Genomic DNA, 59,177 nt, shown 5'->3' with positions numbered 1-59,177 from the left:
AAGCCTAATTCACTACGATGCTCTAATTACTCCATTCATTAGCGGTTAACACATGCCATGTTGGAGGCAAACAGGCTTACAGCTGGGCAAATACTCAGGTTTAAGCCTGAGGTTCAGCTGCAGAGGGGCTGTGTGCTGTGAGGTCAGAGCAACTTATCATGCATCCAGTGTCCCATTTCATCCTGTGGGCTGTTCAGGGTGAGAACAAAGTGAGGAGAGCAGAGCGTCCAGTAATATTATACTTCTGCAGACCCAACCTTGCACAAATCACAAATTTTGCAAACCTGACATCATCTACCATGGCAGCCAACTACCCTCCCCATGGCTGCCTGTGAGAATATTTTCTTCCAAAGCTATGTGCAATCAACAGTCTTTCACAAGATAATGCCCCAAATTAGGCGTATTTAGAAAAGTGGTGAGTGGTTTGGAGATATGAGGTAAAAATCGACTGCTGCCACACCTGTTCCTTCCTTCCTGCAGCAACGAAAGTCTAACCCTCTTCTTGCAACACCAAGAGCGCGAAGCAGAACCCTCCCATGTACCACAAAACCTCAGAAAGTGAATCAAGCAATCAGGGGCGTGAGCAATCATGAACATGATTTGGATTTTCTCAGCGCTGAATATATACGATCTAGAGAATAAATAATCTTGTATATGTGACATCTAATCATTCTGACGGTTGAAAATCCTTTATTTCCTCGAATTGAGACAGAGAACAGCTCAGAGTAAGAGGATGAAAAGAACATGATGTGTGACAGATTCATAAAAACATTCTCTTTGCTAGATTTCCACAGTGGAAGAAGTAACATACGGCTTATATCAGCCATCTTTTCCAAATCCCTACTCAGGCCGGTGGTCTGTCATACTCCGAAAATTAAATTTGCTGAATACCTTGTACCAGTTATTAAAAAGGAAGGGATGATGAAGGGAAATATTTCACCTGGGAGGAAATCGAGCTGCCACTTATAACTTAATAGATTCAATATGATCTTCTCATGGCTGTAGTTCCCCCTTTCTCAAAGCTATAAGTAGCTTTAAGATGTATTCACAAACACTAAACCTCCAGGGTACAATTAATCTAGAATACCCAAAGGGAACATCTAAAAGGACATATTCTCTCGAGTCCCACAATCAGATGTGACACCTTGTGGTAAAAATGATCCAACGCACTTGGAGGAACACAGATGTTCATTATATCATGACAGACAACTACTTCAACTGCAAACAGGTGTTTGTGCGGCAACTTGGCACAACGTCACTGCACAGGTTGTGAATCTGGATCCAAACAATCAGAGTTTAAAGTCAATCATTTCAAATGTTCTGGGTTTTAGGGGGTAAACTTGCCCAAAGCAACTCTAAACCCTTTCTAGTGTATCAATTACCAACGAACGTGCCTACTATGTATAAATGGTGAATAATAAATCAAGAGCTATGCCACGATTTCTCAACATTTCAAGTGGAGCCTGGGAGGTGTGAAGTTTCCGACCCTCCCTCTTAAAGCGAGAATAAGCAGCTCAATCATGTATGATCCGGGGCGTCCATTCACCGAGGAGTTTCATGCCCTCACTGTTGATTAATTGAGACGTTCACGGTTTGATCTGCGCCCTCAGTTGTCACGACCCGGTTTCTGTCTCTAACCCCCCCCCCACCCCAACCCCCGGGATGGAGCTGAAGGTAAAGTGATATAAGGAGAGGAGAACGATCCCAGCTGGACGGGATAAATCAAACAAAAGGCCGGACTACAATACATCAAAGGGCATCACATGCTTTGTCTGACTGCACCATAAGACTTTTTATACTTGACATGGCAAGAGCGAACATGTCATGGTACATGGTCATGAATATTGATCTAAGACTACAGGAGAAACTAGTCAATTTGCACTGATAACATCCAATTTAGAGCCATATTTGAATGACGACAAAAGCATATATACTTTTTCTACCTATGAGCCAGTGACCTATTATAGTTTATAGTTAGATTCATCATAACAACAAGTGGATTCAAGCCATAGGAACAAGCGCTAGATATCCTCCAGAAATGGGAGGGTAACCTTTAACCTTTAAACCAACAACTGCTGCTGCAGAACAAGAGCTTTAAGATGTATCACTTAAACCTAGAATAAGTGCTAATATGAATTGTTTTTTGTTGTTTTTGTTTTTGTTTTTAAACTGTAAAGTTAAGCCTGCATGTTCATGTTGGACATTAGGAAACTTTATTAACAAAATAACCTAAGTATACAGATGCTCTTAGTAGGTGTCCATCCCTTTCAACCACTTTTGACGGTTTCCTTTAGTGATGGGACTAATTGTTGACTAATTTGATACATAAGAGTACATAAATATGATTGGTTCACTAAATTATACATTTGTTATTAATGCTTTCCTTGTGTGGAGGTGTTGGTTGCATCGATTCACAACACATCACATGCATACAATGCATAACAGTTTTTACAGAGAAGTAAAGTATTATTTGAAACATTCCTGATTATGTGCTTGTTTATGTGTTAACCTGCTGATGAGAACCAACTTGATGTCATAGGGTTTGCTTTTCATCACCAAGTCTGAGAGCAAATCAATGAGTGGATGCAGTCTGAGCACAATGCAATGCAGGCATGCAGAGTTGGGGGGGTTGCCAAGCACATGTAAGCTCAGTCAGCCACCAAAACACTTAAAAAAAACCTCACATTTTAACACGTCGATCTGCAGCGGCTTTGCACAACGCGACGTTAATAAAGCCACATAGAACCCGGGGGGTTGCTTTGCATCCGATGCGTCGTGGATGTGAACTTTTAATCGGCCGTAAATCGTGCAGCGACGACCGCAAACTTTGCAGCTACTCACCATTTCAGCACACGGTGGATGAAAAGGCGTCCGGAGCCGGACAGAGGCGTCTTCCTGGGCTCAGGTTGTCCGCTGTGGGCGATGAATCCGCACTGCTCCGCTTTCTCTTTGTGCCGGCGGAGGAAACATCCATTGATTTCTTTCCTCTTTTTCTGTCTTTTCTCCGGAGATTTACGAGGAAAAGCGTTTTCCCTGTGTGGATGAAGACGCACGGCGCATGCGCACACTGCGGGTCATCCTCGGGTTGCTCCCTGCAAGATGAAAAAAATATATACGAAGATCAAAATCCTTTTAAAGTTTAAAAAATAAAGTAAAAGCTGTTCTATACCTGCAGAAATCAGGTTGAAAACTCAGCGATCCTCAATATGTGCACTCAAACATCAATGGCCCCACTGATTAAAGTTTATGTTGAAAATATTGTAGGAATGTTATGAGTATAATTGCATGCAAATTCAAAACACTATAAAAAGTATGGCTATGGCAAGGTCCCACAAATTCAGTGCTGACAGTAAAAGCTTTAAAAGAATGAAAAAAAGATTTTATGAATATTATAAGAAAATCCAGGAAGTTACATTTGATCAAGCGAGAAGGCAGTTTCCTGTTTACTTCCTCTCCTGCTGGGCGTAATAGGAAATCTGATGTCAATATTAAGTTTTCGTTTACCTTATCTTACATTTGTGGAATATATACTTTTATTCACTTTCATTTATTTGTATTTGTAGTACACAATTCATAAGGTCAACAGAGAGGTACAAAAGCTTTATTTTGTCATGTTAACGTTAACTTTTAACTTGTATTTTACCTTTTTTACATCAGGGAAAGTATAAACCCATGGAATTAGGTGTTATGGAGACAATTCATCAAATGCAATATATTAATTCTAGCAGCAGACTGGACTGTTCATGTGACACAACACTTTCAAATTCATCATTTATTTAAAAGCCAAACTTGTGTGAAGCTTTAACTGCACATAAATCTGAAGTTATACAACACATTTCCTATATGTCTTTATAATGTAGGCCTGTGTGAACAAGAGAGAAAGTGGTGCAGACAATACAACACGTGTTGAAGAGAAATTGCAGCTGGACGTGTGTCATTTGTGAACCTGACATGTGTTTTATGTTAATGTCTTGTTTCATTAGTCGTTAATAAGCCCAGCTCTCTGCAGTCCATTCCAGTGTGTAGTGGACTACATTGGGAAAGGCTAACAATTAGTGTAAGCCAAATAGCTGGAACAATTGGTCCGCGGATGGGGAGTCAGGCTGCGGAGGCGAACCAAAGATCCTGGCAGCAAACAAAAAGTTGCTCGTCTTGTAAACACGCACCCGGGCGCCTCATTACCAAGTGAATGGATGATGAGCTGTCAGGTAACACGTCTTCAAGACGCATGTCAATTTCCTTTAATGTTCTCAGCTACTTGTTAAACATGGAAGGGGGTGGCTGAGGGTATATAAGACTCCCCTAATCCACCAGCCAGAGGAATTTGTCATTAACCGGACTAAAACATGCGCTCATTGGGAGCTCTGGGCGTCGCGCTGCACGCATCTCTGCTGGTGCTGCTGGCCCAGGGGTTCCATAGATCCAGGGACGGGGTTATCCTGAGGCCGCAGCATCGTCTCCCGGTGCCGGACCGATCCACCGGGCATCACCTGCCCACCTACATGGTGCATCTCTACAGGAACTTCAAGGCGAACTTCTCCGGACCCTTGGACACCGCGGAGCAGGACGCAGCGAGGCAAGCGGACACCGTGAAGAGCGTTATGGCCAAAAGTAAGACCGCTTCTCCAAGGACTTTACGCATGGGTGATAGATGATGGAGACAAAATAATGGAGGGTTTTCTTCATTTAGTTGTGCATGGAGGTTGTTTTTGCTTTGCACACTCGAGAGGCTTTTAAATGTTAGTTTTTTTATTTATTATTCCTTTATGGCTCAAGTGTTGTCCTGTCAAAGCTGCGCGCCAGACGACCTCAGAGGGTTCGAATCCACATCCCACTCGGGGGGTGAATAAGCACGCAGGGATCAGCGTGTGAAAAGGCCGCTTTTCTGTCTAATTCTCAAAGCAAACCTCTTTTTACTTAAATAGGTGATGTTGATTAGGCAGCTCGGCCAGACATCCCCCTATACAAATCCCTCTCCGGGTCAAATCAACAACTTCCCTCAGTTCTTTCTTCACACTTGTCTTGATTAGATTAGAGCTCGGGGGGGATTTAACGGTGGCACAAGCAGCCAACAACTGGAGGTGTGGGACTTATTACCTGTGTGTCTGACCGACTGAGGATATGCAGAAGCCGGGGGACAGGACATACATGCAGGGATGTGTTAAGTGATTGGTTTCGACCCCGTGTTTGGTTTGAGTGGATTAATAAACGAGGGGTTGTTGGCACTTTTGATCAAGATAAATTGGCCAATGCGCCTGAACGAGGCGCAAGTTAAATGTTTAAGATGCTTTAATCCTTTAGATGAATTGGAACCACACCTGTTCACTGAATCACAATGACCACCACCCCCCCATTACACAGATGTGGGCGCAGCACATGTTGGTCCCCTACTGGAACAATGGCTGGATTATTTCTCGGTGGATTTACTTACATCGTGCACCTTTGGCAATCCCCATCAATCAAGCATTGATCTTGGAAGTAGATTAAAAGTTATCAAAAGCAATTATATTGTGCATTGATTATAGAACCTAATTTAAATATCTCACTTTGCAAAAACAAAAGAAGCAATTTGACTTAGAAATACCACAAAGCATAATAGCAACCATCATTATTATAAACAAATTAAATTGATATTATTATATCGCTATTAGCTGATATTTCCAGGGTTCGATTTCAGGCAATATAGCACATAATCCACCAGCTAGCAGATATGTTTCATTACTAACTACTGTTTCCAAAAATAGGTCTTACATCGTTGAAGGAGATGAGAACAACTTAAATATATATAATCAAATTAAATGGTTTACAACTTAAAAAATTACTTGTGTACCAATTTCAGCCTTTTTTCAAGTTGGTCCAACAACTGTCTTATCTCAGTGGGGTATTCAACAAAGAGCACAGGTGGCTTTCACTGTAAAGCTCAGTGGCACATTGTCCTATCAGTATATAATATGAGTCATGATTTGGATATTTATGTTGATTGGAAGATAAGACCCTGAATGATATTAATCTCTCTCTTCTCTTTATTAGGTTTGACGTACAGAGACAGGCGCTGGGTTGCGACCTTCGACCTCAACAACCTGCCGGCCGACAAACGGATCCAAGCAGCAGAGCTGAGAATCCGGCTTCCTCGGACGACGAGCGATTACAACATCTCTGTAGAGGTCTACCACCAGAACGGCCAGGCATGCCACATGCACCAGGGCTGCCATGAACAGCAGCTGGTGGGGATGATCGGAGAGTCATCACTGGTCACTTCATCCCAGAGCTGGAAAGTGTTCAACATGACAAGTCTCCTCTTGGACTGGCTCAGGCAGAGGTCGACGGTGAGGGTTCAACACAAAAGGGTGTCAAGAAGGAAGAAGGCGCTGAAGTCAAAGAGAAGCCTGTCGCTTCCCAAGCAGCCCGTCTTTGTGGCGAGCCCGAGGAGAGATCAGGAAGTTAGTGAACGAGCCTTGCTGGTCATCTTTTCGCGCACTGGCTCAGGCGAAAACTCAAAGGCCAAAGCAAGTTTGCTTCACACTGCTGAGCAATCCAAGTTCTTATCCCCCGGTGACATCAAAAAGGCACGCCGGCCAAAGAGGCGCAGGAGCAAAAGGGGCCAGAGAGAACCGACAGCGAGAGGCCCACAGGTGTCCAAGGAGGGGAGTGAGAAAACTCTATGTCGCAGGGTTGACCTGCAAGTGGACTTTAATCAAATAGGTTGGGGATCCTGGATCATCTTTCCTAAGAGGTACAACGCCTACCGCTGTGAGGGATCTTGCCCTGGTCCTCTGGGAGAAGACCTCAATCCAACAAATCATGCTTACATGCAGGTGAGTTTTACAATGTTCATGGAGAGATGACTGTTATAATTTATAATAGAGATAGTAGAGTATTTGAAAAGACTATGGTGAAGTGGTTTCACTATTCAAAAGGTCAAGAGGTGACGTGTACAATGACAGGAATGCAGCGTAATGCTTGAAAATGGGACATGAAAAAAAACTTTCTACGATAGACATGGACGTGTTTAACTATCTGTGTGAGGATTTTAGGATTTTCTTTTTTCAAATTTGAAAGTAAACTGAGTTTTAAAGAATTGACCGATTATCATTTGACTGTCAATAGACCAAACAATGAAACGATTTAACAGACACAAAACATTCACTGACCTATAACTCGTAAATCAATTAAGTATTTGATTGTCTCAGTAGCTTTGTTTCAAGAACCTGAGCGTTACTCATCTAAAATCCTTGTTTTTTTCTCTTCCTTTTCCAGAGTTTGCTGAAACATTACCACCCCGACAGAGTGGCATCGCCCTGCTGCGCCCCGACCAAAATGAGCCCGCTGAGCATGCTGTACTACGAGAACCGAGAGATGCTCCTTCGACACCACGAGGACATGATCGTGGACGAGTGCGGCTGCCAGTGACGGCTGCGTCCACCAACTCCAGGCATAACCTGGGTTGCTGAGCAGCCTAACAGCAAAAATGTCTGAAAAACAATAGAAAACACTTAACTAAACGGGGGTAAAGCTCTTTGACATTTGTCACTGTACACGGTGAGATTGTAGCTGATCTATAGTTTGTAAGAAGTGTGACTATAGTTTGTGATGTGGGCTCTGGTTTGTGGGGAGAATATGTGCTGAAACACAAACTCAACAACACAAGCTCAAAGATTATTCTCCTTAACTTATCAATTTGGTCAATGTAAACATGAAATGGCAACATTAATGAATATTCCAGCACTGTTTTATTGTAAAATACCATGTGTGTATATTAATGTATATCTATTGTAAATATCTTTTTTTTAAATGTGTATTTATGTACATTTTGCACATGGAGTATGTATTTTACTTTTTTCTTTTCGGGCATGTGAGTATAGTAAAGTTATATATTAGTAGACCTGTTCTTCATTCATCTTAACCGTTTCCTGATTTCAATCATCTTATTCAGTTATTTCTGGTTCGTGTTTCGACCACATTTAAAATAGGAAATTTGTTAAAGCAACACTGCGTAACTTTTACTGGGCAACAGCGCCCTCTACAGGTAATAGAGGAAAAGAGTAAATATCTTGACTGAAGCTCTGCCTGAATATTCCCACTCACTGAACCGAAACACAACTGAACAGTGGATATTCCTCATGAGCTCCGGCTAAATGAAACAGAAGAGCTGCCAGTGTTACAAATACACTGAACTCTGTTTAGAATTCAACATTTTTAAAAGTTTCCTCGCTGAATATTGGATATAAACAGTTTGGCATTGCTCTTGAACTAGCTTGGCCTGATTATTACAATGTACGCTGCGACTATCCGTCAGCTACACACTTCTCACTGGAGATAGAGCCCTTCCACTAAAGTCACATAAAGCAAGAACAAATGTTGAAGGTGAGGAGTCGGAAGGAAACTTTGCACCAGTGTCTAAAGCAAGGTTAAAAAGTTGCATAGTGTCTAAAGCAAGGTTTGGGAAAATAGATCGTTCTGCTGTGACAGCCTGTCTGAGCTGTGAAACAACATACTGTTCTGGGAGCCTTGCTGGCACATTTACCTTCACTACGGTGTGCAATGCAAAGGACACATAAAAAAGGGTGGACTTTTCTAGTTTCACACTTTTTAAAGCATTTGAGTCATTGCCAAATATCCAGCAAATACTGTGAAGAGGCTGCTTGTTGTGACAATGCTAAACTATTCCTCTGAGGCCACAGGGCTCATTGTGTTTAAAAAATCCTTTGAAAATACACTGACTCACCAGGAATTTGCCAGAGTCACGTCCATGGCAGTGGTCAAACTGGGAGTAGTGGACCAGGACTCGAAGGTAAGACAACAACGTCAGCCTCATAATAATAATAATAATATTTATAATTCTTACAAAATATATTGGAGCTGCAATGAATAGTGAGTCAACAGGAAAATTAAACCAGAAATTATTTTGTTAATTGACTCAACGTTTGTATTGTAAGTAAATTGATCATAGGACTGAAAGTCAGTTAATTGAGTTGATGGTTGATAAAAATTCTTTTTAGATAACTGATTCATTGCAAAATGTCAATTATACACTTGTTTTATACTTTCAGATTTGATGATTTATACTCTTGTTAATCATGTATCATCATAAGCTGAATATAACTGAGTTTTAGACTGAGTGTCATTTCAACACATTACTGTGGTCAATCAATAACGAAAAGGTGGGGTAATATTGCAAGTTGATAGTTGCATCCTTCATATTTCATTAAAGAAAATAGTTTGAAGCCCTAAAATGTATTTGAGAAGTTGCTCATAAAGATATTTACTACATGTGTTTAAATATTCTCATTTTAATAAGCAGAAGTCAGATATGAAAATAATAACATGTCAAAAGTCATAACTATAATGTTAAATATGTTAAGTTGCAGCTTTATTAAATGTTTCTTGGCTCAGTTCAGTCCACCTCGACGTAAAGCTCTTCTCTCCATCACTGACACTCACCCTGTTTCCTGCTAGCAGCCTCAAGCTAACTCATGCTAACCCACGTAGCCAAGCAGCAGCGACTCTCACACAGTCCCTCCACCGTGACAGGGGTTTACGGGGGGGGTTTCACGTTCCTCGTGGATGACTCGGCTCTATCAGCTGAACTGTCACATCCGAGGGCTAAAAATACACAGGCACCGAGTTCGAGCTGCTGTGTGGCTAACGTTAGCTGACGTTAGCTAGCCGCAGCTAACGTTAGCAGGCAGCTGTTGTAGCAGCAGCTGCTGGTGCGGGTGAGTTACTTCGTGTCGAGGTTTTTTTTTTAATGAAACACGAATGAGATAATGGCTCATCGGGCTGGGTTAGTGTCAGTCTGACACGGGTGCAGTAAATCTAAAGCTCAGATTGTGTTATCTCTACTTTACGATTCATATAATATGGGTCTTCAGTAGCTAACGTGTGTGTCAGTGGCTCAGTTAGCTTACTTGTGAGGTTATGTCCATGTTTAGGCTGTATTACATTTTAATAACGACTGTAGTGAAACACCAGGCTCACGATAGCGTTTCCGGGTTTGAACTTTTGAGACTTTTTGGTGTTAGACTTTATTTTGTTAAGTTTGTCTTAGAGCTCCTCCAAGTGAGTGGTCTATTGGTGGATCTCCAGGGAAATAACATTGGCAACTGATTTGATTATTGATTAATCGTCGATGTCATTTTCCAAAGAAATAAACCAAATAGTCACAAACTCTATCTGAGTAAACATTGGCACATCTGACATGTTAAAGTCTAAATTATCAATCGATCAGTCTATTGGTAGTGGACATTATGATCTATGGCTGCAGCCTATAAACCATAAAAACATGACAATTTGTGCCTTTCCTCAAAATGAGTATATCTTATTATGTATACTTTTAAAACTTGACGGCATCGGTGTGCATTATTTGCTGGCTTTTACTCTGAAATTCTTGCTATTTAATGAATTGGTATTTTCAGAATGTAATTTATTAAAGTGTATGTAAACTATTGATATTCACTGCCAATAAGGAAATTAGGTCCTCGTTGTCGGATGCCAATACTTTTTCATTCTGTCATTAATAATGTGCATAAAACCAAAGTCTAAGAGCTTAAACATCCCTAACTTATTTTTTACTAAGTATAGCAGTGTGAGGTGGAATGCATCTGTAATAACATAGTAATAATATAGTGTTAATGAGTTATTTTTCATTGACCATCTCATACATCTCACTTGTTAGGTACCGCTGTGAAAATGGCTGAGGCAGTTGCAAACGTGGCCCGGAGGGTTAATGAAACGGTAGAGGAGGGGAAAGATAACTTGGGTAAGATTCTCCTCACACATCTCTCTCTCTCTCTCTCTCTCTCTCTCTCTCTCTCTCTCTCTCTCTCTCTCTCTCTCTCTCTCTCTCTACAGTTTCCCATCTTGGGAATGAATGAACAGCTCTGATTCACTTTTCTACTCGATGCTGTTTCAGATTTCACCAGCAGGTGGTGACAGAGACTTAGATTTATTTTTGTTATCAAGTTTAATTGTAAAAATGTCACATCACTATGTTACTACTTCAAAACCATATATTAACATTTCAATCCTTCTCTGCAGATCTGTCCAAGTGCAAGCTCATCTCTTTCCCAGACGGTGTGTTCAAGGTCCTGAGGAATGTGGCCGATAACATCCGCGTTGTCACGTTGGCTGACAATGAGATGAAGTCCATTTCCAGCAAGTTGTTCTCAACCTTCACTCAGCTCAGAGGTAAATAAATACACCTCAGCTATTTGACTCGCAGAAGAAAAGCATTTGTTCAGCGTTCTTATCACTTGCTCTGTACCTCACATATGTTGTCAGGATGTTTTCATACTGTGACAGAAAAAGACCCGCGACCTCTCGATTAACTCGTTTTTTGAACTGACCCACAGAGCTGGACCTGAATGGTAACGTCCTCACCAAACTGCCTGATGCCGTGGGAGAAATGGTGCATTTGACCAGCATCAATCTGGCCAATAACCGCTTCTCCACCTTCCCTGATAAGCTCACTGAGATAGTCTCACTGGAGAGGATTAACCTGGAGGGAAACAGCATCACTGGTAATAATAACATTCTGGAACATGTCGTATGTATAAGAGAAGGATATGTTTATTTTAAGCATTTATTTATGCAGTGTTTATATATGTTTTTCTACAGAAATTCCTTTGGAGAAGTTGTACAACATGCCGTCACTGAAGTGGCTAAACATGAAGTCAAACCCTCTGGACTCAGGCACTCGGTCTGCTCTGCAGTCTCCACATAAATTTGACATTTTGTCCACAGCAGAGTCGCTAAATGATTCTATAAACCACGATTAGACTGCATGCTGTGTGCCTCTAACTGCTTCAGTGGGATAACTCCTTGTGCCTGAGACATAGGAAAACAATAAAACTTGAAGACATGACAATGCTGTACAAGAAAGAAGAAAACAGACCTGTGTAAGGATGGAATTCTCTTCATTCGAGTGTGGCATTTACTTTGGCCTCTCTGTATGAACCAAAAAGGGTTGAGTGGATATTTGGAGATGATTATTTTACACTATTTGATCTTTTTTCATATTTGAGATACTTGCAATTATTTATTACTTTTGATAGTATGAAAAAAGTTTTAAATTAAAGCCTTTAAACAAGAAACTAAATTGTTGTGTTTGTTTTAACCTGATGTCATTATTGTTACTGTTTAAGGATTTTTTTTATTCATGTGGAAGATGGAATTATTTTTATTCATTAATCTGACAATTAAAAAAATATTGTACAGTCTACAAAATGTCAGAATGGCTTCCTTTAGCCAAAGATGACGTCCTTGGTCCTTCCAATTAGTTTTCTTACAACCAAGGGTACAAACTCCAAAAGTAAATCTTGAAACACAATGCTGCTGTAGGTCTACAATACAAGTTATTTTGATGATGAAGTCTAAAGAAATAGATTTGAAGCTTAGCCAATGATGCATGGACTCATGAGTCTCCAATCATTTCAAAAGCATGAAGTAATGCCCTGTTATTTCTACATTTACGTGGATTTACCGTGGTGACCTGCACCAAAATGTTCATTTCTGATGTGACCTGGTCACCTTAGAGACATGTTTAAGTCGCTCTTAAATCCTCCATCTGTGGTGCAGGCTGCAGATGACACAGACCGGTCCGTAGGTGAGTGATTAGAAGTATTTTTAGTTTGCAGGAGTTCTTTAAATAGCAGCACTGTAGAGTCGGGGTTACTGACGCTGATGTTTGGGCTGATACACAAGGAGAGCAAGAAGAGGCTGGTGGCCATGTATGATCATGAGAAATCAGAAATTCACTAATGACTGGGAGGCACCTCTCTAATCACACTAGATATGTATACATTTCCTCAAATAAGAAGCTAATATATGATCATTTATTCTTGTTGTAATAAACTGCATATTTACAGACCGTAACTGTTAATGTGTTAATGAATAGAATATAATAGTCAGTCCTATTACAAGCGCTACTACTGGTAGATGCAAACAATTTTAAATGAATAGATTTGGTACAGAATAGCCCATTGCAGACACTATATCACAGAACAATAGAGATATAAAACAATATAATCCGAATTATTTAATCAAATCTGAAAAAGTGTAAGTAATAAAGATAAATTGTTAGAATTATTTGTATTTGTTTTACTAGATTCTAAATTGTATGAATATATTGCAAATGGTACAGTCCTATGTCTTCTTATGATACAACAAATAATCAGGCCGAAACAACAGCTCAGAGTGAAAGATAACTAAACTGATTTATTTGGTTTCGGTGTTATTCTACAGGTCTCATAAAATGCCAATATTTAGCATCAAAATAATAAATGTTTTTTTATTCAGATTGTGTCTAAATGTAATTTATAAGTGTGTTATCAAATAGTTACAGTGACACTGTGGAGGCAAGAAGTCACGACACGGCTACAGCAGCTAATCCTGCTTTGTTAATCGGTTTACAGCTAACGCCAGTCAGCTCCATCTGTTTTGGTCTTAAAAGGAACTCTCCAGCTCCTCAGCTGCACTTCAGGGGAAATGGAGGAAAACAATCACTTTGCAGGCGCAGATTGTAGAAACCTTGATAAGTGGTACTCTGAGAAACTCTTAGCTACAGACGCCAATATCTGATGTGAGGAGAACCCAGGGAGTGTAAAGAGAGCAGCCTTCACACTCCTCATCCGGCAGCTCTCTAACGTTTGGGTTTAATCACTGCGCATGTCTGCCCCTCTGGCTCAGTGACTGCCTGTCACTCAGCTGCTTAGTCCTCCTGAAACAGTCCTCGACACAACAGAGTGAGAGTTTGAAACCAACAACAGGGATGAGCTTCAGCATCGAGGAGCGGGGCCGGCCCAACACCCAGGACCACAGGGTGTTCTTCAGTAAGCAAGCCACTAACTATTCATCAGGAGAAAAATCCCTACCCACATAGTGTTATAGTTGCTTGAATCAATTGGATTCTTTCAATTGTGTTGAACTAAAGCGTGTTCACTTTAAATTGAACAAACATTAGGTTTAACATTTCTGTGACGAGAAATGATCGAGCTGTATAAAGGGATCACATAGTTTGTTTATCTCTATTTTTAACCTATGTAAATATGATTATTATTAGTAGTAGTAGTAGGAAGAGGAGGAGGAGGAGAAGGAGGCAGAGTAATGGTAGTAGTAGTGGTAGTGGAAGATGTAGGAGGACTAGTAGTACTAATGGTAGTAGTAGTTGTAGTAGTAGGATGAGGAGGAGTAGCAGTAGTAGTAATAATGACGTTTAAATGAATATGAGCTGACATGTCCATTCCCCTTGACATAGAAAACTCTGAGGGTGAATACATCTCTCCGTTCCATGACATTCCCATCTACGCAAATGAAGCTGAGGTGAGCGTCATGTGTCTATTGAATGAAAAAGAGACACATTGGTTCCATCTAGGGCTTTAAATACAAAGGTTACATATACAAGTAAATCATGATAGATTTTGGTGCTATTTTTGTTTGGCTTTATGAGGTTGTAGAGCGAAATAATGGAGTAAACACTGGAGTCGGTTTCTCTTCAATGGTGAATGAATGTTTTTCCCTTAACACAACCTATAGGGGCCTCATAGATGAAAGTCAATTGTCCTGTTAAACTTTGTCACTGCTAATAACTGCAGGTTTTTATTGACTCCTTTCGGTATTGTTCAAGTTTGGGGTCGATACAAATTTAGTACGTTTCCAATGAATCCATCTGTAGTTTTAAATATTTGCTCATCATATCTCGGGAAGTGATGAAGTCGTAGCCAAGACGTAAAACACTAACTCTTTCCTGCAATAATCATTTCAAACATGAGTTTGCCTGAAGTGTATTTATGATCCTCTTGCAGGACATTTTTCACGCTGTTGTGGAGGTTCCAAGGTGGACTAATGCAAAGATGGAGGTATACACTGTTTATGTATTAATATATTTTGGCAAACTAGTCGTTTTTAGTGCATGTTTTTCTCTGTGTTCATAAATCTGTACTGGCATTTCTCAGGTTTTTATAAAACCTAAATGAATTACTCATCTTATAGATCGTGTTATTTATAGGGACCAGCTATACATTTTTCCTATAAAGTGACCACAATTCACTTCAGTGTTTCCATCTGTTTTTTATTCCTTCTTGCGTTTTCTCAGATTGCCACCAAAGATCCACTGAACCCACTGAAACAAGACCTGAAGAAGGGGAACCTCCGTTACGTAGCCAACGTGTTTCCTCACAAAGGTTACATCTGGAATTATGGAGCTATTCCTCAGGCAGGTCCAACTCAAACTCGGATCTGTTTTTAGGTGACAGCAAACTAAACTCGGCCTCTGCTCCATCAAACATCTCTCTTTGCTTTCCCTGTCGACAGACATGGGAAGACCCCAACCACAAGGACGGCGACACAGGATGCTGTGGAGACAATGATCCTATTGATATATGTGACATAGGGAATAAGGTACTGAAGTCATGGATATAGAGCTCACAGACAATAATTAAAGTGTTTGCAGGAAATCACAAAGAAAATGCATATTTTATTCCTAGGTGTGCACACAAGGAGAAATAATCAAAGTAAAGGTTTTGGGAACTCTGGCTTTGATCGACGAGGGTGAAACCGACTGGAAGGTCATTGTCATCAACACTGAGGACCCTGAAGCCGCCAACTTTAACAGTAGGAATCATATATTGTATACAGTTTTTTCCCGTGATGCCATTGGACACATTCCACTTAAGTCTTTATTTAATCTGGTCCTTTCCTGATTGATCGCAGATATCGAGGATGTGAGAAAACTTAAGCCTGGATATCTGGAGGCAACGGTTGATTGGTTCAAGAGATATAAAGTCCCAGATGGGAAACCTGAAAACCAGTTTGCTTTCAATGGAGAGTTCAAGGACAGGGTAAAATATTTTCACATTTAAATACACAGCATTGAAGTTTGCAAATATCACATTTACAAACATTTATATGAACGTATTAAGACCTTTTTTGAAGCTAGATGGTGTATAATTAGTTTTTATTTTTACATTCCTTAATTTTGTCTGTTATATCTAAGCTCATACTTGAATTTTTACTGGCGTATTGATGGGATCCTTGTAAGGAAATGTGTTGTGTCCTCCAGGACTTTGCCATCAACACAGTGAAGAGCACCCATGAGTTCTGGAAGGCTCTAATCTCTAAGAAGACCAGTGCTAGCGACTTAAACTGGTGAGTTCCCAGTCAGAATATCCTCCATCGTGTAAAAAGAGGACAACAAATGTGACAAATGCTACAAGACATTGTGAAAATAAGCCTTTCTAGGTCTGTTACACTTTTAAAGCTGTGGTTATTCCCTTTTCTTTCATTTCTTTCTTGTGTCAGCATGAACACCAGTGTATCTGACAGTCCGTTCTGCTGCTCCGCTGGTGAGGCCGAGGCTGCGGTTAAATCTGTGAGTCTGTTTTATTTTCAAGGTCTTGTTAGTAGCCTCAAATTCTACAACCTTGATGTAAACAGACTTGATAACCGGATAGCCCCCGGGAAACACCAGATGATCATTATGGCGACAGAAAAATGCTGAAGGCCTTTTCCTCCAGGTGCTGGTTTATAGAACCGTCACAAAATGGAAAACTGCCCCTAAGATATATACAGCACTTATTTTTCAGTAATTTATTTTCTTTTATTTAAATAAACATGAAAATAACAACAAATTTGTCATTCAGAATGAGTGTGATGGGCGAGCAGGGCAGCTTTTTCAAACAGCTTTTATACATACAAGACTTAAAAGCATTTACTCAATTGAAAATAACCCTTTAATGATTTACTAACTATTGCAGACGTGTGCTCCTGGAGCTGAAGATCCTGTTCCAAGTTCAGGTGGGTGTTCTGTGGATTAATTTGTTTTTTTGCTGCCACTTTGTGTTGTGACTCTATGAAAATCACACATTTCTGATCCTTTTTCAGTCGACAAATGGTTCTACTATGAGAAGTAAGAAGGAAACATGAAGATGTGGCTTTTCTGGCCTCCTGTCGTCCTTGGCCTGATTTCGACTCGGCTGAGCAGCAGATGAACTGGAAAGACTGGACGTCACGTTTCACCTGCTTATCTGTTCACACTTGTCGTTGTTGTTGTTCTAAGACCATGATTTCAAGCTTGTCAGATCACTATAATAAACCACAATGAAACCCAGTCTATAGTGTATTGTATTGATTGAATTGCCACTATTAGACATCATCATTATCATTCAGACCTGACTGATCAGAAGTGAATAACGGTTCATTTATGGGAAAATACAAACAGAGAGAAATCAATAAAACACACAGTTGTTCTAATAACCCTCCATATAGTCCCAAAATTGTTTTTTGATCTATGCATGAAGTAATTAATGACTTGGTTGTGACATCACTGATCACATGACATCATATGATTTGGAATAATCATCTGATCGACAAAAGCTTTAGGTTGTCACTGTATTGTCTGCAGAGATAAACATGTATTTCTAGATACCCTCACAAGTAATAAGTCAACGCTTGCACACACACACACACACACACACACACACACACACACAGACACTGTTAGTGAGGACATTCATAACCCAAATTACCGGTGTAAAAATACAAGTAAACAGAACATACAAGTACGTATATGCAGAACATATAAGGATGCAACCCAATAAGTTCTCAAAAAATCAGTACACAGTACAACATAATAGTGCAAACATATTTAATGGGAAGTATTTGTCCACAGGATGTAGTAAATGGCAGTTAAAGACAGCAGCAGTTGTAGTATGAAAGCAGCATTTACTGTAAAAAATTTGAAATTAATACAAAAGAGTGACAGGTGCATGTTTGCATTGAAACGATTAAGTAACAGATCTTGAAAATGTCCTCACTCTGTAGGGCCTACGGTGTAAATGGTCCTCACAAAGAGATAAGTACAGGAACACACACGAGTGATTCTCTCTCATTTACCGCTTCTCGTCACCGGAGGGCGCTGTTGCGACGAACAGGACCGCCGATTGAGCCACGAAGAAGAGGGCCTCCCACAGCCTGTGTATCCAAGGAGACCACGGACCTGTCACCACAGCTCAGGGTCGCGAGGTGAGTTAAACATTATTTATAATAAACCACGAAGTGACAACACGCTGTGATACGAACGTCCTTCAACGCGGAGCCGGCTCGCTGTCAAGCGTTGACCTGACGCATCGTTCGGAGCCTGGAAAGCACCGGAGCTCTTAACGGCAGCTAACATGCTAATGCTAACAGGAGCTGAATAACACGAACCCTGGTGAAATAAGATTAGATACTGGAGACAATATGGCTGCAGACTCTGATAGTGACAGATGGAAACGTGTCAATGCTGGGGTCTGTACGTGTCTCTCCTGCGAAGCTGTCGAACGAGGGTTAAACCTGAGACATTACTTTGAGCTACAGGCAGACGAGGACAAGAGTTTGGAGACAGTGACATTCATGGATGTGGTCTTTTGGCCTAAAGGTATCAAAAGTCACATGCGACACCAGAATATATTCCCACGTTACTTCAGGATATTAAATCACCTCCATGATGTAAAGTAATGCAAATATGACTGTAGATAAACTACAGGATGTTGTATTCACACGTGAGAGCAAATGTATTGAAAAGACAAAAGAGTTCCCTCAATAATTACACGAATGACACCTCACAAAAAATGTCAACAACTAATCGTCAACATAATAAGTTTCACAAAGATAGTTGTTGTCACAAACAAAGGCTGGAATTTAGGATTATTCCCACCATTGATTAATCTGCTAAATTAAAATAGGTGAAAAATAAATGTCTTGTCAGATTTTTTGTTTCGTCAGACTAACAATAATCAGATTGGGGAAGTGAAAACCCATTTTCAAAATGTATTTTTCCTTGATAACGATGTTATCGAAAACATTTTTCCAGAAGGATTCTGTGATAATAACCCGAACCCTTTCTGTTTGTCTTTTTCAGGTAAAGAACAGCGAGATGTCGTTTTTATTTGACTGGCTCTACAGGGGGCTTAGTAACGTTTTACAGTTCTTAGGTAAGTGTCAAAATGAGCAGCAATACAACCAATTATCATCACTGACTCTATAACCTTTAAATCTGCTGGTTTACTGCACTGAATAAGTCTTTCCACATAAGCAGTGTTTAAATGTTGCATGTGATCCAGGCAGTGTTGGGTAAAAATTGTTGTGTGACCACAAAGTAATTCAAAGTCATGAATTGTTGGAATAAGAAAATTCTTTCCCCCTAGGTCTTTACAAGAAGAGTGGGAAGCTGGTGTTTCTGGGCCTGGACAACGCTGGTAAAACAACACTGCTGCACATGTTGAAAGATGATCGCCTAGGTCAACACGTACCGACACTGCATCCGAGTAAGTGACATTTGTAGTGTTGATTGTGGTGTTCCATATTTGTGCAGTGTGTTTGCTCAGTTGTTCCTGTGTTGGACAGGTTTCTACTTAATATTACACCACCTCATAGTATAGTAACGTTCAGGTTGTATCCTTATTGTTCTCTATTGCAAATATAGTACTTTTAAAGTCACTGTATTTGAAGTGAAGTTCTTTCGGTGCAAAACAAAACAAACTACAGGTCTGTATTACTAATGGAACCAGTAACATAAAGCAATCTGCTCAGATCCTGAGGAGCAGGTGTTTTTCCTTCTTTGTACCTCAAGATCTTGAGCTGTTATCTTTCCAGCAGTTCAGCCTTTTGCTAGTTTTCACATGTAATCGATTGTGCTCACTCTTGTGCCAATATCGTGTGAGTGTTGTGTTGCTCAACCTATCACAGGCATAAAATGCAATTCTCTTGCCCCCCCCCAAGCTTCTGAGGAGCTGACAATCGGTGGGATGACGTTTACCACGTTTGATCTGGGAGGACACGTGCAAGGTGAGAGCTTCATTAATGACAGAGATAAATGAAAAGCACATCACAGATTGTGCTACTAAATGTGGAGTCTGTGAAAGCTTTTTAAATGAGTCATGTTGGATATTCTCTACCACTGGATGTCACACTAGCAACATCCTCTCACCACAGCTATCACTTCATCATGCACAACCCACCATACATATTTTTCATGTACGTTTACAGTTCTTGTTGCTGCCACTTGGTGTCTCTGTTTTCAATGTGGCACCAAGTTGTGATGACATTGCAGGAGGATGCTAATAAACTAAGATGCAGCGACTAAACCTAAATGTAAGGGACAAGAGAAGTCAAAGGCAGGATGTGCTGCTGAAGACATGCATGAAAAAAGAGAGCAGTAATCCACTAGAGTGTAAAATGAATGGATACGTGTTGTAAGGAATAATTATAACAGTATATTAAATCGCATGGTAAAACACTGAATTCACATTAATAGTAAATTCACTTTTATGTAGAGTGAATTTATGTAAATAGAGTCTCATAGCGGTGCTTTCACTTGGGCTGTGATGAGGCTATTACATGTTTGAGTGGATTCAATTATGGGGACGGATCCAGGAACAGTTTTGTCTCTTTCATTTACTGTGTGAGATTTTCACAGGAAATAATTTATGGATCTTTATGGAGAGAATGAGTCGTTTAGGGATTAATATCTATGTCACTGTGCAATGGTATGGTCTCACTGACTGCCATTCATACAGTTCGGTGACTTGACATAATTCCCAACACAGCTCCACCTTCTTCAACCTGATTGAATAAACCCGTGTGGATATGTAGTTAGTTTGTTATTTGTTCATTATGCCACGATATTCACAGACACAATATAGACACAATTGATTTTCCTCCAGTTTCCATTTAAACAAGCTGTGAGTTTCATTCACCGCCGATTCACCGTTTCTCCCACAGCACGGAGAGTGTGGAAGAACTACCTGCCCGCTATAAACGGAGTGGTCTTCCTCGTGGACTGCGCGGACCACGACAGACTCCAAGAATCCAAGACCGAACTCGACGTAAGATTAACAGTTACAAGCTGTTCCCGTCGCGCGGCTCTCACGGTTGTGTGTTAACGCCGGATTAACGGTGTGATGATTGCGCTGCTCTCGTACTTCCAGGCTCTGCTAGCGGATGAAACCATCACCAATGTACCGGTGTTGGTGCTGGGTAATAAAATCGACCGTCCGGAGGCCGTCAGCGAAGGAGGACTACGAGGAGCGTTTGCTCTCGATGGTCAAGTCACAGGAAAGGTCGGCCACTTATCTTTAAATTCTCAGAGATGAGGTGATTCCTTCATGTGTGTGTGATGATGTCCTGGTGTCCGACTCATTCATCTTTGTCACCAACAGGGAAATGTGTCTTTGAAGGAGCTGAACATTCGACCGATGGAGATTTTCATGTGCAGCGTGTTGAAGAAGCAAGGCTACGGCGAAGGCTTCCGATGGTTATCACAGTACATCGACTGACATGCACGACCGAGGAGGATTCCCTCGACACGATTATTCGACTTTGTCTCTTCGTCAACGTCGATCAAATCACATTATAAGGAGCAAATTATTTTATTTAGCATTAATTCAGGGTTTGAAGGTTTCTATGCAAACTTTTAAAAGTGGTTCATGGTGAACTGTTAATGTGAGAGTCGTCCAGCTGCATGACAAGTTAATTAGATCACATCGTACTCAATAACATCACATGGACATCCGCACACTGGGCAAGAATGTAGATTAATAGACATCAGTGTTGGATTAATTATTATTTAACTGCTTGAGTTTGAATTTATTAAGAAGCGGAATGAAGATTAAGGGGGTAATTAGTTTATAGTTTATCATAGTTTATAGTTTAGATTTGAAAACTTTTCCAGTTCCAATGATTTGAAGCCACCGCCCTCAAAGAAAATGGCCACAGTTGTTTGCTAATGTCTTCAGCGTTAGAACGGAGACATCCAACTTCTCACTGAGGCAAAGTGACGCAAACCCCCTTCAGAGTCCAAAGAGCTGAGAGGACGACGTGACGTCCCACAGGGGCCGACACGGTGAAGTAAACAGAGTCGTGTTGAGCAGCCTGCTGATGAGTGTGTTGTTATTAATAAGTGGCTCACTCTCAGTGTCCCGGGGGAATTGGCTTGTTAATCTTGGCTCCTGCAGTTTTGATTTCTCCCACACGAAGGCAGCTAAGTTGAGGTGCGCTGGTCGGACTGAGAGACGTCTTTTCGGAGGCTCATACAGACATTCTCTGACTTTCAGCGGCTTTACGGAGGCAGTAAATAAGAAGGACCAACCTGTACTGTTAGAACATACATAGGTCTGAGTCTGTTTATTAAAGTCTTCTCATCCTTTCAATTAGTGTTTGCTACTTCTGCAATAAAACAGCGTCTCATTCTGTATCTCTGCGGAGGGTTGGTTAAAGTGGATTAAAATCCAATATGAAGCAGCAATATTTTAACTAAGAGACGGGGGTTATTTATTTTTTATGATTAAGTCCTTTATTCCAGAGCAATATATGTAATGTAAAGTCAATGTAATCAGCATGTAAACTGTACAAGGTTGAAATCCTGCAGGTACAGACGCACTTTTTGATTATCTCAGAAGATATGAGAGTGCACTTTGCAAACCTGTGAATTAATATTCTTTAATAATATGTTTGAGTGTTTATCTTTGAGTAAACATGTGTTTACAATGATTTGTATGACTTTGTATCTTCGTTATTATAAAGTTGGAAGTAGATAAGGAGGAAGAGAAGTGTGTGTGATCATTGTTTAATGTTCTGTTCTCTTCCTGTAAATTATGTATAATACAGATGTTAATGTTTGTACTGTAAATACTCTGGCTGACCTCAGAAAGTACTGTTAGTTATTTATACCTATCAAGTTATATCTATTATTTGTTCCATTTGTTTTTAAGCAATTACAGTATCTGTGCAAATGGTTTCAGCTTAAATGAGAACATCTAGAAGTAGTTTGCTCCATGAGATGAGATGTTGTAATAAAATCCACCTTTTATAGACTCATCTGGGTCTTTTGTTTACTGCAGTTTTTTAATGTGCTTATATCCTTAGTTCAGGCTGAACTACTTTTTAAAATGATACGAGTGATACTAATGATAGAAGTACCAGTCAGCAGTAGTAGACCTAATAATAATACGAATAATTAACTGACTTTACTTGTACGATGGTCAATTGTATGTATAAAGATCCATCATTGTGGAGTTTATCCTCCGTCTGCCATGTGACAGTGCTGCCTTCACATAGCAGTTGCTCAGTGGCTCAGTATTTGGCAGCCAACCCTGCTGTAATTTGTTCCTCCAGCATGAGGCGGCAGCTCGGCACCAAAATACCCTGAACAAACACCCGTGTCTCATCTGAGAGGAAAGTCTGGAGCCTCCAACCTCCTCGTTTTCATTCCACCGCCGTGATCGTAGCCGACGGTGAAAACATTTTTTGTTAACACCTTATTAAACATAATCACATGTAATTGCAGTCGTGGCCGTGAAACCCCTTCAGCAATCAGAGCTCCACACGCCAGGAGCAGGAGCCAAAGGTCACGAGGAAGTGGTTCTGTGCTGTGAAATATTTGAATTAGCTCACCCAGCTTATGCTTCATAAACACATTACTCCACAGAGCGTGAGATCTGTGAAAACAAGGCTGGTTCCTTTATGCTGAAAATCTGTTTTTAGCTCACAAGCTAAATTTAAAATATTGATCCTAGGAGGTGAAAGAGCTGCAGATGGTGATAAATTTCCTCTCCGGAGCAAAGTGAGGAGCCTTTATCTCTCAGATTCATTCAGTTTCCCCGCCTCAGCCCAGTGTTTCTTTCTTTAAGGAGGGAAATGGTGTGTGACGAAAACCTAATTCCTCCCCGGATGATAAATCTCAACCCTGAAACAGCGAGAAAAGATTCCAATCAACACACAAAGCTTGGCTCCCAGTGCCTTTATTAGTAAAGTGCTCAGCCTAGAAGTACATTCTTTATGTTACTAACATGCAATACTAAAAACAACCAAACGTCTGGCCCATCGATAGCATGAATGAAGACATGGCAACGAGATTCTCATGGAAAGAAAACAAATATTACAATGTGAATTCAAGTATACACACGGAACTTCAAGTAATGCACACGTTGTTCTTCTTCTTTTTTTTTAAGAAACACAAAATACAGATTTTCAAGCTGCAAATGAAATGCGTTGTGCCACATCTTTAACATGAGGAAGCAGAGGACAGTGATCTGTGGTTTTCAATAAAATTAACCCGACTGGAAATATAGGTCCTGTGTGTCTGTGTGTGTGTGTATGTGTGTGGTTGTGTGTGTGTGTGTGTGTCAATTAAATGCCCGAGCGCATCAACGATTTGAAAACTGCTATGGGCTGTGGTGCACCTTTACCATAAAGGTAGCTTGAAACCATGGTAACCTGAAGTCCTCACGCAGCGCACCTCACAGATAATTGGATCTATGTACACAATCCGTTCAGAAATGCACAACACGTCGCACTGAGCTGATTTAAAGGAACGTTTCATTCGAAGAGACGGGGCTCATCCGCCTGTTTGCTGAGAGTTAGAGGAGAAGATCGGTCGAGTAAATATGGAGCTGGATGATCAGCTGACCTGAACCTACAATAAGCAGTTTTTTTTGGAAACCCCAAAGTGGAATAAAACACCAAATGAGTAAAACGCAAACTCAAATCACACAAAAAGCTGAATTTCCTACCAATTGAAAAGTTGGACAGTGCTTCTGTCCAATCAGCAACAAGCTTCGCTGACAGCAATCACCTTCCTTTTCCATTAGAAGTTAATATTGTGGTGTTTTAGGATTTGTTGTTGTGTTTTCGTGAAGTGCACTTCGGGGCCACCGTATTTTGGCAACTTGCAGAACAACAACTCTAGAAGACAAAACACAAACAACGTTATTTCAGTTACTTATTTTACACACTGAGCAACTATGGAGAAATGTTAGCTCTTATTTAAAGGCGTGTATCCGTTCGCCTGATGAATTTAAATCACTCACTTTTTTAGCTCTGGTTTTGGTCTCTACCGACTATGAACCTGTAGATGCTTGTTTCTGATCGTGTCTGAGGAGGTAGTGTCCAGCGCTGCGGAGGAAAGAGATGCTAGTGCGACGTCAGCGTGCGTGAAGCCGTGAATCAAAGCAGGAGATTTACTTTGAAAAAGGATTTCAAAAGATTACATTTGAACCTGTAGGTTTGTCTAGATGAGCAGTTCTGTCCCAGTGTTCCCATAGTGCCATTTAATGCACTGTAATTATGAAGATATAAGACTGGGAGCATTGGGGAAACCTTTATATAACAACAACTGTGAGCACTTTTACAAGGGGGTTATGTTCTGGAGTATTTCTTCCCCTGGACAGTCCATAACGTTTCATAAAAACTTTTCACTGTGGTTTTCATATAGTCAACAAATAATATATAAGATGTTTTAGTCAGTAGCCCGGAGAGTATTATTATTTTGGAGTATACACATATTTGTGGACTGATAAACACACACAAAATAAATCGTCCTGGCTGTCAACCAACCCTGGAGGGGAACAGCTGGAATGAGTCCAGATGTGAAAGTGTATTGGCCAGACTCGAGCAAAAAGATGTTTAATTTAACTTTTAGCTAAGCTAGGCTAACCTACCCAACACAAGTGCGGTATGGATCTCCTCCTCTAAGTCTCGGCAAGAAAGCAAACAAAGCTCCCGAAATGTCAAACTGTTCCTTTAAATCCCGATCTCTTGTCATTCCAGTGGGATGACGGCTCTAACACTCAAGCAATTGTTGACACAATACAAAATTACTGGTAATCTCTATATATGCATAGATGGCGGTCGGAACAAGATCTCTTGATGGACTTTAGCTACCTACGCCGCAGGAGTCAGTGGGTCCTGCTTTTCAGGACGGCAAAACAAAAAGCTCTGTTGCTGAAAAAACCAGAGGAGAGAATGAAGCAATTACACTTATCTAAGACAAAAAAAAACGGGTCATTATCTCATCACTGGACCTGCCCAGCAACACATTACACCCCGGCAGGATGATACACAACTCCATGCCTCCTCCGCAGTCCAATCCCAAAATCTTTTGCCCGGTAAAGGAGAGAGCCATCCCTGTAGATTCTCCAGGCCCTGCAGCCGAGACTCTGCTCTCCGCTGACGGTCCTACCAGATGTATCCTCCGTCGTCGGCCTCGCCTTCCTCCTCTTCCTCCTCCTCCGCCTCCTCGCCGGTGTCCTCCGCCTCCTTCTCCTCTTCATCCTCCCATCCCACCCCGCTGCCAAAATCTCCAGAGTATCCAGCCACCTCATCTGGAAAAAGGTAAATGTATTAGAGCTGGAAAAAATGTGTTCAATCTCAGAAAAATGTGTTTTCTTGTAAAAATGTTATATATTTTATATTTATCATTGTAATATGATACATTTGTTTATTTAATGTATTTGGGTTTTGTTGACAAGACAAGGAATTTGAAGACTTTGACAACTTTTAATTGGCATTTTTCCAAATTGTTGACGATTGCTAGATTAATTTAAGATTTTAAGGAATAACTGATATTTCACAATAATGATTAAGGGAAAAAAACAAAATGTTTGTGAACAGATGCAGCGATTGCTTCCCATCTGTACCTGCTGAAATAATATTTTAAAGAATATTGAGTATTTTAAAGAATCTGTCATTTGAATGATAGGAGAATATCGCAGGTCAGTCGCTGAACAAAAAGACTTCACAGGAAAAAAAGATGAGTTCACAAGAAGAAGATTTTCTGTGTGTGAGAAATGTCGGTTCCCTCTTACCACAGTCGGGGTTGCCATGGATTCTGGTGCCCATCATCTCTCCACCATGCTGGTCCACGCACCAGCACTCCCCTCGGCTCTGGTCACACTGCACCTTCTTGTAGTAGCCGTCCTCGTCACAGTTGGGAATGTACATCCCTGCAAGGACACACACACACACACACAAACACAGATATAAACACACACACAGGACGAGTTCAACTTCACTGCTTTACTGCGTTGCTGTTATTTATGCGTATGGTTCCTTTTGCCCGAGGTCCCCACAGTCCCTGGAAACTCCCCTGGTCTCCAGAGGTTATCTAACACGACTCCGGCTACAGAGCCTGTCCAGCGTCGTCGAGCTTGCTCAGTTGATACTAGAGCGTGGGGGGGTTCTCAGGGAGCTAAGCATGGGTGTTAGCCTTGCTCTTTCCCAAAGCCAGCGCTGCCCCTTCAGCCCCCCCACACTCGACCCCCCCACCTGATTAGGGCCTAATCCCAGCCATGAGCTTGTGATCTCTTTTAATGAGCAGCTCCTCCAGCTCCAGGCCTGCCGCTCCGAGGCGCCTTGTTACATAAGCACCCCCGGAGACCCCAAGCGAATCGAGGGGGACGCGGGCCAGCTGGATGGTGCCGCTCATGGCTCGCCACTCGGCCTGAAAGGATCTGGAAGGGAGTCGGTGGTGATTTCCCATTCCAACAGGTCGGTCTGTGCGAGTCGAGCAACCCTCAGTCAAGCACTTGTTGAACTTTGGGCACGGTGAGGAAGAATGTGTTTACCCGGCTTCTTCTTGGCCGCCTCCTGCACATGGACCCTCTCCAGCTCGGCGAGGCATGGCGGCTCTGTGAGAATCAGATAGAAAAAGAAAAGTGATGACAGGCAATACTTAAGACGGGTCCCCCCCCTCAAACTTCATCTCCATCAATGCTCCTCATAATTACACTTTTTGCCTGTATTGATTTGTTTAAGAAGTCCTATATTTCATTCCCTCAGAGCCTGATCGATCGCGGAGAGCTTAGGTGAAAGAACATATGGATGTAGTCTGAGAGTGACGAGGATGTGAGCTAGCCCTGAAGAACAAAGAAGAGACTTATCGAGCTGCTGTGGAGAATTTCTGTTGTGTTTGCACAAAACAAGATGATTCATGGGGTGTCGTCAAGTCTCTGAGGCTTTGCTGTCGAGCCCCAGAGGGAAAGGTCTTGGTTTGATTATTTCTTTACATTCCAAATCTGTCCAAATAATTATCGTGTAACCATTGTTACTTAATGCTTAATGGTGAAGTGTGTGTGGGGGGGTCAGGGTCACCAATTGCTCGCAGGTTAAACACCCGATCAATGGGATAATCAACGTGCAAATGAGGTTACTGCCAGAGTATCCTGTGTTTTAGAGAAGGTCAAATGGAGCAAATCGAGGTCACGTGCACAGATGAAATGGCACCGGTTCTATCAACAATTCAACATGTTTGAAAGGCTGCAGACGAGGAGGACTTGGTTCAAGTAGTTTGACATTTTGGGAAATACACGTTCTTGATATTAAGCTGTTCATTTGAGGGAAGTGCTGCTTCCCTGGTGTCTAGGTACAAACGCAATCATACGTGAAAAAAGAGTCAGAACAAAACCGGTTTTCCATGCCACTCAGCGATGGTGAGGGATTAAACATTAAAGTCACGTCACTGCAAACCCTCCGTCTCCCTCTGATGTAACCTCGCTGTTATTTCACCCGGAGAACTTCACTCGAAATAGACTCCGCTCTCACGGCCGCTTCTTCTACTCACTTTCTCTCCAGAAGCAGAGGCACCACTCCGCCGTGGAGACCTTCCCGTCCTTGTAGCTGTCGCAGGAGTTGAAGAAGGGTCGGATGCAGACCTCGTACTTGTCCAGGTTGATGGCGGCCAGCTCGGCCTGGTCCAGATACAGGTCGCTGTTGGTGTCCAGGCGGGAGAACATCCAGCCGATGGAGTCCTTGCAGCTGGCCACCAGGCTCTTGTCCAGCACTGCCAGAAATAATTGCGCTTACTGTTTACACTACAGCTCTTTGCACGGACAATTGATTTGTATGTTGGGAGACAGCAGAGAATAAAGGCGCTTTGAGAGTTCCTAACCTGAAGCGGTGCCAGCTCCGAGCTTGCCAGAGTTATTCCGCTTGGCGTTTCCATGAAGGAGCTGGAACCAGTCTCTCAGGCGGTCGCCCAGGTCTGCCAGGTCCTGGCCGGTGCAGCTCTCTAAACCAACCAAAGAGGGAATCCCAACATTCAGAACCCTGACACACACTTAACAGCAATCTGTCTCACCTTCCCAAAAGAGGAGGCAGCCGCTCGGCACCGCTTCATATTGCTCTTACTACCGTAGCGTGAACAGAACAAAAGAGTGTGAAGCTGTTGAGGTTGTGTTTTCACGCTGCGATTTTATAATTGTCTGATCTGACAATTAACGAAAACATTATTTTGCAATCAACTCCGCTGAAGCAAATTGCTGTTCTCCAGTAAAAATCCCCTTTTAGTCTCAGGCTAAGCACTTACTCTGAGCTACAGATGAAAAACAGGGGTAACATTTCATCCTTTTGATCAATTGGCATTTTCACTTGCCGGAGAGCACAGACAATCAATAGTGTTTGGCTGCAATGATAGATAGTGTCCACTCTAAATAATTAATGACTACATGATTGAAAAGGGCAGTTTAGCCACATGGGGGATATTTGGCTAACAGTAATCTCTAAAATTGGCGGGTAATCGATCCCAAACATCAAGCATTGGGTTGAATAGTCGTCTCAGTAAATCGTGCACCCATCCTGCAGGGCGGCGTGCTGCGTGTGGCCCCCCGGTGAATCATCACTGTTCTTTTTCTTTTTTGAAACCTTGACTCATGACAGGGATGCGGAGAGGGAGGCGTGACTGCCCCAAAATTGAGATGCGTGAATCTCAGAAGGTGACGAGAGGGAACTTGCCACGTTTGGTGTCGGCGTTCGTGACGGTGACAGAGGCTGTGGCGCAGGGGCAGAAACCGGCACACATGACGTTCAGCTCTTTGCCTGTGAGGCAGGCCTGCTGCTCCAGCTTACACTGTCAGCAGAGAGAGAGAGGGAGAGAGAGAGAGGGAGGGAGAGAGAGAGAGAGAGAGGGAGAGAGAGAGAGAGAGAGAGAGAGAGAGAGAGAGAGAGAGAGAGAGAGAGAGAGAGAGATGATGGGGGGGGGCACAGATGCAGTTAAAATATTTATGGGGGTGACCGCAGGAAAGAGAAATTCCTCATTCGGAGGAGACACTGCTGCACTTAGAGGGAGGCGGCAAGAATGAGCTGTCATTTTCCGCCGTCTCCTCATGCAAGGTCAAAATTAAAAACTATACATAAATCAATAAAGGGTCCTGGCGGTGGTGATGCTGCTCAAGACAACGTCCGCCATCAATCACGCGGCCATGTTGAAATGGCGCCCTCGTCCTCCTGCGAGCGGTGATGAACTGCGCTGCCCACGCTGCGCCCCCCGCGTATGTGTCAGCGTGGCAGGAAACAGCACTTGACTGGACTCCTCTCGTTATTTAAAACGATGACACGGCCACTTTCCATTTCTTTTCAAGGCTTTTATGGTGCCAGAACGCCGGCCATAAACCAAAAGAAGAATTATCTGGGCTTTCAGGCCTAAGTGCTTTCAAAGAGTGATTTTCATTTTTACCTCGGAGGCGTAGTTGTGTCCGTCAGAGCCGCACACAGGTGAGGAGGCCGCCACGGGACAGGGCTTGCAGCTGCTTTCACCGGCCTCCGCATTCCCCGACTGTTTGACTCTGAACGTGACAGGGAGGAGAAGAAGGGAAGTTAACATGTCAGGTCTCCAAAATTACAAAAAGAAAACACTCTTATTTGACCTCTACCCCAGGGATTTCTAGCATTACATTGTACAGTACATGGATCTCTGGTTGTGTTTCCCACCTGGAAACACAATGTGTTTGTGCTGCTGCACAGTTCAAACAAAATACTTACAAAAATGTATCAGCACCACGTCTTCCCCAAACACGGAGACGTTATAATTCTTCTGAAGACACGTTTGTCCAAAACAGTGGATTTAAACTTTGGGTTTAATATCAGCTCATCGTTTATCCGACAAACACAGTAAGACAGTAGTAAGTGACCATTGTGGAGCAATTAATAGCTAATGAGGCGGTGGTGGGGACCAAATCCAGAGCCGAAAGAGAGAGGATAGAGGAAATGTTTGCTAGTATATATAGCTATAGGTGACAAAAAACATGATGAATGATAATGTAGCAGCTATGCTAAGACGGCTGTTTCTTTTGGATTCTGTAAGCACAAAGGATTCATGTTGCAAAACGAAGAAGTCAGAAAGGTATTGATTAAAAAAAGAACTAGATTGAAATGAGAAAAAATATGTTTTGTCCTTTGTGAGAATGGCTCAATTAATATCCACCAGCTGGCTGAGGTCAAACACAGTAACAGTAACAAATCTCCTCTAACAGGATGTTTTTCATTGCAACTCATTTGTATCGCTCTCCTGCAAACTGCAGCATCGCTACAACCACGACAGACACTCGTAATCTCCCCGTTAATATTTGGACACGCGGCTTCATAAAACCGTCCCTCTGCCTGCTCTCCTCTCGCACAGTGATCGACTCCACGTGCACTGTGCGAGAGCATTAGGGCTCTCCGCAGCACGAAATCTGCGGCAGGCTACCTAACGATGCCGGGATGGTTTAGTGTGGTTGCGTTCGTGCTTATCACCCATTATTCCACACAGTCCCCTCTCATCTCTGGAGTGACTCTGTAAATGAAGCACTTTATTGAAAAAGATAAACGCCTGCCGCTGCCGGTAGACTTTGCAGGTAGTAATAATTCACTCCATTAGTTCTTTTCAGGCGGCAACCCTGCTCATTTGTTTTGCAGTCAAAGTGGAATTGATGGCAGTGAAGGGACAGATAAATGATTTTTCACTGGAGGTTTACAACAGAAAGGCAAAGTGTTTTTTTGTCTCTGAAATTCGTATATAACCGCAGGTATTAAACTGTGTTAAAGAGTTTTCTGTGTGATTTAAACGTCGCCTCTCTGCTTCTAGTGCCCCTGATTAGTCTGTAGAATGGTTTCTGAACATTGACCGTTCAGGGACATTTTATTCGCCACACAAGGGAAGTCGAGGACGTAGAATCCAGTGTTCATGTGGCCTGAGTCGTACAATCACTGTTGCTAAGTGACGGATAATAAAATAAAAACAAAACATTTCTATTTTACAAGGCTTTTATGTTTTCTCTATCTTGCTGTCTTGTCAGGGTCAAAAAATGATAATTAAAAGTTTTTATAATAACACTTTAAAAGTTACTTTAATGGGCAAGAATTTCTTTCACCACTGTTTCTGGTAATTAATATATTTTAACTCCGATGCCGACCTACACATCTAAAATAAAGCTTAACTATACAACTAACTTAAGAAGATGAAATGAAAACGACAGTTAGATAACTAGCGTCTCTGTAAGGCTGCACCACAGGCTCAGTATAAAGATGGACGACATCACAGCTTCCCAAAATGAAGCCAAATCATCTTGATCGCCCTCCGGAGGCTGCAGTATAGATCGTAAACCCCGCCTCCTTCAAGTTAGCAGACACGGCTCTCACGTTTTATTTGAAAATTCTATTCGTACGTGGAGGAAAACGTTTTTTATCCGAACTGAAGACAGGTCCATCTTTATATACAGTCTACGACAGCATACATAAAACAACGTTATAGCTCAGGGAAGTTTCGGACTGTGTGCCTTTATGCTTTTGCAGATGTACATTTTTATTCTGGCTCGACTGTGAGTTCACAATCCATGTAGCTTTAAATGATTAAACTAATCGTGCCTTCTTTCATTATTAATGCTGAGCCAAAGGAGTTCATGATACATCATGCATTAGTTCATGATGAGTCATGTATTAGTTGTACATTAATTAAACATAAGGTATTTGCTGTATCGAGTGTTACCCCATAAAAACTGAAACATATCTTTACTGTTTCTAATAGAACAGCAGTAATCAACACATACAAAATACTTATGAGGAAATAATTACCAGATTTTTATTTCTTAATCACTGGTGAATAATTAATGTAAATATTAATGGAATGAAATACCACTAAACTGAAATATTTAACTCTAGAAAGCGTTTGTATGCATTCAAGTGGTTTTAGTTCAAATCATATTGAAATTGATTTGTCCGCTTTTCAAGTAGAAATTTACGCAAAATTTTAAATGTATAATATCATTTTTTTTTTAATTGCTCAAATTCAATGGGCTCATTGTGGATCAGTTAGAGACAAATCACGTTTCTTTATTTTCCATGGTCTAATTCATACAATTTAAGGAAATTAAAATATATGACTCAGATCTGACCGGGCCAATTATTTCAGCGTTATAAAACAAGTATTCAGACGTGATAAAAGTTCAAATTTAGATATTCAGTTGACATATCTGATGTCCGAGTTGCCTCCGTAACTGTCCATGTTCAGCTTCACCCCCTTCCATCCACTCATTAGTCACTGCTGTGGGTGTGGGGGCTGCAGTGACTTCACTTCGGACTCGTGACTCTCTCTCTCTGTCTCTGAGTCAAATCAATACATCTCCACCCAGATGCTGACACGCAGCGATCGGCTGTCGACACCATAACAAGTCGAGGAAGCACATCGGCACGTCTCGGGGGGGAAACCGGCCTCCACCCACCTGTGCTCCAGCTTCTTGCGATTGACACACATGGCCCTCTGGTAGCCCTGAGCGACGCACATCTTGTGGCGGCTGCACTTCACGTTCTGGCACGGGTCCTTGGTGATGTCCATGGCTGCGAACACAAAAAACAACAACACTGAAATTCCAGAGGTGTCAAACACAGCTGAGGTGTTTTGATTTCAACACCAGGAGGAAAAAAAGCTCATCCTATGTTTCCTTTTTTCATTCATCTTTTGCCCGCCCCCACCCCAAAAAAAGAAAGCAATTTTATGTTCTGTATAATCAAGTTTAAATGAGCTTTCGTCTTTTTTACCGGAGACGTATTTAATATAGATGAAACGTGCGAAGACAAATATTCTGGCAGCGTGCCCAAATGAGGCCATTGATTTTCTAGTCAGCACTGCTGAAAACATGGACGCCTGGCTGTCATTAGCGAGGCAGCCCATCGTCAATAGCACCGCCCGCAGTCTCCGGCGGCTGTCTCTGATTGCGAGAGAAACCTGACAGCACTGACTGAGCGTCTCTTTCTCTCGGCCTGTCACATCTCACTTCCCCCACGTCAACTTCTCACTAGCTCTCCCCAGTTTGCCTTTTCTCTCGCTCCATCTTTATCTCCCAGTTTCCCTTTCTTTCTCTCCTCTTCCCTCCTCTGCTTCCCTCCCTCCCTTCTTCCCTCGGCTGCATCCCTTTGGAGAGTTGAATGGTTCAATGCTAGCCTCTTTCTCTTTTTTTTTTTTCCACTGATAGACTGAGACGGAAATAGCACTGTGTCCTTCACCCCCCCCTGCTCGGTGGTCAATGTCGCCCGAAACTGCCACGCTCGCCCGGCCCCATTTACCACCATCGCCGGAGACCGAGGCCATGCCGACTCTCAGACAGATTTAAGAGTGAGTGGCAGGCGGCGCTCGGCGAGAGAGATCTAAGCGGTGAAACCCTGAGTCAGCTCCGAGCAGCTGCTTTGTAGTCGACACAGTCAACAGACGAGGTGGCTGCCAGCCAGATCCCCGGGAATCCAGCGACGAGGTGACACTTTGATGCTGCAGGAGGGAGGTAGGAGGGAACGGTGGACTTTCATGGAATCAGTGGATGACAAGGTAACTCTGAGGGATTCCAAAAATACTGGTAGGAGGCTCTGTGCCCGTGGTGCTTTTGTAGCATGAGAGAAGAAGACTAGGTATGAAAACTAAGCTGTCGACTTGAGTTTACAAAGAGCCAAAGTACTGCAGCACTTCCCAGCTGGATTGAGTTCCGGGAGCCAGAGTTACAGAATGTGCAATTTATTATAGAGGTAAGGAATATGTCCTTCAGGACAGCAGGTATCTCTTCACTTTAAACAAGGTTCTGAAACATCTATAGACCAGTGTTCAGTTATGTAGTGTTGTTTGCAAAACTTCAGGGAAGTAAACTTGAGGAAGCATGGAATTTAGTTATTATATCGATTTTTGCCGGGAAATGCTCACATTGGCCACCACCTTTGCACACTATTACTAACAACTAAAAATCTGCCTGATGGTAATGGTGTACTATGACTACTGTGTGTATCATAATATATTTTGAGCCACACTCGATGTCTGATGTTTTTCAGCTTCAACCTTTTCCATCAGTTCAGCCCATCATTTATATCAGAAGTACTGAAAATGAACGAATGACGCACAACTTTGACGTCACAGAGTAGATAAGTGTTTCCTCTCTCACCTCACGTTGCAACTGGACTTCAAGCTTTTGTTGAAATTGATACCAAAACTGTGAAATCACCATTTTCCCAGACTCCCACTGCATTCAGAGCGAACTTACAAACAATCCACAGCAAAAAGAAGAGCAGCTTGTAACGTGGGTTACACAGATAACATCCGTGGGATCAAACAATGTATTTGAAGAGGCAACCCGCTGCTGCTGCACAACTGCAAACGCTCATGAAAGAACATTCAGATGTTTTGAATGCAACGTGACCGAATCACAGACTGAGGTGCTTCACAAATGGCGCAGACACACTACCTCAAAACCTTCTTGACTTTGTTTGTTTTCATTTGGTTAAAACCGCTGCCAAGGAACGATGGAACGGCTTTTGGAGTCATTCTACACTACACATGTTTTAGAAGGAGGGAAATATAATGAGGGCAAGGCACGGGGGTCTGGTTTCACAGGGAGATGGTTCTTGGTTTGAATCCTGGTTCAAAAAAAAAGAAAAGAAATTGGCTTGGTGAATTACAAATCTGTGAATTTGAAATGTACTCCTCAGAGGGGAAGAGACTTGTAGCACTAGGCCTCAGCAGAGAAGCTCAGAGAACCGGATCCTGGCAGTGGTGGTCGCCCATAAAGTCCAAACAGTCATTCCGTATAAAACATTTTGTGACCCACTTGACTTTTATTCACTTCATCTGCTACAACACCTATTCCGCCCGGCCCACAGGCCGAACGAGATATATCCAGACTACGATGGAGGACGGCACATTTGTCTCCTACTTCCCCTTATTTAAAAATAAAGATAAAACCTTCCACGACTTTTGGCGAACAAATCATTTTGACTGTTTCTTTTACAGCAAAGAAAGTCGTCTCATGTTTCCCCAGCGCCTCAGCGGATCACACCACTTCTCATCACTCCGGTTTTCCTCAGGTGGTGGAGGAGGGTGGTGCTTTTGTTGAAACAGGTTCCAGTCACGGACCATAAACTTTTACGGAGGCAGAGAACCAACCTCCATGTTTTTTTCTTTTTTCTTTTCTTTTTTAGTAGTGTAATATACCGCGAACCATTCCCACTTCAATGTAAGGGATTTGATTATTTCTTGACCAGTGAGCAGCTGCTGTAAACCTGCCCTCCACTCACAGAGAGAGGCAGCTACAGGCTGTGCTGTGAGCCGTGCACTGAGCCAGCCAGAAGAATCAAATAAAACCAGAAAACAACTCAGAGAGCAAAATCCTCCACCGAGGCTCTACAACAAGCTCCGTCCTGTTTGCACAACAAAACCTGTTTTGAACCTGCATCCGAATCAAGATTAAAATACAAAGCGATCAAGAATCTTAGAGCCAAGGATTATTTTTTCAAGTGTTTCCTGTTGAGAATAATACAATGGATGACCCTCACGACTACTTCATCTTAAATCTAATCCCAATGCCATTGTGCCACCTACAGTTGAAATGCCCTTTTGCAGGATAACTGAACATATGTCTAATTCTGCCAAATAATGGCAGAATTTTTTTTTTACGATGGAAAGTTTTCTTACATCCACGATAATCGGCTAATAGTGGCTTAAAAGAACGAGGCCAAATGCGTCCCGGACCACATCTGAGTGAGCAAATCAAAAATTGCTCAACGTGTCTTGGTGCGTTCATGCCATTGACTGTAAATAAAGATGAATATCAATACAAATATTATCATCTAGCGTAGAAGACCTCATTTGGAGTCTTCACAGTAGTGATTGGGAAATTCAGGTGCTGTTTCTACGTCCAACCAATACATGTGCTCGACCAATCATGAGTCTGTCCAATCAGCTATGAACGCTGGAATGAACAAGAACTACCAAAAATGACCAATACCATCTTTGAGAAAAAAAAAATTAGACTTTTGAGTTAATGTCCCAATCACTCACATGGAGGAGGCAGAGTCTATGACCTACACTAGGTCATCGGGGGGAGGGGGGGAGGGGGGGGTGCCAGATTAGCTTGAGTAACAAACAACGTTTTATGCAATACTGTATGTTCCCATAGAAACACGGCTTGGTGTTTCTATCATGGCGTCACACGGTGAAGTGCAGCTCTCCTCCTGCTGCGATGCCTCGGCATATATGAGAACTTCAACCGCCTCCGAGCAGCGGTATGAAAACCCAGCACGTCCCTTACATCCAGAAGAACTCCTGCAAAACACCTACATCTTGAAAATAAAATCCAAACGCAGCATTTAATTTGCATGAAAGATCAAGGGTGCTTTGTTCTGCCTCCACTCACACTGCTCCCCCGGTTGTTGCTTGCACCGCGCTGCATTTAGATTTCAGTGCCGGACCAGGACCTGATAAGGGGTGTTAAGGGTTTTAATTTCTCCTGTAATCATATCATTATTTTTTATTAGTAGTATTATTAACTATATTTACTGCCCTACTACTGATTATGAGGCCTCGCAGTTGGACAGCGTCACCCATCCAAACCTCTCATCAACAATTTGTCTTACATTCAAACTGTCAGAACGGGCTTTTTAATAAGATGTTTTTAGCGGGTCTGCACAAGGAAGTCTGCAAAAGACCTGTTAATGAGCTGCCAAGAAGTAGTAGCACGGATCTGAAACTCAAAATGCTCTGACAGATAATAAAAGCTTGAGAGAGATGAGCCCATCTGACAGCTTTGAGTAAATTAGCTTCAACTGGATTTGCCGTTACTGTCATGTTAAAAGAGCCTTTAACAGCCTTTGACTTAATTGGCTGCTGCTTCTTTAAAGCAGTTTCTTTCATTCAACTTGAATGGAGATAACAAAAAATCACTTACTGATAATAGGAGAGGATACAACCCACATGTCCACCTCTAATTATCATGTCCGTGTCTTTTTCCTGAAGTTGTACAAATGGACGCATGTCGTACTCGCTTGTTTTAATAAAAAATATATTGTGTTTTTTTCTCTAAGCATAAGATAAGTCTAATTAATCTGCAGAAATAAAGCTGGTCAAGGTCAAATACAACCGCTCCTCTGCTAAGCCTTAGCAGCCGGCACCCTGCTGTTCTGAGACGTCCCTCAAACGCTCATTTAAAGAAGGACCTTGAGTTGTTTGAAGCATCCGATCAGGTCTGTTTGTTCTTTCCGGGGCGTGCAGGTACACTCAGCCGGAGTCTCTGCTGTCATGTCGGATTTGCAACGAAGACGACCTTGATCAATTAGGTTTTGCGGAATTAGTCCCGGGGGGGGCAGCGATGGGGATTGAAATCGATGGTATTTAAATGAGCGTCGCCCACGCAGCAGAGAGCGAGGTGTTTTCTTGAGATTACATTCGTTATTCCCCCTGCTGTAAGAAAAGATGACCGGGATAATGTGCGGAGCCGCTTCCTCTCACATCTTTTCTCCTCAATGATTTTTATGTGAGGCCCCGCCTTCTCACACTCACCTCACACGGGGGATACGCCGGCAGCCCTGCGGGTTTGTTAGATTGGCTGCCACAGGTATGAGCAGTATCTTTATAACATGTGGAATGATTCACACTTCACTTCTTCACCTCCGCAACTGAAGAGTTAGCCGTGTATCCACAGATGAGTTCAATCACAGCATAGAGCCACTGCTGCACGTAAAACTGCACAAACTGATTTCTAACTTGTCTTGAGAATTGGTTTTAGTTATTCAATTTATGAATTTTCCTATTTATCCAGTTTGACTAATTTCTAGGGCAAATTATAAAGAAATAATAAAGGGATATAATTCATGTTTTTTTCATAGGCAAGGCATTTATGATTAATAAAAATAGGCCACCTAGAGCAGACTGGGCTTTAAAGGGACAGGCGCTAAATACTGTTAGTGTTTCAGACACAGGCTGAATAGAGGAGCTGCAGCATGAACAGTATGAAAGTGATGCAGAGGTCACTAAAAGCTTTACAAGAAATAAACGCAATTGTGAACTTGACTATGTGAATGTCAAGTCTGAATAATATGTTTCCTTATAATTTAGACATTTTTTACATTTAGACATCTCTTCTGGTTCAGGGATCAGGGATCATGTGGAAGATCCAGTGTTCAGCTGTGTCTCAGTTCAGTGAGAGGGACTCCACAGTGGGAGCTCTGGTCAGGTGATTGATTGGCCTTGTTCTCTGTGTATGAAGACCAGTGAATGTACACAAACAGGTTAATCCGACTGACAGGGTTCAGTATGTTCACAGCTACTTCTGTGAAAGTCAGTCATCTTCTTTCTGTGGACTATAGGAGCAGACCCCCATCGAGGTGAATGGAGCCTGGTGGGAGTTCTGAGCTGAGCCCTCAGCAACAAAGGCAATTATAGCAGGCTTTTCAAACTAATGGATGTGACTGAAGTCTCCGCCTCTCCTTCCCTGAATCATAACCGTTTCTCACCCTCAGAAAGATGTGACACCTCGGCCCTGTGCTCCCCACGAGCAGCACGAGCTCAGACGACAACTTCTGACAACTGCAATTAGAAAAGAGCCATTCACTCCCTTAATATATGCACCGTGTTATTCCAGTGTCTGGAGCTACATGCAGACTGCTCTCAGCACTGTTAGCGTCTGATATATCTGTTGTTTCTACAGTGGAAAGCACCATTAAAGGAAAGATATTTAAATATTGAAAGTCTTTGCAAACCAACTTTGCATAAAGTGCAGTCGCACAAATAATAAGAAAAGAACACACCAAACTTCAAATGAAACCACAAACGCATCATCAAGTGCGTGGGAAAATCTTAATCTCAATCCATAAATTATTTTTTTCTCACTTACTTTCATCAGAGCCTGTGGTCTCCTCCGTGGTTTTGATGTAGTCATCCTGGAAAGGAAATACATTTGCATTAATTAATTTAATAATTCATGTTAGGCATCACTGTGGAGATAGTGCACTCCCTCTCACGCTTAATGAGTTGTCAGTCATTAAGGGAATATTTCAGTTAAGCATAAATAATAAAGGCAAATAACAGATATTAAGAAATGTACAGAAACTTTGCTGCAAATGACAGATTTCAAACCTGAGAGTCTGAACCACTGTTTGTGTCTTTGTTATATGTTTATTTGATCTGGTTTTGGAGTCACATCTCAACTTTGCAGCTGCATCTACCTGTATTGGTTTGTAGAAGAGCGTGTGTCTGACGTCAGCATGATTTCGATTTGGCAGGTCGTCGTCTTTCCATTTTAGCTTCATTGTTGTTGTAATATTATATTTATGTATGGTATTACTACCACAACCACCAACTTCAGACACAGTACTCTATGGCGGTAGAAATGCACCCAATCAACATCTGTTGCCTGTTTTACAGTCTTCATGCTAAGCCAAGCTAACCAGCTGCTGGCTCCAGTTATATATTTAGCCTACAGACATTAGGAGTGTAATCAAACTTTTTACAATGATTACGTTGTTCACAAAACAAACTCATGTTCCACTTATTAGCTTCTAGAGCTTTCTACCTTATCACAAGGTCTTCGTCAGCCAGTTAATTCAGAATGATGAAGAGCGTGGATATCTACAGCTCTTCTAAAACTCAAACTGCAGGTAAATAAAAATGTAAAACTGTCAAAAGCACGAGAACGAGTGAGCGAGAGAACATTGAGTTTAGATTGTTTTGTTCACAGATTCTTTCCAAGGTCAAAATGAAACAGTCAAAACTTAACAATGTTAACTTGTTTTTGCATGCCTCTCGAAGTTCTTCTTTGTTCAAACATAATTATAATATTTAATTTTGTATTATTACAGTGGTTGTTGTTGTTTTCAATGCACCTTCTTACATTAAGTAAACGACCACAGCAAGACTCTGAGACCTTTAATGTGTCTCATAAAAGTACTTGGACTATCTTAGCTCACACACTGCTGCAGGGGGAATATTTGCAAACTAACTTTGGTTTTTAAGACTGGGTCCCCGGCGGCGCTGCACTGCAACGATAATGAAAATTCAGCATCCCCTCACGCTGTATCCATTCTGACCCACTTCTATCTGTCAGGATGGAGAGGATCAACTATAGAGCGGTTACTAGTCGGCGCGAGGACCGGAGAGGACCCAGAGGATCAGGTCTGTTCAGTTCAGCTGGGTCTTATGTTGCTAAGGGGACACAGAGACAGACGTCTCGAGTCCAAGGGAAGAGGCGTCTTAAATACTGTGCATGGGGTGAGGAGTTTAAGGGAGAGTTTCAGAGTTGATGCATGGAATTAATAGTTGACTGTCGAAAATGAAGAACGTTATCCCACGGATGAACCATCATGTTTTATTCTTATTGATGTTACTACTTATTTATTTGGCAGCTGTTATTTCTGTTTTATTTGTTATCGTTTCTTGTTTATTTGTCTTTACATTGCAACGCTGAGCCTTTTTGTCCAAGATAAAGCTGAGATGTAAAGGGAAAAAGGCGGACAGGGCTTTGTAAACAACAAAAGAGACACTAACCTCGACTTCCTGTGGCAACGACAAGCAGCGGCGGGGGAGGAAGAAAGGGAGAGCCATTGTTAGAGGCGAAGAAAAAACAGTGTTCATTCCATTCAGCATGCAATCAGTGGGTAGGTTTATTACACTTATGGCAGCGGTGAAACTGTCAGCCCCTTAATGCTCAGTGATTGCAAATACACGCCTTAGTCTCGCTCGTCCCGCGGGACAACACAAGACTTTCACGGAGGATTATGAGCGCCTATTAACCGGGGATGATCAGCTGCCACTTCTGAGAGCTGGCAGGGGTCCCGATCGCTGAGGACTCATTCTCTGACTCCGTTTACAAGCGAGTAAGAAACGCCAGCCTCCCACCGGCTCGGAAGTTTGTGGATCAGCCACGACACAGTGAGTCGGCCTCAGGGGCGAGAGGAGAGAGGAGAATCGGTGGGAATCTTTAAAGTCGGTGGGCGGATTGGGATTTTGATTTTTATAGATACAGCAGCAGACATACGGAGCACATTCACTAAGCGCAGCATTGACAACACAGACAGATATAGCTCCTGTAAAATACAACCTTGGGTTAACAGGGGAGCCACTACTTTCCTTTCATTCCTTTCCACCGTCTTGGCTTAGGTCCAAGGGCATTACACATCAATACCCACCACAGCCACTCCTCGTGTGCGCCATCATTCAGTGCTCCGCGGTGTTGGAGAGAAATATAGCACTGCATGGTTTATTTCAGCAACTCAACCCAGTAAATAAACCTAATGCTTACACACACACACACACACAAATACACACACACAAACACACACACACAGCCTTACCTGTCTACTTAACAGTGCTGTGACAGCAGCTTAATATATCACTATGAACAATTTACAGGCCACACAAGGACAAGTCAAAAAGCCAGCGGATGGCTTTAAAAGGCTGAGGCAAGCTGAGCCGCCGCAGCTCTCCGGCTTTCAACCTCAGCGGCTGTTTCTTAGAGGGAAAATATATTTATCTTCGCCGCAGTGAAAACATCCAGGTGTGTTACATACACACGAGGGGCAGCATCACTGTTTGTTATCGTCGGAAAATCTTCCCGAGCGGCCGCGTGTCAGCGATGACTGATGCGAGCGGGGGGAAAATAAACTTTAAACATGTCGTATGAAATGTTAGCACCCCACTGCTAAGTTAAATTAGTTTTTCTCCTCTGATCTGCATCTTTTCACGGCGTTTTTTAAAGGTTGCGGCCGTAGCACCGAGCTCCTGGGGGGACGCCGCGGTGCACAGGGAGTCGGGATTATTGCTAAAGCCCTTAAATCAAGTGCAGAATCGGTGTTTGCAAATGCTTGGGAGAAAACTTGTCATAACATTCTCCTCAAAACACCTCCCTCGTCATCCGAGACACAAAGATGGCATGTCACACGTCAGACATACCGATTCCTTATTTACTTATTCGCACTGCCCCCTCAATTACCCAGCTCACATTGCTGCGGGGACCGAAGGGAGCCCTACAGCGTGTCCTAAAGGCTGGAGTGCTTATCTTCTCCCGGCAGCAGTGTGACAGCAAGGACACCAGGCGGAGGCTGCGTTTAGTCCTTCACCAAGGTTGAGAACTAATGCTGTCCCACTGAATCCCGGCCAGGCTCCACAGAGAGCCCAGACACGAGGGGGGGAGGGAGGAGGGAAAGGATCAGGGGGTGAGGAGGGTACGATATTCATGGTGGAGGTCCCCAGAGTTCTGTGATTCATATCACACACCACCTCTTCTGCCATTTGTCAACAAGGCTTTAATGCAGCCGGTGTAAAACAGAGCCGGGAGGCTAATGGAGCTTGACCATCCAGATGCTGCGACTGCTCCTCCCGGACCAGCTCGCCCGTATTAGGCAGATGGCGTTTGGCCACAGGCCTGACTGCGCTCCTCTGAGTTAACGTCCATCTCACCTCGACTGAACCCTGTCTGCTGGCGACATTAATACCCTGATAGCCATGAACCACCGAACCCCGACGTCACGCGTCCTCCTGAGTGACACCAGAAAGTTCATACACATCCCCGCTCTGCACGAGAACCAGAGGGGGGAGCCGAACTTCTGACTCGTACACCATTAAAGAAGATTTCATAGCGAGGAATTAGGTATTGGTATAGCTTGAGTTTATGTACCTGCATCAATGGCTAGAACTGGTCGGGGTGTATAAAAGGTCGACAACATGAGCGCTCCCCAAAGTGAAGCCAAAGTGCCTTGATTGCCCCCTGGTGGCTTTTTGCTATACAGGTCATAAATCCCAACTACTACATGTTAGTTGATGGTTCGCTACTGGCTCCAAAGGTGAAGGAATGGCAAAAATTGTATCATGGATATTTTGGGTTCTTTTCTGGATAATGGGAGGAGGTGGAAACACCTCGTCCACTCAGCTGGACCTCAGAAACAAATATGAAAAACAATGCAAGTAAACCTGAGGATTTTACCACAAGGTGTTGGAAGGTGTCTGTAGAAGTGTCAGAAACTTCCTCCAGACAAGAAACAAAGCAAAGCTAACAGGCCAATGAAATCATGGACTTTTATTTTGAAGGACAACCAACCACTAAACCAGAATTCCACGTTTGGAGACATCTCACTATGAACCATCATTTCTCCTCTGAAGTGCAGCTCTCAGATCTGCCCATACATCTTATTAAATACCATGAGCAATCTTTTTATTTCTAACGTTCAGAATCAAGTAACAAACATTGATTAAATATCTTAAAATATATGTGTCACATCTTTATGGAAATTGAGTTTAGTTAAAGGAAAGAGTTGGATTAGTATCAGTAATGGCAGCTACTGTGTCATGTGTATGTGAAAAGGAAGTGTTGAGCCAGCTAGAATGTTTGCTCATGTTTCCCCCCCGCTTAAGTGTTAGAGGTCAAATGCAATTCACAAGAGACGCCCTGTGTCCTTGGAGCGTCTGATGTGGAATACAAACTAAGCAGTGATCGAGAGTGGATTCAACATTCAACATTCAAAAAACAGGAGGAGACCTTGGAGAGAAGCTTGCATGCTTTTGAGTGTTCCAATCCAGAGGTGCTGGAGCATAACGGCACCTCGGCTCGACGGAGTCAAAGAAACATCACAGTGAGAATCTGCATCTTCTCCCCACCCTGCTGCAACGATCCGTCACGTGCACGCCACCCGCTCGCTTCACCACTGCAGCTCATCTGTCCCTGTAACGTGACAGGGTCAGATACAGACTGCCTGCAGAAAGACACTTACATCCTCGACACACACGCTGATATACACACGAACGCGAAAGCACACGTCACCTCCACACACACTATCATCTCATCTACAGCTGAAAGGAAGATGAGCTCCTCTTTGACCACAGGACAGAATATCTCCTGTTCTAACTCAGAAATATCTGTTGTTGACTTTTTCCTTAGATATAAACACCCTGTTCCAATGAATAGGTCAACCTGCCTTAAAGGAACAGTTAGAGAATTTTCCCGATTTTGTTGCACTGTTAGGTACTTTGAGTGGCGGCACACAAGCCAATGAATCCAGGATAAGTTGTCCCAAGAGAGATCAACCTGTCGGATCCTTCGTTGCTCTCAAATGAAAGGAAGCATTTGTCGGCTCCATTTGAAGGAGCTTTCCAAATCGGACAGCCTAGTAGGGCCACTTTGACCAAATGAGTCCAGGAATGCAACCTCCAAAGGCACCACAAGATTAGGGATCGTACCAAAGCCTGACTTAAAAATGCTCGGTTCTGTTGCCAGTTCTGAGAAAATTTAGTAAATACATTTCCTATTTGTTAATGCTCCTTCTACGTTATCTTGCACATTTCATCTTAATAACTCTGATCAAGACTTTGATCTACTCTGCATCTTGTATCTCTCCTAATCCAGACGAGAGCTCTCTCTCGGACTAAAATCTCACCTGAGGCTCCCACAATGCCCTGGTTTCTCCCTCTCGACTGTCTCTAATGTTATAGCTCAACTGCACAATCTAAGACGTGTGAAAACAACAAGAAAAGAAGAAAAAAGTATTTCTCCAAATGTCAACCTCTTTCCTTCTTATGTCTGGCAGATTTAAGAAATGTTTGGCGGAATATCAGTTCAGGCCACCAGACAAACAAGTATCGTAATTAGTTTTTTTGTCGTGCAGCCAGATCTGATGGCAGCAGCATGTGGCACTTTATGACAATTTCGATGTTTGTAGAAACTGCTCCGTGTAGACGCTCATTTCTTTTCCGTTCAATTATTTGGTTTCACATGAATCCATCCAGCTGCGTACATGTCTACTTAACAAATTGTCTGTCTTTTCATTTCGTGCTAAAGATTATTTTTCATTAATCCTCCTGAATGACAGACTTCACCCAATCCGTTTCAAACTCCTTCCATCACAACTGGATGGTAAAACATGATTGCATGGCCTACATAAACTTAATAAAATATTATTGTACAGTATATGAGTTCTTAACTAAAACAATAGCTTGAAGAGTGGAATGATGGGGTTTGGTATCATGTGTTTCTTCTGGGTGGAAAAACCAACACAAGTAAAGACAAATTTCAAATGAGATGGTAAAATGTGATGGTATTTGGCTTGTAGGTGACACCACGGCAGTAATCATGATTCCTCCTCAGATAAGATCGATTTCTTTGAAAGGCTCCTCATCACCATGTTTATCCCTCACTGGATTTTATCCCTTTATTTATTCAGATGCAGATTTGAGTGATCGAAAACACCTTCAAAAACATTGAACTCACACAGACGCACTCATCTCCAGAGCCGCCGCTTCTTGAAAACCCTTTAAATCGAGGATATGGCTGCGTGCCTCATCCTCCGCACTCGTCCTTATTGATATGCTGAAAATGATATTTGCAGTAAAGACCCAACTTAAGCAGCGGGATATGAGTTAGAGGTTAAATGATGATCGGGACATTTTGCATTTCCTCCGGTCGTCATTTAATCAGCCTCACCAAGTCATTGACTCAGGCAGTGACTGGATAAACACAGGCTGATGGATGGACCGGTGAACCGGGTCATGTCTGTAATGAACGGGAGTCCTGCATGTGAGAGCCTCTCCTCAGCTGATTGCTCCGCTCTGGGGCCTGGGCCCTGTCTTCCTATCAGATCGCCGAGGTGTATCTGCCGATCTTCCCGGGAGGACACTGTCAGCTCACCGTCCCCCCCGGCCATCATTTGCCCAGTAATGCGCTCTGCTTGATTAATGGAGCCGAATTAGCCGCGTCTCCCTTCTTTCAAATTGCTGCAAAAGGGCACGCGGGCGGAGGCGGTCGTGAATCTACATTCCACCCTCTGTCTCCCTGTAGTTACCAGGGAGCGGCGGGAGAGCATCTCACCGTTGCCGGGTCATTATGGCGCCCCGGTACAGCATGCTGGGGCCTGAGTGGTGGAGGTAATGTGTCGCTGTGTTTGTACCCCGCTGCCTTTGAAAACGACAGAGAAATGGGATAGACTAATGGCGCGGACCCACCGCAGATTGAAGCACTTAGAAAAGCATTAGAGTGTTCCGAAAGGACACTGTCTTTCGTCGCCAAACCCGCCGGCTTCGGAGCGATATTAAATATTCACTTAAACATGAGGCAGAAAGCACACGGAATCAATTAAGACAATCAGGTCTCTTCTTATATACATGTATACCAGCTCCTGTGGCTCCTGTACGCTTGCAGGAGGACACATCTCATCAGTTTGCTCTTATTGAGCCGTGACAGCTCTTAGATTTCTCCATCACATTCGCTCTGACAGATATTAAAGTGATCTACAGTTGTATGACAGTCTGTTTGAAGTGATTACATGCCATGTATACATATATACAGTATTTAAATATATATATATATGAGTATTTTAACAATCCAGAGATAAAACAAGAAACCCACAGAGAAAAATGGGGGTGTCTCCATTGCAACAAAACACCAGAGCATTATGGGATTAAGTCGCAGCCCCGGCAACACAGAGCTGGATCAAATTGATCATCTGAGCTGGAGAGCTCGGGGGCCTGCAGGCGGAGGACGCATGTTGCTTCACAAGGTAAGACGCCTGCCTGCAATGCAGCACAGCACACGGAGCACAATCTGCAGCCATCTCTGCACAGTGAAGGGCACGTCTCTCCTCCCGAGCAGCCGAGGAGCCGACTGTCGAGCGAGCATCCGTCTGAAACACTTCCGCTGGGCTCGAAATTCAGAAATAATCAGGCAGACTCCGTTTGCTTATGTGTGCAAATGATTGAACTAACCTGCGATGACATTTGAATGAGTTTTTCCCCCCCAAAAACATTATTTTTGTCTTTTAGAGCCTCTGCCATGTGTAAATCAGGCTACATTTCAGGAAGTTGCATCACAGGAATGAACCTTTTTCATTCATCTCAGGAGCTCTTCGGCTGTGGTCCGATGAAGTTGCACATGACACAGTGGCCAGGCTCGGCTCGCCTGCACAGGACAGACTCCACAGTTGAATCATGGCGTCCCATGCTCTGAGGGATGCAGTAATTGGAAAGGAGGAGGACAGAGCGGACGCAGAAAAATGGATTCCGTTGGACTCCGCTGCTGATCCAAGCAGAACTGTGGACCCGCCGGAGTCTGTGCAGCATGTAACGCCACCCCCCCCGCCCCCCCCCCCCCCCCCCCCCCCATTTGCAAAACAAAGAAGCAGTGAGAGAGGAGGCGAGCCTTCAGGTTGAGCTCCACACAGATGCCCCAGGGAGATCGCGGCTTATGCAGGCCTCCTTTACTCTGCTGAGCCATGCTGCTTCTGGCTTCTGCATGCAATATTAGCAGAAAGACACACAGCAAAAATAAGACAGGCTGAAGGAGTCAGATCCACAACAGCAAAAATATTGATGCCCTTTTTCGACTTTCACTTTATAGTGGCTACACACGTCAATATTGATCTGCATAAACTTATCAGCTTTCATAAATTGAAGAAAAAGCTTAATTTGTTGTTGGCGTACTCATCTAAACCAGGGAACCAGAATCAATACTGAATGTGTTGGAGGCTAAGAAAATAAATTCCACTCCAACAGACTCTTTGTTTCCCTGAGGAATAAGACAAACCCTTTCAGGTTAAGCTACTTAAAATACGAGGTATCTTCACCAAGTGATTATTTCAGAGTTGGGATTGATTTGAAAATGTTCAGGGATTAAACAGACCAGATTCAGGTCTGTCCCTCTCCATGAATTTTGATTTGATCCAAGGGATAAGCCAAACCAATGCTAGAAGTAAAGTATCATGTAGGTATTATGTATTTTTGATGTATCTTAACCCAGCTGTTATTAAGGCTTTGTTTGTATCTTGTATTATAAATTGATTGAATGCAGCCGTTGTTCGTATTTCGAGGTCTGGCTTGGTTGAAATAGGTTTCTCATTGACTATTCATATTTATTCACACAAGGTTAAGTTACAACCGTCAGTGGAGGAGAGTGAGTAACACTGTCTTCACTTTAAAAAAGAGTCTGAAAGGTTTGTTTAGTTTACAACTTTTTAGAGAGAACATTTCTCCACGAACTATTATTCCTCTCAGTCTATCTTACAACAACATGCACAGCTGCGTCCATCTCATCCTCGCCTGTCGAGGCCATTCCCCTGACGCTGTTTGTCGTAGATGCAGCGAGGTGGCTTGCTAGCAGAGGAGGACAATGACTGTCTTGTTTGTCCATCCTTACAAACTGCGTGATGACATGACTGGGCCCCTTAAAGTGAAGCCAAAGTCGCTCCATCGCCACCTGGTGGCTGGCTGCTGTATAGGTCATAAACCTAGTCTTCCCCCTACTTGCTACCGCAGCTTCATCCCCAATAGCTACTTCTGGACAGTGGGAGGAAGTAGGGATGGGTCGTCCATCTTTATATACTATGATCCATCCAGTGAAAATTAACACAATTTCTATTTGACGATTCCGTGATTCCTACATCTGCGAAAAACGTCCTGAACTCCATACTTTTATTAGTTGAAAATAGTATCCAACAAATAAAACCATATATTTAAATCAGTTTGCTGTACACAGTAACTTGGTCTTTGCAGAAATTATTTTAAAGTGAAAGTTTGTGACGTTTTATTAACGATCAATGTTTTCAATAGACATCAATGAGTGAGAAAGTAATGTACGGCATTTTGTTGTGAGTAAAATAAAACAAACTATCCCCAGTAACACATCGTCCTCCAGCCCGAAATCAGGAATATAATCTTATCAAAATGCTGTGAAACCATTTGAGCGTGCTGCGGCGCACTATCATTATGTGTGTTCAGCAAACCTCCCCAAAAAAACAATATCATTTTACAGCTGTCTAATCTGTGCGATGATTATTATGTTGTCTTTTAGCCATTTGTGATTTTTTTAACTCGTGTTGTTCAAATTAATTAGGCTCTGATGACAAGTCAATGGAAGCTACAGCGTTTTTTTTTGTTTTTTTTTACGACTGTCAGACTCATGAGTTCAGAGACCGGAAGCATGGTTAAGAGAAGATAATAATGATAACCATCCCATTTGAAATGCCGTAGGGATCAGAACGAGAACTGCTCACAGGGGTAGCTAAGTTAAATATGCTAGCTGGCTGATTACATTTAATTCCCCCCCGTCTGCCATGGCAATGAGAACAAATTGGGTTGTTGTGGCTGCTGATAATGCTAATCTCCGGCAGTGGCAGCGGGATATTACAGTAAAACCAAGAGCCACATTGAGATGTCACATTATGGCTTTAGGAAGGACTACATCATGCACAAATGAGATTCTGTCGGGTTCTTTCAAGTGAGAAAAAAGCTATTAGCGCTTTAGCTGTGTGCCCTATCCCTGCTATTCGATTTGCTTGATTAAGGTCATTTCAATATGACTTTGTAGTGTGTATCCATTATCCTGCCAACTCGGCAAATTAAGGGTCTCTGTCTCTCTCCCACACACACACACACACACACACACAAACAAACATATCCCCCTCATGCCAGACATACTAAACACAGCGTGTACACACACAGGATCACTTCCAAGCATATGCCCTTGACACCAAACTCTCGCTCTGACCATTAATGCGAAGAGGAGGCTCAGGTCTCCCTGCTTCCTCCATGTGAAGCTCAGGGACACTCTGGCCAAACCCAAACAGGCGCCCATCTTGTCCGACGTTAATATCAATACAACAGAAAACAGTCAGAGAGGCCGATTCTCCCCGAGGCAACAGCGTGTCCTCTAAGTTTCTGCAGCTCCCTGATTGTACAGCACTTGCTCCGCTGTTAGACCAGTGAGCGAATCGTGGCCTCGAGCAAGGAACCTGTGCACCTTGCATTGTTACGCCTGTTGTTGCTGAACATAAACGATCTGAGTGTGTTTGCTCCGACCATGAGTTTAGCGTTGTTTGAGTCCTGTTACATTAACCGTGGCCCCGAACGCGCATCTATCAAAAAATATTAAAAACGCCCCAAGGCAGACCTGAATACATTCAGGGCAGCACTTTTCAGCAGCCTCAATATATCTCCACCCGGCTGACACTGTGTATGCACAGCTAGGTTTAATCATTTCCACTCAAATAGCAGGTCCCACGACTGCCCTTTTTCTGGGGGAAAGGTGTTTCCGCTGGTGCCTATTGTGTCTGTGAGCAATAACAATAAAGGTCACCGCAGATAAACAGATAAGGTCGTCATCGTTGTCGAGTGGCGGATGAATTTCCCACTGTCAATAAATAAAGGTTGATTTCTTATCGTCAAGATCCTCTCTCCTAGATTTTATTTTTTCCAATCTGAGCGTTTTGGGTTAGGGTCATATCTCTTATATGCTAATTCTTTTCAGACAGGAACCTGCTCCCAACCCACAACAAGTACACCACATTGCACAGGGAACTTTTTCTACATTATTTATATTTCTGAAAATATGTCAAATCAAAAATATAAACAGGATTGGTTGCATTACTATGACTACTCTACTTTGTTGTTGTCTTTTGGGGCCTTCCTTTCCTTTCAGCAGATTGGTTAGTCCACCACTTTGTGCCAATGAAATTTTGGACAAACATCCATGGTTTCCTGAGGATGCATCCCTCTAGATTTAAATCGACTAGCATAAAATTTGCTAAAGATATTTTGTTTGCGTCTTTATTACAATTTTGCCAATACCTGCAGAACAATGACATTCCCCTACATTCCCATCACCCTCAGCCTCAGCCTTACTGTGTGTGTTTAGTGCTCATTACCGAATGCCAAGTTCCCCTATGAGCATGCTGGGCCTAGGCGTAGGCATGCGCCCCACTGATAGCCATTCTAATTATATTTGTGGACCACACTGGCAGAAGTTAAAGGGGATCCTGTGAGCAATCTTCCTAAAAGCTTCCACTGTCGACTCATAGTCCGCCGTGATATAGCTTTTAATACATGACGGTTTGTCTGTTGAAAAGCTCAATCATCAACGGTGTCATCGTGCCAGCGATGAATGAAGACAGACACAGAAGCAGAGTGGCAGCATTTATCGCTGTGCCTGCAGCAGGGCAGAGAGGAGCCTCACCAGCACAGAGACAACTCTCAGGCAGATGCCACTATAAATAATGCATGAAGACAAGAGCCAGAAGAAGAACCTTGGAACAGCTAATTATTCAGCTCGACATTTCAGCAACTCACATTGCTGTTTGGTGCGTGTTAGTACACTGATGTTGGAGGTGCATCCAGGCTCCATTGTGAAACACGCTGATCTGCACGTGTGCTGTCCCATCGCAACCAGAAGCTTCCCCGTGCTCGGCCCGGGGGGGGAAGGAGGAGAGATGTTTTGTATATTTGGGCATTCTGTGGGGCTGTGGAACGAGGCTTAAAAGAGCCTTCCTGCTGTTTTGAGGAAGCAGTTTTGTTTTCTCTCTCTATCTCTCTGTTTCCATTTCTTTTTCACAAGGCATAAATTGATGTCTGGCTTTTCCACAGGAGCAACAACGCCAAAAAAAGCCTCTTAAATTCAATTTCGAGTAGCGTTGGGGAAGCAGGATTCCTTTTCTTCTTCGGTCCAAAAACACAACAAATCCCTTCCAACATTCACCTGCGAATAAGACACGGTGGTAGTGACAAGAAGCAGGAAAAAGTGTGTCTTCCCACCACTTCTGCCTTTTGGATCTCATTAGTGTGCGGCGAGCAGATCTCCACAGACAGTTGATTTGATAGGTTGATTCACACAGCAGAGGAAATACATATAACTAATAGCCCATTTAACTGCTGTGCATTTTCTCGTCTTAACTTTCAAGCCCCCGCACTTCCATTTACTTTTAATTGGAAATAGGTCTCACTCTCACATTTTCTACAATTGCATTCCGTCCTCTTACCTTTTCCTATTTTTCATAATTACCCTGGCTGATGGAGCGGCAGTGTAAATCCTGTTGGAGGCTAATAAATGGCTGAGGTTGATGACAGGAGCAGGAAAATACCACACAGCTGGTAGTGTGTCTTTGACCAAGGTAAAGGAGCTCCGTGTCACTGAGGATGCAACAGCTGCTCGCTCGCTGTCCATCTACAGAAAGACGGCGTGAACCCTGGTCCTGTGTTTATCAAGGAGCTCTCACAGAGGAGTGGAGCCCACTGGAGCAACAGGGACTCGGTCAATCGCCGTCTTTTCGATAACAGCAACAGCCATGAGTCTGATTCGTGTTTGGATGTATCAACAGGTTTGCGTGTAAGAGCTGAGCTGGACCATCAGACTTGCTTGCTGTCGTTAATGGACGTGTTGCCAATTGAAGTGCTTAAGTCACTGTGGCTGGAATCTAGTTGAGCGGTTATATAGCGGTGAAATATTGAGATTTGTGATAGTCAAGATAATTTTGAGATGTTCAAGCAATAGGAAAATGCCAAATATTCTCTTATTGTAGCTTCTCACATATGTTTTTTTTCTGTGTTGTTTCTTCGTAGATCAAAAGGCAAAAATTATATGAAAAAGGGAATTTCCCACTATTTTTTTACATTTTATTATTTAAACGGGGCAGAGTCGTGAGTGCTAACACTGCTCACAGATTGTTAAATTAAATCTCTTCCAGACATAATGAGAAAGAAGACATTGTTCATACAGCACCTTTGTCGGATCAAAAAAATTAATTTGCCCACTGCTTTGGTTTGTTAGCTGCTGAGCCATAGACCTGTCAATTAGCCTCTACTCTACTTTGTGTTATGTGCTAATTGGAAATCGTCTCTATGTGAACAGCCTGAACTAAGATTGTGAACATGGTAAATGCCTGGCAAGCCTTATCATGTCCGCACTGTAATTCTAAATGCTTTTAGCCATAAGCATGGCTGCTGCATGAACAGAAGTGATCTTTATGCCATTTTATCTATTTTATTGTAGATTCAACTGATGATAAATTCTTTAGATCAACTCATTATATAATTAGGTTTATAAAAATGTCTCTCACATTGATCAGATGCCTTGTGTGTACAGCACATCGGCCACAGAAACCCAGTGATGCTCTGTTTAGAATGAGATTAACGCCCTGAAAATGAGAAAATCCATTAAAAACAATGAGCTTGAATGATGATTCCATCAATGGATTGATGAGCCAAAATTCAATCAACCCAATCGTTGACGCTTTAATTTGTTAAAATGCCACTTTGGGCTTTGGAAACCTGAGTTTTGCATTTGCTAAAATCCTTTGAGATTATATTATTTGAAAATCATCAAGAAAGATGATGAAAATTATCATTAGTTGCAGCCTGGAAGCTTTGACACATGCAGTGTATAAAACATTGAATTTATTTTTTCTACTCTGTTTCTTAAATCCTTCCCTCATGAATATTAAGGGTGTAGATTTAAACACTGAGAGGCTTGGGTAACAGAGCCACTCATTGTTATGTAATCATTGCCTTTATGACCGTCCTCTATCACATAAAAGTCCTGAGCACCAAAAAGGCTAATGGTCACTCGTATTTTTTTGTTTTGCCTCACTCCGTGCTACTCCTAACAGCCAGCGGAGCCGAGGAGCTGTTTACCTGAAAGAGACGTGGCAATTTCCCCTCATTAAAAAACCGGGCTGGCAGTGGAGCAGGTGCGAACCTTAAACAGCCTCTCTGTGGTTGGCTGAAAGGCTGCACAGCTCCTTAATGAGATCCCTCTCTGCGGCGCCCGGAGAGACGGCAGAATCTGGCCCGTGAATGAACAGCCCTGTGTTGTTCACATGAGCGGTGGCCTGAGCTCCCACCGAGGAGATCCACCTGAACGCACCGGAATTCAAAGGGGAAGAAAAAAATCGAGGAAGAATACATCAAATAAAGGCAGGAAGATGCTGATTAAAGCAAAAGGAGAATCTCCAGTGTGAGACTTTGACGTTTTGACATTTGCAGCCTAGCTTGAACACTGATGGCCGTCACACTGGAGCTTGTGTAAGTAACGCCCTGTAACGTGAGGCGGATTATCCTGACTTCCTGCCTCCGAAGCTCCCGGTCTTATTGTTTCTTCCTTTCAACATTTACTCATTATTTCCCCCTGTGCCGGATAATCACATGTACGCCGGTCAAATTGAAACACCAGCCGGATCAATCAAACTGCTGTCGCTGTGTTGATAATGCCAACATGGTGATCCCCCCCCCCCCCCCCATCCAGCCTTGCATCATTCAGAAGAAAAATATTTATATTTCCATAGCACCTGTTTGCCAGTACAACAAATAGCGTGTCACAGTTCAGACGACGTATCTCGCCGCCCTGTCGACAGCAGATTAGAGTCCTATCTGAGCAGCACCAGAAGCCAACTGTCTGTCTGTCCTCCTTTAGCATCTCGACTCCTCATGAAGCACAAATCAACATGCACCTCGACATCTTGATGAGATTCACACGGAGCAGCGGGGGGGGGGGGCTATAAGGAAACACTTCCCGTGCGTGTGAACACCAATCGAAGCCAGTTTGATTGACAACGAATCAAAATCCACACAAGTACCAAACACCGGCGACGCCTTGTGTGGTTTTCTTTTTTTAAACCAGAGGAAAACAGCGACAATGCGACAAAGTTAAAACGTCATGTTACAAATTACTATTTAATTGTTAGCACCAAACAGCCACAGACTAAATGTTGAATATGAGAAGTCAACATGGTGACATCACGGCTGCTGACGTTTCACTTTTTATCAGCAAGTGGGAAAAACCTAATTCCTTTTTCACAACGTGGGAGTTTGTTTTCTCATTCGATTTTCTCGATCTGGTTTGGGGTACACGCAGTTCTGTCCTCATTCCAAAAAGCTTCTACACGTCTCTGTAACTACTTCACTCTTATTATGTATTTACTTGAATATTTAATCTGCATACCAATGTTAAACCAAGGGGGTCCGGACTAAACACACATGCGCACACACACACACACACACACACACACTGTGGGTTATAAACAGTATCCACCCCCAGCTGTGACTTTTTCATCTTTTTATGGTTTCATGAATCTTAGACGCAGCAGATTAATAAAACTTTAATGAAACTGATCAACAGATTTGTTTTCGCTTTGACATTTAAGAGACTTTCTCTAATGATCAGTTGCAGCAAAGAATAAACACTAATTAATCCACGGGGGCTCAAAGTTGTAAAACAGGAAAACAAGAAAAGGTCAGACAGTCGAGGTGAATGAAGGAGACAACTCTGATCAATTAGACAACCTGCTAAAGAAATCTGATCGGAAACTGAATCACTGATAAAAATGATTGATTAGGCAGGTTATTACGAAAATGTCTTATAGTCTAATCTTATAGTATTTACTGTAATAATGCAACAAATGTTGTGGCCCTAGATCAGATTTGGGGCCCTACAATCAACAACACCTTCTAAACTGGTACACATAATGTGGTCAAGTTGTGCTCCAAGATATGCATGTGTCAGATTTGAATTATATATGCTGCTTAGATCTACATCTACCCTTACATTACCTAACATCTGGAAACCTTGGATTGATGCAAAACTACTCAAAAAACCCCGAATATATTCAAACTTGCATGACAGCACAAATTTGCAATCCAGTTCCAGATTCTCTGATCGGTCTCTCTGTGGCCGTGCAGGTCCAGAGAATGTCAGATACCTTTCCTGCATGCCGCCACACATTGTCAAAGGTAATTCTCTCCAGCTACTGTTGGGCCTGACGCTGATAAGAAATATCTGTCTGAGTTGATATTTCTCCGCCGCATAGATCAAACGACCATCTGCTTGTCAGAGTGGAGGCTTGGATCTGAGCTGTGCTTATCGACACCTCCTCTGATACGTCTGGCATACAGATTCGTTCACAGCACGTCTCCCGTCTATTAGAGCCGAGGAGCCGGGATCACGGTACCGTCGGAAACCCTCTGACCCCTTAACCATGATCCCCCCCCCCTCCCCCCCTTCAGACCCACATCTCCTGGTTAAATCATCACTATCAGGCAGCAACATTACCCTCATGTTGAATCAAGAAACAGTTCAAACATGGGTTTATTAAACTTCCAAATATGGCAGTAGACACCATGAAATGAAAAAAAACAACTGATTTAGCTATTATGCACCAACCTGATATGCAAGTATTGGCACAAAATTGCATTTATTGAGCAGATCTGTTAAATCAAACCACTTTGTGAGACAGTGTTTTAATCAAGTGTCAACTAAAATGTTGTGTTTCGAAAGGGATTTTCACTTTTTAGTGGCGTTCCCTGGTCACACATCATATTAAAGAAACCTGATTCCAATGAGTTGCCTGCAGTGAGGTATGAAGAATTTCAATATGGGGAAAAAAGAGCAGCAGTATCAGATCAGTAACAGGAACTGTCCTATAGGCTGTTGAGGCACCAGAATGTGTCATTTGAATTTGATTGTCCTCGAGGGTAAATTTGTCTGTAGCAGCAGATGAATACATCAAAATACTTTCAAATATATCTAATAAAACAATGTAATCGAGTGGCAGCGTGTTATAAAACCTGGTGGACATCCAGCCCAAGTCATCCCAGCTGATTTTCAAGGGTTTCAAATAACCACCTTGGTTAAACTCACTGACGGTAAATGACAGACTGAAGATCACCTGATTTCTCCGTCATCAGCATTTAGCAGATGACACCAGAGACAAAGGAATTTCTCACCCTGTCAGAAGTGGATCAGTGAACATCGGTGTGGTTTTCTGTTTACACCGCAGACTGCACAAACTGTTTACACTGAGGCAGCTACTCCTGCTATATCTGTGTTTATACCAGGGCAATGCACATTACTGCTTTACGGCTGCATTGGATGGAAAAAGGTTTCGCTTTAACATTGATTTATCAGTGGATTGAAATCACCACTTCACAGTCATATCCCTCCACCAACCAGCTGTATAACAGGGTCCCACTCCCCCCCTCTGATCTGGAGGTAACGGGCAGCAATAAGGATGTCACAGTAAAGCTGACCTTTGATCTTTTGGGTATCACTTCATCATTTTATCCTGTAGATTGTTGTAATTAGTGTATCAGTTCCTGAGCTGTGGCCCGTAACATGTCACAGTGACCTTGACCTTTGATCATTCAAATCTAGTCCTGTCATCTTGGAGCTCAAGTGAATGTTGGTGGCACATTTTTACGTGATTCCCTGCAGGCGGTCCTGCACAAGAATGAGACATGTATTATCATGCCTCTGGCCACAGCTGTTGTGCCTTTCCATTAAAACAGATCATTTGACAACTGGTTCTTTTGTAAATAAATGTTGCTGTGATTTAATGTCAACGATTTTATCAAGAGCACATATGATAGCCTGGATCACAGACTGCATCAAATGTGTTCTCTCAGTTTCACCATGTGGATTTTTTTATACTGCGACTAACATCTGTTTTTATTTTTGGAATCATCTGCTGATTATTTTACAGATTAATCAGAAAAGTCAGAAGAAAAGGAAAGAAAATGTGTTTTGTTTGCCTGAAAAAATTGTAGCAGATACATTTTCTGTCAAATCGACTAATCAATGCATCTCAGCTCTGATCACTTTATGACTATACTCAGGTTAGTATGGAAGCTTTATACCGTCTGCAGATGGTAAATTGATTTCTGGACCACCTCTAATCCTCCAGGCTTGACTGAACAGAACAAACAACGCCGAAACGAGTCGGGACGACTGCTCCATGTTCAGAAGAAGAACTGTTTGCTCTCTTATATACCTGATATAAGTGAATTCTAGAGGATGCACTTCTCAGACTGAAAGCTCCGGAAGCCTCTTGTCTGTGAAGCCCTGCATTTTATGTGCAGATCAATGGGTATTGATCAGTGAATACAGACACTGTTCGGAACATCACAGTTACCCAGGAGGAGCCTGGAAATGGCTTTTGGAGACTTGGGCTAATGACAAAGATATTCCTCTGAACAATATATATAGATATTTACATATTAATATTAATTCATTCTCCTACAAGAAGACCCGTGGATAAAAGGGGTTACTTAAAGATAAGAAAACACATTATGAAATCGTGGCCCTTTGCATGCAAGTCATTTTCAAGCTTTATCATGAATTACCCTGCAAGAAAAAAATGTGATTTCATTCGGGCGCTTGCACTCTCACGTACACGCACGCGCATTTAATCGTCCCTGCCTCCTCTCCTGTGTTCTATTTCCATTTTTTAAAAAGTATTTATATAACGTGCAAACTGCTGATAAATGAGTGCGTGTGCGCCTCACAGCGACACTTCGGCTGTGTGCGCAAAAACACGCAGCGTCCCCCCCGAACACCCGCACTCCCGAGCCGAGATGAGGCGATGGAACCGGGACCACGCTCGGCGGAACGACACTTAAAACAGACCACTCACGTCTCTGAAGCGGTTCCAGTGCTTGAGCTTGCGGCTGTACTGGGAGATGGTTGACAGCCATTGCTCGTCTTCCATGAAATTCCCGGCTTTCCCCGCGTCTTTGGCACTTTTCACATCCACCTGGAGCGAGACGCCCGCCAGCAGGGACAGGCAAGCGACGA

General features: G+C 42.7%; 5 protein-coding genes across 7 annotated transcripts; 4 read left to right on the top strand and 1 right to left on the bottom strand.

The window, feature by feature from the left end:
* Positions 1–4,346: 4,346 nt before the first annotated feature.
* Positions 4,347–7,461, top strand: ndr2 (nodal-related 2). Its single transcript, XM_062378601.1, has 3 exons — positions 4,347–4,611; positions 6,031–6,815; positions 7,258–7,461. Exons 1-3 carry the CDS (start codon positions 4,347–4,349, stop codon positions 7,408–7,410), a joined length of 1,203 nt encoding a protein of 400 aa, XP_062234585.1. The 3' UTR covers positions 7,411–7,461.
* Positions 7,462–8,753: 1,292 nt separating this feature from the next.
* On the top strand, positions 8,754–12,086 carry lrrc20 (leucine rich repeat containing 20). 2 transcript variants are annotated; one of them, XM_062413653.1, is made up of 5 exons: positions 8,754–8,791; positions 10,676–10,759; positions 11,038–11,187; positions 11,352–11,519; positions 11,617–12,086. In XM_062413653.1, exons 2-5 carry the CDS (start codon positions 10,690–10,692, stop codon positions 11,775–11,777), a joined length of 549 nt encoding a protein of 182 aa, XP_062269637.1. In that variant the 5' UTR covers positions 8,754–8,791; positions 10,676–10,689; the 3' UTR covers positions 11,778–12,086. The 2 variants fall into 2 exon arrangements, with proteins under 2 accessions (XP_062269637.1, XP_062269636.1); XM_062413652.1 differs by lacking the exon at positions 8,754–8,791 and adding an exon at positions 9,444–9,716.
* A 1,533-nt stretch (positions 12,087–13,619) lies between these two features.
* On the top strand, positions 13,620–17,099 carry ppa1a (inorganic pyrophosphatase 1a). Its single transcript, XM_062378367.1, has 11 exons — positions 13,620–13,829; positions 14,255–14,319; positions 14,802–14,855; positions 15,092–15,211; positions 15,310–15,396; positions 15,483–15,609; positions 15,709–15,836; positions 16,058–16,143; positions 16,297–16,366; positions 16,752–16,791; positions 16,879–17,099. The coding sequence occupies exons 1-11, from the start codon at positions 13,769–13,771 to the stop codon at positions 16,905–16,907; spliced, it is 867 nt and encodes a 288-aa protein (XP_062234351.1). The 5' UTR covers positions 13,620–13,768; the 3' UTR covers positions 16,908–17,099.
* A 793-nt stretch (positions 17,100–17,892) lies between these two features.
* sar1aa (secretion associated, Ras related GTPase 1Aa) lies at positions 17,893–22,851 on the top strand. 2 transcript variants are annotated; one of them, XM_062378668.1, is made up of 7 exons: positions 17,893–18,018; positions 18,896–18,968; positions 19,182–19,301; positions 19,756–19,821; positions 20,758–20,861; positions 20,964–21,095; positions 21,195–22,851. In XM_062378668.1, the coding sequence occupies exons 2-7, from the start codon at positions 18,911–18,913 to the stop codon at positions 21,309–21,311; spliced, it is 597 nt and encodes a 198-aa protein (XP_062234652.1). In that variant the 5' UTR covers positions 17,893–18,018; positions 18,896–18,910; the 3' UTR covers positions 21,312–22,851. The 2 variants fall into 2 exon arrangements, with proteins under 2 accessions (XP_062234652.1, XP_062234651.1); XM_062378667.1 differs by lacking the exon at positions 17,893–18,018 and adding an exon at positions 18,206–18,412.
* Positions 22,852–23,758: 907 nt separating this feature from the next.
* On the bottom strand, positions 23,759–34,150 carry LOC133931820 (testican-2-like). Its single transcript, XM_062378768.1, has 9 exons — positions 34,126–34,150; positions 33,285–33,399; positions 30,263–30,371; positions 29,542–29,656; positions 28,700–28,819; positions 28,373–28,591; positions 27,378–27,440; positions 26,619–26,756; positions 23,759–26,135 (listed from the first exon to the last, which is right to left on the bottom strand). The coding sequence occupies exons 1-9, from the start codon at positions 34,148–34,150 to the stop codon at positions 25,990–25,992; spliced, it is 1,050 nt and encodes a 349-aa protein (XP_062234752.1). The 3' UTR covers positions 23,759–25,989.
* Between the last annotated feature and the right edge of the window lie 25,027 nt (positions 34,151–59,177).

The sequence above is a fragment of the Platichthys flesus genome, chromosome 20 (genome assembly GCF_949316205.1).
Source record: "Platichthys flesus chromosome 20, fPlaFle2.1, whole genome shotgun sequence".
Classification (NCBI taxonomy): Eukaryota; Metazoa; Chordata; class Actinopteri; order Pleuronectiformes; family Pleuronectidae; genus Platichthys; species Platichthys flesus.
This window is presented reverse-complemented; position numbering and strand designations above follow the sequence as displayed.

Excerpts from the sequence above, each read along its gene's own strand:
- ndr2 (XM_062378601.1), top strand. The coding sequence starts at position 4,347 with ATGCGCTCATTGGGAGCTCTGGGCGTCGCGCTGCACGCATCTCTGCTG. Across the intron at positions 4,612-6,030 it reads GAAGAGCGTTATGGCCAAAA|GTTTGACGTACAGAGACAGG; the intron begins GTAAGACCGCTT and ends TCTCTTTATTAG. Across the intron at positions 6,816-7,257 it reads CAAATCATGCTTACATGCAG|AGTTTGCTGAAACATTACCA; the intron begins GTGAGTTTTACA and ends TTCCTTTTCCAG.
- lrrc20 (XM_062413653.1), top strand. The coding sequence starts at position 10,690 with ATGGCTGAGGCAGTTGCAAACGTGGCCCGGAGGGTTAATGAAACGGTA. Across the intron at positions 11,188-11,351 it reads AACCTTCACTCAGCTCAGAG|AGCTGGACCTGAATGGTAAC; the intron begins GTAAATAAATAC and ends ACTGACCCACAG. Across the intron at positions 11,520-11,616 it reads GGAGGGAAACAGCATCACTG|AAATTCCTTTGGAGAAGTTG; the intron begins GTAATAATAACA and ends GTTTTTCTACAG.
- ppa1a (XM_062378367.1), top strand. The coding sequence starts at position 13,769 with ATGAGCTTCAGCATCGAGGAGCGGGGCCGGCCCAACACCCAGGACCAC. Across the intron at positions 13,830-14,254 it reads GGACCACAGGGTGTTCTTCA|AAAACTCTGAGGGTGAATAC; the intron begins GTAAGCAAGCCA and ends CCCTTGACATAG. Across the intron at positions 16,144-16,296 it reads AGTGCTAGCGACTTAAACTG|CATGAACACCAGTGTATCTG; the intron begins GTGAGTTCCCAG and ends TTCTTGTGTCAG.
- sar1aa (XM_062378667.1), top strand. The coding sequence starts at position 18,392 with ATGTGGTCTTTTGGCCTAAAG. Across the intron at positions 18,413-18,895 it reads TGTGGTCTTTTGGCCTAAAG|GTAAAGAACAGCGAGATGTC; the intron begins GTATCAAAAGTC and ends TGTCTTTTTCAG. Across the intron at positions 19,302-19,755 it reads CGTACCGACACTGCATCCGA|CTTCTGAGGAGCTGACAATC; the intron begins GTAAGTGACATT and ends CCCCCCCCCAAG.
- LOC133931820 (XM_062378768.1), bottom strand. The coding sequence starts at position 34,150 with ATGGCCTCGGTCTCCGGCGATGGTG. Across the intron at positions 33,400-34,125 it reads CTCGGTCTCCGGCGATGGTG|CCATGGACATCACCAAGGAC; the intron begins GTAAATGGGGCC and ends TTGTGTTCGCAG. Across the intron at positions 28,820-29,541 it reads GAACGCCGACACCAAACGTG|AGAGCTGCACCGGCCAGGAC; the intron begins GCAAGTTCCCTC and ends TGGTTGGTTTAG.